The sequence below is a fragment of the Eupeodes corollae genome, chromosome 1 (genome assembly GCF_945859685.1).
Source record: "Eupeodes corollae chromosome 1, idEupCoro1.1, whole genome shotgun sequence".
Classification (NCBI taxonomy): domain Eukaryota; kingdom Metazoa; phylum Arthropoda; class Insecta; order Diptera; family Syrphidae; genus Eupeodes; species Eupeodes corollae.
In genome coordinates this window covers 311135594-311186714 of record NC_079147.1, presented here as the reverse complement: position 1 = coordinate 311186714, position 51121 = coordinate 311135594, and the positions used below count along the sequence as shown (strand labels likewise).

The 51121-nt window shown below is 34.3% G+C and overlaps 2 protein-coding genes across 3 annotated transcripts; both read right to left on the bottom strand.

Annotated features, from left to right (window-relative positions):
• Positions 1 to 12304: 12304 nt before the first annotated feature.
• Positions 12305 to 29738, bottom strand: LOC129943013 (echinoderm microtubule-associated protein-like CG42247). Of its 2 annotated transcripts, none has more exons than XM_056052217.1 (11): positions 28735 to 29738; positions 19936 to 20130; positions 19325 to 19441; positions 18884 to 19266; positions 18660 to 18809; positions 16946 to 17117; positions 14829 to 14924; positions 14369 to 14767; positions 13883 to 14303; positions 13420 to 13816; positions 12305 to 13354 (listed from the first exon to the last, which is right to left on the bottom strand). In XM_056052217.1, exons 1-11 carry the CDS (start codon positions 29512 to 29514, stop codon positions 13201 to 13203), a joined length of 3264 nt encoding a protein of 1087 aa, XP_055908192.1. In that variant the 5' UTR covers positions 29515 to 29738; the 3' UTR covers positions 12305 to 13200. The 2 variants fall into 2 exon arrangements, with proteins under 2 accessions (XP_055908192.1, XP_055908193.1); XM_056052218.1 differs by lacking the exon at positions 28735 to 29738 and adding an exon at positions 20262 to 21411.
• Positions 29739 to 32941: 3203 nt separating this feature from the next.
• LOC129943012 (Ig-like and fibronectin type-III domain-containing protein 2) lies at positions 32942 to 50840 on the bottom strand. Its single transcript, XM_056052216.1, has 20 exons — positions 50491 to 50840; positions 42654 to 42740; positions 41720 to 41893; positions 39930 to 40064; positions 39811 to 39864; positions 38785 to 39748; positions 38511 to 38724; positions 38305 to 38430; positions 38094 to 38241; positions 37844 to 38020; positions 37583 to 37770; positions 37371 to 37521; positions 37180 to 37312; positions 36311 to 36503; positions 36003 to 36249; positions 35152 to 35827; positions 34889 to 35091; positions 34599 to 34831; positions 33903 to 34089; positions 32942 to 33257 (listed from the first exon to the last, which is right to left on the bottom strand). The coding sequence occupies exons 1-20, from the start codon at positions 50513 to 50515 to the stop codon at positions 33250 to 33252; spliced, it is 4323 nt and encodes a 1440-aa protein (XP_055908191.1). The 5' UTR covers positions 50516 to 50840; the 3' UTR covers positions 32942 to 33249.
• Positions 50841 to 51121: the final 281 nt, after the last annotated feature.

Here is a 51121-nt window from a genome sequence, read left to right as displayed (position 1 = left end):
AGAGGTGGGGTATGTTCTAGGAAAAGTTGCGCCTATTCATTACCTACATTTTGATATATGGTACATTTTTGTCGGCCACCACTGTCGGCTTGTAGAACGATTTTAGTAGTACAACTTTCGTTCTACAGCATGTAATTAGGTCAAGGGTTGGAGATAGAGGTGGGGTATGTTCTAGGAAAAGTTGCGCCTATTCATTACCTACATTTTGATATATGGTACATTTTTGTCGGCCACCACTGTCGGCTTGTAGAACGATTTTAGTAGTACAACTTTCGTTCTACAGCATGTAATTAGGTCAAGGGTTGGAGATAGAGGTGGGGTATGTTCTAGGAAAAGTTGCGCCTATTCATTACCTACATTTTGATATATGGTACATTTTTGTCGGCCACCACTGTCGGCTTGTAGAACGATTTTAGTAGTACAACTTTCGTTCCACAGCATGTAATTAGGTCAAGGGTTGAAGATAGAGGTGGGGTATGTTCTAGGAAAAGTTGCGCCTATTCATTACCTACATTTTGATATATGGTACATTTTTGTCGGCCACCACTGTCGGCTTGTAGAACGATTTTAGTAGTACAACTTTCGTTCTACAGCATGTAATTAGGTCAAGGGTTGGAGATAGAGGTGGGGTATGTTCTAGGAAAAGTTGCGCCTATTCATTACCTACATTTTGATATATGGTACATTTTTGTCGGCCACCACTGTCGGCTTGTAGAACGATTTTAGTAGTACAACTTTCGTTCTACAGCATGTAATTAGGTCAAGGGTTGGAGATAGAGGTGGGGTATGTTCTAGGAAAAGTTGCGCCTATTCATTACCTACATTTTGATATATGGTACATTTTTGTCGGCCACCACTGTCGGCTTGTAGAACGATTTTAGTAGTACAACTTTCGTTCTACAGCATGTAATTAGGTCAAGGGTTGGAGATAGAGGTGGGGTATGTTCTAGGAAAAGTTGCGCCTATTCATTACCTACATTTTGATATATGGTACATTTTTGTCGGCCACCACTGTCGGCTTGTAGAACGATTTTAGTAGTACAACTTTCGTTCCACAGCATGTAATTAGGTCAAGGGTTGAAGATAGAGGTGGGGTATGTTCTAGGAAAAGTTGCGCCTATTCATTACCTACATTTTGATATATGGACATTTTTGTCGGCCACCACTGTCGGCTTGTAGAACGATTTTAGTAGTACAACTTTCGTTCTACAGCATGTAATTAGGTCAAGGGTTGGAGATAGAGGTGGGGTATGTTCTAGGAAAAGTTGCGCCTATTCATTACCTACATTTTGATATATGGTACATTTTTGTCGGCCACCACTGTCGGCTTGTAGAACGATTTTAGTAGTACAACTTTCGTTCTACAGCATGTAATTAGGTCAAGGGTTGGAGATAGAGGTGGGGTATGTTCTAGGAAAAGTTGCGCCTATTCATTACCTACATTTTGATATATGGTACATTTTTGTCGGCCACCACTGTCGGCTTGTAGAACGATTTTAGTAGTACAACTTTCGTTCTACAGCATGTAATTAGGTCAAGGGTTGGAGATAGAGGTGGGGTATGTTCTAGGAAAAGTTGCGCCTATTCATTACCTACATTTTGATATATGGTACATTTTTGTCGGCCACCACTGTCGGCTTGTAGAACGATTTTAGTAGTACAACTTTCGTTCCACAGCATGTAATTAGGTCAAGGGTTGAAGATAGAGGTGGGGTATGTTCTAGGAAAAGTTGCGCCTATTCATTACCTACATTTTGATATATGGTACATTTTTGTCGGCCACCACTGTCGGCTTGTAGAACGATTTTAGTAGTACAACTTTCGTTCTACAGCATGTAATTAGGTCAAGGGTTGGAGATAGAGGTGGGTATGTTCTAGGAAAAGTTGCGCCTATTCATTACCTACATTTTGATATATGGTACATTTTTGTCGGCCACCACTGTCGGCTTGTAGAACGATTTTAGTAGTACAACTTTCGTTCTACAGCATGTAATTAGGTCAAGGGTTGGAGATAGAGGTGGGGTATGTTCTAGGAAAAGTTGCGCCTATTCATTACCTACATTTTGATATATGGTACATTTTTGTCGGCCACCACTGTCGGCTTGTAGAACGATTTTAGTAGTACAACTTTCGTTCTACAGCATGTAATTAGGTCAAGGGTTGGAGATAGAGGTGGGGTATGTTCTAGGAAAAGTTGCGCCTATTCATTACCTACATTTTGATATATGGTACATTTTTGTCGGCCACCACTGTCGGCTTGTAGAACGATTTTAGTAGTACAACTTTCGTTCTACAGCATGTAATTAGGTCAAGGGTTGGAGATAGAGGTGGGGGTATGTTCTAGGAAAAGTTGCGCCTATTCATTACCTACATTTTGATATATGGTACATTTTTGTCGGCCACCACTGTCGGCTTGTAGAACGATTTTAGTAGTACAACTTTCGTTCCACAGCATGTAATTAGGTCAAGGGTTGAAGATAGAGGTGGGGTATGTTCTAGGAAAAGTTGCGCCTATTCATTACCTACATTTTGATATATGGTACATTTTTGTCGGCCACCACTGTCGGCTTGTAGAACGATTTTAGTAGTACAACTTTCGTTCTACAGCATGTAATTAGGTCAAGGGTTGGAGATAGAGGTGGGGTATGTTCTAGGAAAAGTTGCGCCTATTCATTACCTACATTTTGATATATGGTACATTTTTGTCGGCCACCACTGTCGGCTTGTAGAACGATTTTAGTAGTACAACTTTCGTTCTACAGCATGTAATTAGGTCAAGGGTTGGAGATAGAGGTGGGGTATGTTCTAGGAAAAGTTGCGCCTATTCATTACCTACATTTTGATATATGGTACATTTTTGTCGGCCACCACTGTCGGCTTGTAGAACGATTTTAGTAGTACAACTTTCGTTCTACAGCATGTAATTAGGTCAAGGGTTGGAGATAGAGGTGGGGTATGTTCTAGGAAAAGTTGCGCCTATTCATTACCTACATTTTTGATATATGGTACATTTTTGTCGGCCACCACTGTCGGCTTGTAGAACGATTTTAGTAGTACAACTTTCGTTCTACAGCATGTAATTAGGTCAAGGGTTGGAGATAGAGGTGGGGTATGTTCTAGGAAAAGTTGCGCCTATTCATTACCTACATTTTGATATATGGTACATTTTTGTCGGCCACCACTGTCGGCTTGTAGAACGATTTTAGTAGTACAACTTTCGTTCTACAGCATGTAATTAGGTCAAGGGTTGGAGATAGAGGTGGGGTATGTTCTAGGAAAAGTTGCGCCTATTCATTACCTACATTTTGATATATGGTACATTTTTGTCGGCCACCACTGTCGGCTTGTAGAACGATTTTAGTAGTACAACTTTCGTTCCACAGCATGTAATTAGGTCAAGGGTTGAAGATAGAGGTGGGGTATGTTCTAGGAAAAGTTGCGCCTATTCATTACCTACATTTTGATATATGGTACATTTTTGTCGGCCACCACTGTCGGCTTGTAGAACGATTTTAGTAGTACAACTTTCGTTCTACAGCATGTAATTAGGTCAAGGGTTGGAGATAGAGGTGGGGTATGTTCTAGGAAAAGTTGCGCCTATTCATTACCTACATTTTGATATATGGTACATTTTTGTCGGCCACCACTGTCGGCTTGTAGAACGATTTTAGTAGTACAACTTTCGTTCTACAGCATGTAATTAGGTCAAGGGTTGGAGATAGAGGTGGGGTATGTTCTAGGAAAAGTTGCGCCTATTCATTACCTACATTTTGATATATGGTACATTTTTGTCGGCCACCACTGTCGGCTTGTAGAACGATTTTAGTAGTACAACTTTCGTTCTACAGCATGTAATTAGGTCAAGGGTTGGAGATAGAGGTGGGGTATGTTCTAGGAAAAGTTGCGCCTATTCATTACCTACATTTTGATATATGGTACATTTTTGTCGGCCACCACTGTCGGCTTGTAGAACGATTTTAGTAGTACAACTTTCGTTCTACAGCATGTAATTAGGTCAAGGGTTGGAGATAGAGGTGGGGTATGTTCTAGGAAAAGTTGCGCCTATTCATTACCTACATTTTGATATATGGTACATTTTTGTCGGCCACCACTGTCGGCTTGTAGAACGATTTTAGTAGTACAACTTTCGTTCTACAGCATGTAATTAGGTCAAGGGTTGGAGATAGAGGTGGGGTATGTTCTAGGAAAAGTTGCGCCTATTCATTACCTACATTTTGATATATGGTACATTTTTGTCGGCCACCACTGTCGGCTTGTAGAACGATTTTAGTAGTACAACTTTCGTTCTACAGCATGTAATTAGGTCAAGGGTTGGAGATAGAGGTGGGGTATGTTCTAGGAAAAGTTGCGCCTATTCATTACCTACATTTTGATATATGGTACATTTTTGTCGGCCACCACTGTCGGCTTGTAGAACGATTTTAGTAGTACAACTTTCGTTCCACAGCATGTAATTAGGTCAAGGGTTGAAGATAGAGGTGGGGTATGTTCTAGGAAAAGTTGCGCCTATTCATTACCTACATTTTGATATATGGTACATTTTTGTCGGCCACCACTGTCGGCTTGTAGAACGATTTTAGTAGTACAACTTTCGTTCTACAGCATGTAATTAGGTCAAGGGTTGGAGATAGAGGTGGGGTATGTTCTAGGAAAAGTTGCGCCTATTCATTACCTACATTTTGATATATGGTACATTTTTGTCGGCCACCACTGTCGGCTTGTAGAACGATTTTAGTAGTACAACTTTCGTTCTACAGCATGTAATTAGGTCAAGGGTTGGAGATAGAGGTGGGGTATGTTCTAGGAAAAGTTGCGCCTATTCATTACCTACATTTTGATATATGGTACATTTTTGTCGGCCACCACTGTCGGCTTGTAGAACGATTTTAGTAGTACAACTTTCGTTCTACAGCATGTAATTAGGTCAAGGGTTGGAGATAGAGGTGGGGTATGTTCTAGGAAAAGTTGCGCCTATTCATTACCTACATTTTGATATATGGTACATTTTTGTCGGCCACCACTGTCGGCTTGTAGAACGATTTTAGTAGTACAACTTTCGTTCTACAGCATGTAATTAGGTCAAGGGTTGGAGATAGAGGTGGGGTATGTTCTAGGAAAAGTTGCGCCTATTCATTACCTACATTTTGATATATGGTACATTTTTGTCGGCCACCACTGTCGGCTTGTAGAACGATTTTAGTAGTACAACTTTCGTTCCACAGCATGTAATTAGGTCAAGGGTTGAAGATAGAGGTGGGGTATGTTCTAGGAAAAGTTGCGCCTATTCATTACCTACATTTTGATATATGGTACATTTTTGTCGGCCACCACTGTCGGCTTGTAGAACGATTTTAGTAGTACAACTTTCGTTCTACAGCATGTAATTAGGTCAAGGGTTGGAGATAGAGGTGGGGTATGTTCTAGGAAAAGTTGCGCCTATTCATTACCTACATTTTGATATATGGTACATTTTTGTCGGCCACCACTGTCGGCTTGTAGAACGATTTTAGTAGTACAACTTTCGTTCTACAGCATGTAATTAGGTCAAGGGTTGGAGATAGAGGTGGGGTATGTTCTAGGAAAAGTTGCGCCTATTCATTACCTACATTTTGATATATGGTACATTTTTGTCGGCCACCACTGTCGGCTTGTAGAACGATTTTAGTAGTACAACTTTCGTTCTACAGCATGTAATTAGGTCAAGGGTTGGAGATAGAGGTGGGGTATGTTCTAGGAAAAGTTGCGCCTATTCATTACCTACATTTTGATATATGGTACATTTTTGTCGGCCACCACTGTCGGCTTGTAGAACGATTTTAGTAGTACAACTTTCGTTCTACAGCATGTAATTAGGTCAAGGGTTGGAGATAGAGGTGGGGTATGTTCTAGGAAAAGTTGCGCCTATTCATTACCTACATTTTGATATATGGTACATTTTTGTCGGCCACCACTGTCGGCTTGTAGAACGATTTTAGTAGTACAACTTTCGTTCTACAGCATGTAATTAGGTCAAGGGTTGGAGATAGAGGTGGGGTATGTTCTAGGAAAAGTTGCGCCTATTCATTACCTACATTTTGATATATGGTACATTTTTGTCGGCCACCACTGTCGGCTTGTAGAACGATTTTAGTAGTACAACTTTCGTTCCACAGCATGTAATTAGGTCAAGGGTTGAAGATAGAGGTGGGGTATGTTCTAGGAAAAGTTGCGCCTATTCATTACCTACATTTTGATATATGGTACATTTTTGTCGGCCACCACTGTCGGCTTGTAGAACGATTTTAGTAGTACAACTTTCGTTCTACAGCATGTAATTAGGTCAAGGGTTGGAGATAGAGGTGGGGTATGTTCTAGGAAAAGTTGCGCCTATTCATTACCTACATTTTGATATATGGTACATTTTTGTCGGCCACCACTGTCGGCTTGTAGAACGATTTTAGTAGTACAACTTTCGTTCTACAGCATGTAATTAGGTCAAGGGTTGGAGATAGAGGTGGGGTATGTTCTAGGAAAAGTTGCGCCTATTCATTACCTACATTTTGATATATGGTACATTTTTGTCGGCCACCACTGTCGGCTTGTAGAACGATTTTAGTAGTACAACTTTCGTTCTACAGCATGTAATTAGGTCAAGGGTTGGAGATAGAGGTGGGGTATGTTCTAGGAAAAGTTGCGCCTATTCATTACCTACATTTTGATATATGGTACATTTTTGTCGGCCACCACTGTCGGCTTGTAGAACGATTTTAGTAGTACAACTTTCGTTCTACAGCATGTAATTAGGTCAAGGGTTGGAGATAGAGGTGGGGTATGTTCTAGGAAAAGTTGCGCCTATTCATTACCTACATTTTGATATATGGTACATTTTTGTCGGCCACCACTGTCGGCTTGTAGAACGATTTTAGTAGTACAACTTTCGTTCTACAGCATGTAATTAGGTCAAGGGTTGGAGATAGAGGTGGGGTATGTTCTAGGAAAAGTTGCGCCTATTCATTACCTACATTTTGATATATGGTACATTTTTGTCGGCCACCACTGTCGGCTTGTAGAACGATTTTAGTAGTACAACTTTCGTTCCACAGCATGTAATTAGGTCAAGGGTTGAAGATAGAGGTGGGGTATGTTCTAGGAAAAGTTGCGCCTATTCATTACCTACATTTTGATATATGGTACATTTTTGTCGGCCACCACTGTCGGCTTGTAGAACGATTTTAGTAGTACAACTTTCGTTCTACAGCATGTAATTAGGTCAAGGGTTGGAGATAGAGGTGGGGTATGTTCTAGGAAAAGTTGCGCCTATTCATTACCTACATTTTGATATATGGTACATTTTTGTCGGCCACCACTGTCGGCTTGTAGAACGATTTTAGTAGTACAACTTTCGTTCTACAGCATGTAATTAGGTCAAGGGTTGGAGATAGAGGTGGGGTATGTTCTAGGAAAAGTTGCGCCTATTCATTACCTACATTTTGATATATGGTACATTTTTGTCGGCCACCACTGTCGGCTTGTAGAACGATTTTAGTAGTACAACTTTCGTTCTACAGCATGTAATTAGGTCAAGGGTTGGAGATAGAGGTGGGGTATGTTCTAGGAAAAGTTGCGCCTATTCATTACCTACATTTTGATATATGGTACATTTTTGTCGGCCACCACTGTCGGCTTGTAGAACGATTTTAGTAGTACAACTTTCGTTCTACAGCATGTAATTAGGTCAAGGGTTGGAGATAGAGGTGGGGTATGTTCTAGGAAAAGTTGCGCCTATTCATTACCTACATTTTGATATATGGTACATTTTTGTCGGCCACCACTGTCGGCTTGTAGAACGATTTTAGTAGTACAACTTTCGTTCTACAGCATGTAATTAGGTCAAGGGTTGGAGATAGAGGTGGGGTATGTTCTAGGAAAAGTTGCGCCTATTCATTACCTACATTTTGATATATGGTACATTTTTGTCGGCCACCACTGTCGGCTTGTAGAACGATTTTAGTAGTACAACTTTCGTTCCACAGCATGTAATTAGGTCAAGGGTTGAAGATAGAGGTGGGGTATGTTCTAGGAAAAGTTGCGCCTATTCATTACCTACATTTTGATATATGGTACATTTTTGTCGGCCACCACTGTCGGCTTGTAGAACGATTTTAGTAGTACAACTTTCGTTCTACAGCATGTAATTAGGTCAAGGGTTGGAGATAGAGGTGGGGTATGTTCTAGGAAAAGTTGCGCCTATTCATTACCTACATTTTGATATATGGTACATTTTTGTCGGCCACCACTGTCGGCTTGTAGAACGATTTTAGTAGTACAACTTTCGTTCTACAGCATGTAATTAGGTCAAGGGTTGGAGATAGAGGTGGGGTATGTTCTAGGAAAAGTTGCGCCTATTCATTACCTACATTTTGATATATGGTACATTTTTGTCGGCCACCACTGTCGGCTTGTAGAACGATTTTAGTAGTACAACTTTCGTTCTACAGCATGTAATTAGGTCAAGGGTTGGAGATAGAGGTGGGGTATGTTCTAGGAAAAGTTGCGCCTATTCATTACCTACATTTTGATATATGGTACATTTTTGTCGGCCACCACTGTCGGCTTGTAGAACGATTTTAGTAGTACAACTTTCGTTCTACAGCATGTAATTAGGTCAAGGGTTGGAGATAGAGGTGGGGTATGTTCTAGGAAAAGTTGCGCCTATTCATTACCTACATTTTGATATATGGTACATTTTTGTCGGCCACCACTGTCGGCTTGTAGAACGATTTTAGTAGTACAACTTTCGTTCCACAGCATGTAATTAGGTCAAGGGTTGAAGATAGAGGTGGGGTATGTTCTAGGAAAAGTTGCGCCTATTCATTACCTACATTTTGATATATGGTACATTTTTGTCGGCCACCACTGTCGGCTTGTAGAACGATTTTAGTAGTACAACTTTCGTTCTACAGCATGTAATTAGGTCAAGGGTTGGAGATAGAGGTGGGGTATGTTCTAGGAAAAGTTGCGCCTATTCATTACCTACATTTTGATATATGGTACATTTTTGTCGGCCACCACTGTCGGCTTGTAGAACGATTTTAGTAGTACAACTTTCGTTCTACAGCATGTAATTAGGTCAAGGGTTGGAGATAGAGGTGGGGTATGTTCTAGGAAAAGTTGCGCCTATTCATTACCTACATTTTGATATATGGTACATTTTTGTCGGCCACCACTGTCGGCTTGTAGAACGATTTTAGTAGTACAACTTTCGTTCTACAGCATGTAATTAGGTCAAGGGTTGGAGATAGAGGTGGGGTATGTTCTAGGAAAAGTTGCGCCTATTCATTACCTACATTTTGATATATGGTACATTTTTGTCGGCCACCACTGTCGGCTTGTAGAACGATTTTAGTAGTACAACTTTCGTTCTACAGCATGTAATTAGGTCAAGGGTTGGAGATAGAGGTGGGGTATGTTCTAGGAAAAGTTGCGCCTATTCATTACCTACATTTTGATATATGGTACATTTTTGTCGGCCACCACTGTCGGCTTGTAGAACGATTTTAGTAGTACAACTTTCGTTCTACAGCATGTAATTAGGTCAAGGGTTGGAGATAGAGGTGGGGTATGTTCTAGGAAAAGTTGCGCCTATTCATTACCTACATTTTGATATATGGTACATTTTTGTCGGCCACCACTGTCGGCTTGTAGAACGATTTTAGTAGTACAACTTTCGTTCTACAGCATGTAATTAGGTCAAGGGTTGGAGATAGAGGTGGGGTATGTTCTAGGAAAAGTTGCGCCTATTCATTACCTACATTTTGATATATGGTACATTTTTGTCGGCCACCACTGTCGGCTTGTAGAACGATTTTAGTAGTACAACTTTCGTTCTACAGCATGTAATTAGGTCAAGGGTTGGAGATAGAGGTGGGGTATGTTCTAGGAAAAGTTGCGCCTATTCATTACCTACATTTTGATATATGGTACATTTTTGTCGGCCACCACTGTCGGCTTGTAGAACGATTTTAGTAGTACAACTTTCGTTCTACAGCATGTAATTAGGTCAAGGGTTGGAGATAGAGGTGGGGTATGTTCTAGGAAAAGTTGCGCCTATTCATTACCTACATTTTGATATATGGTACATTTTTGTCGGCCACCACTGTCGGCTTGTAGAACGATTTTAGTAGTACAACTTTCGTTCTACAGCATGTAATTAGGTCAAGGGTTGGAGATAGAGGTGGGGTATGTTCTAGGAAAAGTTGCGCCTATTCATTACCTACATTTTGATATATGGTACATTTTTGTCGGCCACCACTGTCGGCTTGTAGAACGATTTTAGTAGTACAACTTTCGTTCTACAGCATGTAATTAGGTCAAGGGTTGGAGATAGAGGTGGGGTATGTTCTAGGAAAAGTTGCGCCTATTCATTACCTACATTTTGATATATGGTACATTTTTGTCGGCCACCACTGTCGGCTTGTAGAACGATTTTAGTAGTACAACTTTCGTTCCACAGCATGTAATTAGGTCAAGGGTTGAAGATAGAGGTGGGGTATGTTCTAGGAAAAGTTGCGCCTATTCATTACCTACATTTTGATATATGGTACATTTTTGTCGGCCACCACTGTCGGCTTGTAGAACGATTTTAGTAGTACAACTTTCGTTCTACAGCATGTAATTAGGTCAAGGGTTGGAGATAGAGGTGGGGTATGTTCTAGGAAAAGTTGCGCCTATTCATTACCTACATTTTGATATATGGTACATTTTTGTCGGCCACCACTGTCGGCTTGTAGAACGATTTTAGTAGTACAACTTTCGTTCTACAGCATGTAATTAGGTCAAGGGTTGGAGATAGAGGTGGGGTATGTTCTAGGAAAAGTTGCGCCTATTCATTACCTACATTTTGATATATGGTACATTTTTGTCGGCCACCACTGTCGGCTTGTAGAACGATTTTAGTAGTACAACTTTCGTTCTACAGCATGTAATTAGGTCAAGGGTTGGAGATAGAGGTGGGGTATGTTCTAGGAAAAGTTGCGCCTATGCAGGAAATAATTAGAGCAACGGATAAAGTTTTTTGACGGCATAGACCCCCGCCAGCACCCATTCAAGAAATAATTAGAGCAACGGATAAAGTTTTTTGACGGCATAGACCCCCGCCAGCGGCCCATTCAAGAGATAATTAGAGCAACGGATAAAGTTTTTTGACGGCATAGACGGCCGCCAGCGGCCGTCTATGCCGTCAAAAAACTTTATCCGTTGCTCTTCCTGAGCGGGGTACAAGTCCCTCTTTCTTTAACTTTCCCTCCTATCTCTCTCCATTCCTTCTTCGTCTTGTACAGAGTCATTAGAATCTGCGTTTGTACTTTACATTTACTATACTTTGCCCGGGACTCGAACCCAGGATGATAGGACTATGTCCAACGACCAACCAGCTCCGCCACACCATTATATATAAGAACTTAATCAAATTTCAATCTGTTTCTAATTTTGGCACCTTAGATTATGTTTGGGTTTTGAAATCGCGAAAAATTTGGCCTGCAATGGCGTAGCGGGTAAACCGGTTTCCTTTCTATCTGCTTCATCCATTGGACACTGGTTCGCTTCTCACAGGCATACTGCTATTTTTTTTTAATATATTTTCCTTACGAAAATATATTTTTTTTCTGTATATATAGTTTTGTAATCTTTATTTTTGTATATGATGGTTAGTGAAATTAATTACTGTCTACATCCTTACATATTCCTAGAGCTTCAGATTACCGATTAATGGCCAAACATACACAGTTTATCAGATAACACATATGGATATTTAATTTTTAATTTTTTCATAAATGTTTATGCTACTTTTGAGTTCTTTTCATTCAACGATTCGCAAGAACATTTTTAATTGACCGAGTACAACAAAAAATGTCTATTTTATTTTAATGGCACGTTGCATCAATAATTCTTACCGGGAAGTAGTCGGCCTGTGCAGTTCTCCAAACAAAATTTAAGTTATGTAGGTATTTCCAATGGCTTATTTCATTTCTGCCAACGAAATAATTGCTCACATTTTCTGTTTTTGATACAACTTTAAATTAAAATAATAATTACACTTTGAAGAAAAAAACATGTCGTCTTTTGGGAATTTGATACTAATCATAGACTGTTATAAGAATAACAGTCACTGGGAAGTGCATTCAATTTTCCTGATATGTAGGTAAACACAATTTAGAAACAATCCTGCCTCATAAGTTGTACAAATATACTTACCTTTATTTTGATTTCATGTTTGACTGTAAACTAATAATAGAAATAGTCATCGTATGGGAAAGTGTAACTTTATTGTATATTTAAAAAAAACACTTTTTCAAGTGACTGTTGGAATATAACATTGTTGTATAACTGGTCGATATTATGCGATAAAAATGAAGCCTCGTATATTTCTAACAAACATAAGATTACCATAAATTATGTTTTTTTTAATAAATAATTAATTTATTCACGAAAACTATTTAATGAATATTATGTATGTAGTGTAACTTGTTTCGTTTTTCATACATTTACTGTGATTTCATTCGTAGTGTCATATACAAAAATAAAATATTTGATAACAACTAATTCTTTTTAAACAAAACAAACTAAAAAAATACAACTATTGATCATTTTACTGTTTTAACTACTTTAAGTATTTTGAATGTTGTTTGGATACCGAGAATTACATTTCAGTACAAAATATACCTATACTTATTTTAAGAAGGGCAGTTCTTTCAATTTTTATTTATTTAGTTATTTCGGAGTGTCAAATTGAAAACAATAGACTAAAATAATAATGCGGGAGTGACCAAATTTGATGTCTTTAATATAAGTACATATATATTTTTGTATCATTAAATTTTGTGTTAATTTGTTAAAGATTTGGGTACTAATAAATATTTAAATGAATGCTCCTAGCAGTGCAACAATTTAAACTACTTATAAACAAACTTTTTTAATTGAATTTTTACTTGGAAGATATTTTTGGAAACGATTTATATAATAATAAATTGAAGACTTGAATATTCAATGGTAAGACTTGAAAACCTACACTTTTTTTATTAATTATTCTTCTGAATCACTGTCAATAAGAGTTGAGGAAATCATGCTATTTTGCCGGCGCCAGTTGTCACTATACCGGGACTGAAAGGATGCATCAGCAGTTCGCCAAGGCGGCCATTTGGGCTATTCATCAACTAAATCCCAAATCATTAGTGATGCGTCGGTGCCGCCAACAGTAACGATGTTCCGATCCCCAAACAGAAATCGTGCGCATGCCAACATTCCCGAGTATACTTTTGCTTCATTGAATTCAGCTCTTGGACTTGTGCATGGATATCTTTAAATATAAATTTATAACATTATTAATTGATTTGATTATATTTTGTATATGTTTAGTTTTACCTAAATAAACGTAAATATCCGTCTGAATCCCCGGACACTAACATATCGTGAATCGAGGAACGATTACATGTAGCAATTATTGTTGATGTATTATTATAGTATCGGTTGTTCCATATTCCAGCCACAAGAAATCCAACCGTACAGTTATTTGTCAACCATTTAACATCTTTCATTGCAATTGGACTTCGTTCCGGTGAGAGGGATTTGACATCCCAGAATAGCAAATCAAAATCAATGGTTACAGTTTGTACATAATTACCATCCATGCTCCAATCAAGATGAGTGAGAGGCTGAGATCCACGGATTTTGTTAACTTTTTTATATGAGAAGCCATCACGAGAAACTCGAAACAGGTAAATACTTCCATTTTGCGAACCCATTGCGATCATATCTCCCACTAAAAATTGATATTGCTATATCATACAAGTATATACATTTTGAAATCAGGCTTTATCCATCATACCTTGATTATATGCGATGCAGTTTAGAGGTGAACCACAAACTCGCAATGTTAACATAACTGAACCATTTTCGGCATTTATAACAAGAAGGTGCCCTTCTGTACTTCCTGCTGCAAGAGCAGTTCCAAATGGATGAAAAGCTAATGCAACACATTCGTATCCAGTTTGAATTGACCAAATTAATTTATGTTTCCGCCAAAGTGCAATGTGTTTATCGTGACCAGCAGTTGCAAAAATTTCATCTTCTGGATGTACAGCAAGTCCCCAAAGTTGACGGCCATGTCCGAAAACAACCTGATTGAAGCGCCTTTGTAGTGAACCTTCAAGAATATTATTTCTGGTCGTGCCAACGTATATGTTTCCGTCGTTTCTTCCTGGTCTTTGAGGATAAATCGTACGAACTCCCCCCGAAGACTCTGGAAGCTAAATTTAAAATAAAAATGAATTAATGAAAGAGTTACAGCAAAATAATAGGTGTATCCATTTACCTTTGTTTCGGCAATTTTTTTATAATTTTGCAATGAATCCCATGCGGCAATTTTACGATCCTTTTCGCCACCGGAAAGTAAAGTTCCTTCCCCAAGCATGATGAGACATCCTATTCCTTTATTATGAGCTTCAAATTCAGTACGCACAAAGTAAGCACCATCAGAATCAACGCTATATATTGTAATGAACCCATCTGAATCAGCCGTTACAACGTCACCATCAGGTTCAAATTGAACACTAGTAATATGGGATCTAGACGGCTGTTTTACTATGTCTGTTCGCTCAAAAAATCCATCTTTTCGGCGGTGCCAAAAAGCAAGATGACCTCGGCCATGTGTAATAATTAAGTTGTCATCAAGTGGATGAAAAGCTGCTCCCGAAAGCCCTTCTTGCAAAGTCTTAAAGTCATTGTAAAATGAAAATTATTTTTTAATATAAGAATAAGAACATAAATCTTACCGCAACTTTTCCCAAAAGGTGACCCCACTGCCATTGCCATACAGAAAGAATACTCTCGCGTCCGCTGTCAACGGCTAAAATATAACTGCCACCATTCTAAAGAAGAAAAATGATGTTAAGAATGTTGAATAATTATCCCGTATTTTGTTTAAGATATTCAGTTTGATGCACGTGCTTTGAACAAAATAAAAGATAGAGTATAAAATGGGAACTTGAAATGTTTTATTGTCTTGGAATACAAAATAAATGGATCGCGCAGCTTTCGGAAACCCTCAGGATAAGAAAATAAAAATTTAGAATTGTAAAAGATTAAATTAATTTCCAAAGTTGAACTTTTTCAAATGTTTTAAAGTAATTCAACAATTCATTAAATTTAATATCAAATGTATTAACCCACCATTGACGCCGCGCCGCCGGTCTCACGGATCGGGAATTTCAACTGAAGATTTTTCGAAATGTGTGACTAATATTTCGTGTTTTTTTTTAAATATATGCTCCTTGACAATAAAACAATGATATTAAATCTACAGAAGCTCTTTTATTACAATACACAAATTCAAATTCAACAAAAAACAATAACGGAGAAGAAAGTTATTCACATGTTTTCGCACACCCGGTCTCACAGATCAGTAGGTCAAAATTGGAGGGTTAAGAAATTGGATCTCTCAATTGCCTACTTTTACGGCAAACATTTTAAACCAATTCATTAATACAATGATATCGCTTTAAAAACCTTTAAGTTAGGGATATAAATGGCTGAAAGACAGCTGATCGCTGTTGCCGAAATGAATTTGCCGTCTAGAAGTGAAACTTGCAAATGAACGCATTCAGAGTGATGTTTTAACGCAAAATTTATTACAGCGAGAAACCAGTGTAGTTCAATCATTCAAATCAGATTAGAAAAAGAGCGCCGTTAGAACTAAGTCCTTAATTGTCTGTAGCATTGATGATAGCTTTTTCCCTACGATATGCAGGGACACCACACTTCGTTCTATTGATTATAAGTTTATGGTGCTGTTTTCAATGTGTTCCGCTAATATGTGCTGTGCACCGCGCTATTAGCTCTTGCCAAAGTTGGTGTCCCGTGAAAGCCTTTGAAATATATTGTTTAAATTTCAAGGTTATAACGTTGCAAATAAGAAATTTTAATGCTAACAATAATAACGTGTGTACTCAATTAGATAAAAATATAGATACATTATTTAGTTTAAATACAAAAATATATATAGTAATCAGACTTGCCAGATTGGGCTATTTATCGGAAATTGGGCTATCTTTTCCCAAAATTGCCGACAGCAATTTCAGTATGACAGCCCAATCAAATTCAAAATTTGGAAGAACAATGGAATAAGCTCCCTTTATTCGATTGGAGTCCATTTTTTCCCTCTACATTTCCAACGAAATTGGAAGAATTTAAGACAGAGTTGCCTCTGAATGTAAAAAACATTTCGGGTGAATTAGTTTTCGGGGATTTGGCGTATTTCGTAATACAATTGTTAACTTTACCTGTGAGCAACGCTGTAGTAGACAGAGCATTTTCTATCATGAATTGTGTAAAAACAAAACCAAGAAATCGATTGACTATAGCATCGCTCGTTGCAATTATGCACTTACGTATTGATGCTACAGTTAACAAAATTTGTTGTAAAGATTTTTTACCCTCGAATGAAATGATAAGTAAATTTAATCAATCGATGTACCAGTGTGATAAAAATGCCCGTGACGATGACGATAACTCTGATAAGATATCGCTTTTCTAGACTGATTTGCAGCAGTTACCCTAATATGTTAAATGTGATAATATGTTAACTCTTCTTTTTTTTATGGACTTATGTTTCTTTTTTCGTTGTTTTTTTATATAAAAATGTATTATAATATTTTTTTTTAATAAAAATGAATTGTGATTGAAGTTATAAGAAATGTTCTGTTTTTATTTATTTATTTTATTGGGCTACTATTTGGGCTACTTTTTCGGCTCTGATTTTGGGCTACAAAAATTTTTAAATTGGGCTATGAAACTAGTTCAATACATGGCAACCCTGATAGTAATACAAAATATAGTGTTAATATAAATATTTAATGACGATAAAGCATAAGAAATATTCAAATAAGCTTACCAATTGCGAAAAAGTAACTGCTGTTACACCTGTATCTAGTTCACCCATTCCAAAAACATACAAAGTTTGGAGGGATTCTGTACTCCAGATACGTACGTGAGCTTGAGATTTTCTATCACGTCCTGCTTTTTGTCCAGACGCTACTAACTCTCTTGAAGGATGTACATCCATACTTAAAGAAAAAAATACGTAAATATTAAAGACTATGGAGTTTATTTATTAATAAATTATTATATAATGTACAAATACTTATTATGGTTTTATTAAATATGCTATAAAAATACTAATCAAGATAAGTAGTTAGCCCAAAATATAAATGACACCCAATAGTTTATCAATTTAATAAGCGAACAATTGTATGCATAGAAAAAGCATTCTCAGTCCGCATATAAGATATATTCAGTAAACGTTGTTTGTTTTGGGCATGGAAACGAATTAAGAGCTACGTATTCTACTATAATCGCGCCTTAAATTCAAATACAATTGTAGAGGGAGGGCTTCATTAAATACAGGTAGTTTCTTTATTAAATGTAAAACAATTGTTTGTGATCTATTGGTTTAATTTCCTACAATAAGTATAAACAAATAATAAATTAACAGCAATAAATATATTAAGTTGTTCAATCAACATTTTATTCATTTGAGATGCAATTATTTTCCTACAAACAAAAAGGAATATCTAAAACGTTGATGTTTGCATTAAAAAAGTATTCATAATCATTTTTATAAAAAATTACACATATGTAGGGGCCAATTATATCATTGCAATCGATTCGGAACATGTTTTGAATCGATTTTGATAGGGTTTCCCTTTGATTAAGAATGAAAATTATATACTGATCGATCGAAGATCTCACAAAGAATTTGTTGTGAAAAGAAAAATTGTAACTGCCATTAATTTTTCTCTTAAAATGTATTCTTCTATTTTCCGGACGGAAATTCATTTCCCTGAACAGGTGAAACCAATCTTCCACTCATTTGTGTTGCAATTTCACACAATTCTTATGACAGATTTCTGTCAGTAAACATTTTTCGGTGGATTTCAATCAGGAAATTGTTTTCAATGAAAGACATTTTTAATGATAGCTATAAACGACCTGCCAAAAAATTTTAATGTTTGTTTTCAATGATAAAAATCAATGTAAGCTATAACTGACGCCTAAAATAAAATACAGAGACAATTTAAAGAATACTTTGAAATAAGCGCGCAATTAAGGAGTACCCTTTTACTAAATAAATAAGGTGGCACAACAGTCCGTTAGGCACTAGGGCCTAGTGACTTACAACGTGCAACCATTTCTGAGTGGAGTCAATTAAAGAATTTTTAAACGTAAACTATTTAAAACATTACTGGAATTTCATAAAAATCTCGTACAAAAAAAGCTTATATTGCACATTAGCACTGATGAACATTAATTTAAACCTGTTTTTAGCTCAACTGCCGTAATGAAAAGGTAATTTATTTTCAATGTTTTTCAAGAAAATTAAGTGAATCAGACGATTATTTGTATAAATTCCGACAACAATGATTGCAAACCCAAAATACAAAGGGTGTTATATCCATACAAATAACGCTTTTATTTGGTTGGTATTATAACCCTCCATCACTACAGTCCCTCTGATTCTCTACGAGGTTAATTAGTCTTCACTATGTCTATGCAAATATAGATAATTCAAAAAAATCTACCGTACTTAAATATACATTAGATCTTACCACATGATATCTTCAGTGTGACCAGTATAATGTCGTTGTGCTTCTTCATCGCGGTCTAACAAAACAGCTACTGCTGCAACATAGTAAAGCAGCTCCCCAGATGGAAGTACCCAAAGATTGCGACGAGCATCAATTCCTCGGTAACCATGACTGAGGGTAAGATAATAGATATTTAAACAATAATGATTACATGATGAAAATTGTAAGGTTGTTTGAGTACTTACACCCATTGCAATTGGAGCTTTTTATCAGGTGGAGAATTGTCAGCTGGTGCATGATGAATCGGTGGATAAAAGGTTCTTCTCAAACCTCTTATAGTTACTTTAGTAGGTTCTTCTTTGATAATATCTAACATGGAGTATTCACCACTTGGTCGAAGGATTTCACTTTCCGGCGCATATAAAATTCTAGGTCGGCTTTTACTTCTAGGTCGGGCTCCACGAATGGGAACTTTTGGAAGCTCATCGGTTGAAATTGGTGCAGGGACTACAGAGGGTCGTGATCGTGACCTTCGAATTGGGGAACCTGCAATTATAGCCGTTCCAGTCGCTAGATAAAAGGTGTCTACATCCGCAAATTCATTTCGAAGCTGCGAGAAACTTCGTACCTAAAATATATTTTTTTCAGAATGTCTGACTATTATATTTCTTAAAGATAGAACTTACTTCCTGTCCTGTCCCCGTATACATTTTTTTAGCTGCATTAATTTTTAAAACTTGACCCAGGTCTTCTAAAACATCTTCGAAAGGCTGTGAAGTGCGTAAGTTGAGTAGAACACGGCACTAAAAGAAAAATGTTGAAATAGTAAGTTGTGACACGAGTTTAATAAATATATTTGTTTACTTCTATAAGATTAATTACTACAAGAATGAATTACTCATAATATTCTTGGCATGGTCTAAATGTAGAGCAAATATACATTTTTTTAGAATCTAATGTGTTTAAGTTACCTGGTTCTTGTCACGCGACATCCGATTGATGTTAACAAATTATACTCCGAACTTGCCCTAGATTTTTTATTTTGATTTTTAATTATTTGAAGGTAGTAAAGGTGTGTATAAAAATTATATGCATTTACATTTCATGCCATGGGGAATTATCATTTCAAAAAGCTTGCTTTTTTTCTCACGCCATAGAGAAATACTATTGAAAGGGTATTTTGCTAACTCATACAAAACTAAAAATCGGTTTTAAAAGGATAAAAATTGTTTTCTGGTGTGCTGTCCATATTTTGCTTTTGACAAATAAACCTAAAGTGTTTCAGACATGAACTCACCTGAACTGAATGATCCAAACTATTTATGATTCTTATAACTCGTCCGGCACTGCGTTTTATAGAGCCGGATGTTGTTGATAAAGTCCCCAAATCAGCTTCCATGATAGAAGGTTTTCGGCTGATTGGCTTTGATCCCCAGCCCTGATTTCCGGGGGAAGCATACCACATTCCGTTTTTTTTACCGTAGCTAGCAGGCTAAAACAAAAATAATTAAAAAAAAAATATTTTATGAACAGATGTTTATAATAAATATGTTTTATATACGTTTACATGAAATATGGTATTAAAGAATACAACAAAATAATGAAACGAGTAAATGTACTTACGTCCCAGTGTTTTGAAGGTGAAGGAAGAACCTCAAAAGTTGAATCTTCGTCACTTTCAGACATTAAGAACTTGATTTCAATGATTTAAGAACTTAGACATTTAAGACTGAAAAGTGTTGCACAAAGAAATATCTATCACTCTTAAACATTTAAAATTTTATATTTTAACTAACTAGTTGTTTCAAAGTAAATTTAAGTTTATTTATTCTCATTTAAAAACAACAAGAATATCGTTATTTCCTAATGCACGTCAAATATTGAATGTATTGAAGACGGTTACATCACATTAATTTTTTAAGCAAAGCGTCGTTTACTGTTCCGGGTAAAAGTCAACTGACGAGCCTTTTTTCACTTGAACATTTAACCATTTAAAAAAGCTACTTCCACATTGTTTTGTTATAGTCAACACGCGCCAACCACCCAGTCGTAATGTAAGAAACAATATAGTGAATTATGACTTCTTCGACAATATGGGCATTGGGCAAAGGGTCGGTAAATGTTGGTTGCTTAGTGTTCAAAGAAACCAAAGCACAAGTTTTATAACAGGACGACCGTCTAATAGCCAGCCTAAGACGATTACCATTGTAAGTGCTGACGTAGTTTTTATGTATTTAATGTATGTATGCTGGTGTGAATTTAGCTATACATACGGCACAAGAGTACAGTACAATGTAGAATGTACATAGGGAATAGCCTTGCACATTATATTATTACGGGATTGCGGTGTATTTCTATAAGTTTTATATAATTTGTATAAGCGAATATTCAAGGGAATTTAGTGCAACACCTTATATTAATGGAAGTTACCTATTATAACATGCATGTATGTAAATAGACCTTTTTTCGTCTGTAGCTTGACCTAATTCAAAATAATCTTTTTGAAAAACCCTACAAAATGTTAGTATTCCGTATGTTAAAGCTTTCAAACAAAAAAGTTGTTAACTTTAAGTTTGAAATATAATATATATTAAACCGTATTTAACATCGCTTACCACTTCCTTTGCCAAACAAGTTTTTTCCCTGGACAGAAAATTAAATATTCAATTTAAGGCCATTCAAATATTTTTTTACAAATTTTGGTGTTAAGTGGGTTTATATCGCATGGATTTGTAAACAAAATAACTTTTTTCTTATAAGAGTACATAAAAACGTCCATACATCTTTAATTTAAGTTTTAAGTGAACAGAATAGCTAAATTCGATTAATTCAATCAAAAGCAGTATGATATGTATGTTTAAAGAAGAACTTGAATAGATTTTGATGAATTGTATGTATTCCTCACTCAGGCAGCACTATCAACAATATATTATTTATAAACAAATATACATTATACGAAACTGTTATTAAGTTTGTTATATTGTATTCCCTGAATTGTATGATTATTTGTATGTGGAAAATGAGTACAGTATTAATTTTTTTTATAAATATTTACAAATGAAGATTTTAAACTGGTACTAATTTAAAAATATGCTTTAAAAATTAACCATAATAAGCACCGTTTTGAAACTATAACTGTTTCGAATTGTGGCTAAGGATAATTTAATTTTTGAGTTGTTTCAGCAATTTGGTTGGGCGGGTCAAAACTTTTGAACCTAATTCGATCCAACGTCCAATAAAAGTAACTTGTGACTTGTCAGTATCCTCCGCTTACTTCTGAGCATGATAAGCAAAAGTTTGATAAGGTTGTAAAAAATGCATTCCACTGGTGACTATCAAACTAAACCTTGTGGAAACCTACCTGTTTGAGCCAATAGAAGACATAAAATTAATGGATAAGCTTTTTTCCGATGTCTAAATAATTGTTTTATTGAAGAAGAATTTGAAAAACAAAGATGATCTTTATTTATTTTATTGGGGATAAATAGAACGTTTTATTATGGAAGGGAGTATGCTTATACTATAGTGTTGTTAATGATGTAGAATAGCTCCCTTTTTAGCACATTACTATACAAAATCTGGACCTCGTTTTCGTTTATCCTATCGTAGTGAATAGTTTTAAATGAAGCCTTACTTGTAACAGTTTCTTATCTATGTACTTTTCAAAGTAAAAAACATTTGAATTACACATTTTCATATTCCTATAGCATGTGTATATGGCAGTTAACTATTAATCGTTATGAATCAAAACCCCTAAATATTATGAATATGTATAAGAACATTATAGAGTACATTATATATATGCATGGTAATTATTTCCCATTTTCGTAATTATCGCTTTGCATAAAATATAAAAACATCATAACTCACTTTATTCTCAGTACTAACCACATCATTTAAGTACAATACAAATTCTGAATAAAAAAGGAATAAAAAAATTAGGCCAAATAATATAGAACAATGTGTTTAAATAGGTACTTGGAATAAATTTTGTGTGAAGGTTAAATATTTACTGGTTGAAAACGTTCCTACCAATAAAAATAATTTTTTTAAGTTTAAGTGTCACGAAAACAAGTCAAACATAATGTATGGTCTATCATGATCATGATATTATAACATTTCATTTGGAGGACATAAATTCAATATTAAAATGGACAAAATGGATAAGTTACGTATGTATGTCAAATATTGTCAGAAACTTTTTTAAATATAGTTGTTTCGAATATATAACGCATTCAAACTAAAGGTTCATCCATCATTTAATATAAGTTATATCTTTAGTAAAATATAACGTAAACATAAAATCAAGAAAAGTTCAAAACAAAAAGTTGATGAGTATTAAAATAAAATACAAAATATAATAATCACGAAGATTCAGCGTTATTCTATAAAAAGAATATAAATACATATAATACATATAAAAAATGAGTCCAATTTACTGAAAATGTTTTTACTGAAAATGTTACACATGTATGTACATATATGTTTTTAAAATAAATAATTTTTAACTCGGATTATCATTCAAATTTAAAAAACTTTGCAAACAAAATAATTTAACGCACTTTTTGTTGTATTTTCTGTCTTTTTCTTACTTTAAGTTCGTTCCCCAACTTTAAGTGTTCAGATGTTCAGTTTAGTTATTTAAAATAATTCAAAATAATCTAAACACTAAGGGATTAGATTCATTGGGTGAAAAACAACACAAACAATTCCTTGATCTATAACCAATTATAAAGTACGTATGTACATCCATATGTATGTCTAATATAATTTAATGACTAAACAACCAAATTAGTTTCGTTTTCAATAGTATTTATTGATATGAATATTAATTCATAGAAATACTAATAAAATGGTGGTTTAAAATACTTCCCCGATCCCTAATTGTAAGTACTGTATTGCTTTGTTACAAAAATGTTTTGCTTCTGAATTAATTGCTTTCAGTATTCAATATATGAATTATTTTAATTCCTTTACTTTAAGTTAAAAAAAGGGGTTCTACCACATACAATTTTTATTACCTGCAGGTAATGCTTTTAGATAAGCTCAAAATCGTAATATTTCTTATTTTACAATACATTTTTGGTAACTTTAAACGCTTACTATTTTTAAGTGCATCTTGTGATTTATCAAGTCGTAGGCTTTGTATTAGAATGATGAGAATTGATTTTCATCAGATTGTACAGATTTATTTTTCGACTGTAGACAATGTATATTATGTACCTACCAAAGTTGCTTTTAAATGGTGTTGAACCACTTTTTTTAGGAATTTCGTTGGGTGGAGATAGTAAAAAGCGGAATTTCCTTAAAGTAATGCTCTTAAACACAATGTCATTAACTTAACTTAACTGCGTTTAGGAAAAATGGATACAATTGTTTTTATTCATTAAAGCAAAACATTATGTCATACAACATACAGACCATAAGGTTTTAGTTAAATAAATTCAATGACAGGAAAGAAAATTGGAGCATTTTTAAGTCTTGTTAACTTCCTAAATGAAGTTATTGTAATAGGTCCGATTTGTCAAATTGAAAATTTTGACATTTCTTGACGTTTCAAGGTCCCTAGCGTCGAAATAAAAGATTTTTATAAAGATGTCTGTGCGTGCGTGTGTACGTACGTTTGTACGTTCGCTACGTTTTTTCGTCGTCCATAGCTCAAGAACCAGAAGAGGTATCGATTTAAAATAAATTTTGTTATACAGATAATAAGGCAGAAAGATGCAGAAAGGACCAGTGTTGCCGGAAAGAAAAATTATAAGGTAGTACCGAAGCCAAAAAAGAGGAGTATTTTGAAAAAAATAGGAGTACAGAATTTGTTTCCCCTTCAAAAATAAGCAAAGCCAAAAATGTTGTTTTTAACTTTATTTAAAAAAAAATATTCAGTTCATAAAAAAAAAACAAAACATATGTAAATAAATAAAAAATTAATTCTAATAACAAAATTAAGTACATAAATATCATTTCATAGATAGCATAGTAATATTATATTATTTTTTAAATATTTGTTATTGCAATCTTATATTCTATTAAATAGGACTGGCTTTGCAAAAAAGCAAGGTATTTTGATTTATATTATTTTTTATACGACTTCAGGAGTGATTTAGAAGGATTCCATTTACTACAATCTACTCCATTCAATAACTCCTTGCAACTCATAATTGCATTCAAAGTATTTACTTCCAATCTATTCGGTTTTTTTATCTTTTATAAGAAAGAGTTGGGAAAAAACTCTTTCTGCTGCTGCGCTCCTGTGCTGTGTGTGTGTAAAATTCGGATCAGATAGAAACTCGTCACGTAAAAACTCAGATTTAACAAAATTTTGTAAAATAGTTTTGAAGATAGTTTTTATGTACGGCAAAAATTTGTGAATTCGGTCGGACTGAGATTGAAATTCTAAGTTAAGTTGTTTAGTTAACTGAAGAACATAAGCTAGAAATAATAAACACAATTTTGTTGTATCATTTAGCTCTTCTTGAATTTTGTGAACAAGATCTACATAGGTTACTGTCAGAAGATTCAAAAGAATTCTCCAAAAAATAATGCAAAATTGCAGGCCACTGTTCTAGTGTTCTGGCCACAACCTGTTCAAGAGCTAGCCACCTAGTAAAAGACGTTTTTAAAATCTTATGTTTTTCGACGTTGAAATATTCTTGAAACTCCTTAAACTCGATTTGTTTCTTTGTGCTATGCGAAAAGTAAACATAGATGTTTCTTAAGAGAACCTCGATATTCTGTGGAATTTTTTTAGCTGCGGCTGATGAACAGAGATGTATTGAATGGCACATACAACCCAAAGTAAACATATTTGGATTTTGCTTTAAAAAAGAGATCGAACTCCACTTTTCTTGCCAACCATCACAGCAGCATTGTCCGAGGCAAAACCAACACAATTTTTAAACGGTATTGAAAGATCATTGAAGCACTTAAATATTACGTTAAAAATAGATTTAACATCAAACTCAAATAGTTCAATCAAGGAAAGAAATCGATCTCTTACTTTACCATAACTGAAATCAAAATACCTTACCACGACACATAAGCACTTTGAGGAACTGACATCCGTTGTCTCATCAATTATCACAGAAAATTTTTGTTTTTTTAATACATCCACTATATCACGATTCGCCTCTTCCAACAAACTTGGCGTTATTGTTTCTTTGAGTTTTGTTCTTCCAAGTTGTATATCTTTAATGGTTTCACCATCAATACTTTTTATTAATGCAAAATGTATTGCAAAATAAACATTATTATTTTAAGTTCTGATGTTTTAACCTTTTCATTTTTTTTTAGTTGGTTCTAAATTTACTATATTTATTTTTGGTTGTTGTTTAAGCGATTTGAACATTTGTTGGTGGTTTTTTGATTTTTCATGTCTTTCTTTATGCGCTTTGTTGTTTGTAAGTTTCATATTACAATACGAACAAAATGGCTTTTTGTCAATTTCCTTAAGAAAAGCAAAATCACCCAACAATCCTTGACAAAACATTTGGGTGCGATTTTTGCTCTTTTTCGAAGATGTGGTAGGTGTATTAACTTTATCAGCATCAGATAACTCAACGTCGCGTCGTCGGTTCTTTCGGCAGGGGATTCAGGTGATTCTTCCACCAAATTTGCAGGAACAGCAGGCTCATTTGGCTTTGTACCAGCAACAGAAGACACATTGGCAACAACTTCAGCAACTTTTTTCGCATTTACCTCCTCCACGGAGTCCAATTTCAGTAAATATCTATACAAAATAAGTTTATTTTGAATTATTTTAATAGGAATTACAATTTTTAAAGCATTACAAACCTTTTCATTTTATTTAACTATTGCATAAAAAATCACGGACAAATATTTGAACAGCAAGATCTCAGGTCAATTTGAAAATAAATATCGAACTCACAGATGCAAATAGCATGAATCCAATGAAAAACAAGACTAAACAAAAAAGAGGGAAATCCCCTTTTAACGACAGTTTGCAATATAAAAGTGCTTCCAGATTTGCACTAAATTTGAAATCAATGAGATTTATTAAGGTCGACATTACACTTTAAAAAAATAGGAGTACGAATGTGAAAGGAGGAGTACGGGAGTACGGAGGTGTTGAAAGTAGTACAATACTCCTATGGGAGCACTTTCGGCAACACTGGAAAGGACTCTCAAGAAAATTGCGTGAGTGGTTTTTTTTTACCATAGCAGTTTGAAAAAAAGGTGCAAATTTTTGTTAACCCTAAATATCTTACAAACAAAAAACGCTAGAGACTTGAATTAAGTTTTATATAATATATTGTAACGTGATATCAAAGAAATATATTTAAAAAAAACTCCATTTACCGGATTTTTTTATAAATCAAAAAAACTGAAAAAAAAATTGCCACCTCCAAAATTTTACGACTAAAATATGATTTCATCTCCAAAACAATTTTGTGCAACGAAAAATAATGTTTTTGACATCTGATAAAGTTTTGAGAAAAATCGAATTGAGTTTTTTTTATAAAAAATAAAAATCTAAAAAAACGTTACTCAAAGTTGGTAAAAATTGAATATCGATTCAAATATCTTTTCAAAAACTTGAAAAGTGTTGTCAACATTCTGAAAAATGTTGAGAAAAATCGAATTGACAGTTTTTTTTACAAAAAATAAAAACCTAAGAAAAAAATTAATAAAAGTTGGTAAAAATTGATTTTAGACTCAAATATCTTTTCAAAAATTTGAGATAATAGCTTCTAACTGATTTTACTTATAAAAAATACTGTTTTCAACATTAGGACAAATTTTGAGAAAAATCGAACTGACAGTTTTTTTTTCAAAAACTAAAACTCTAAAAAAATAACAATACTAAAACTTGGTAAAAATTTACTTTTCACTCAAATAGCTTTTCAAAAATTTAAAATATTGGCTTCAAACTTATTTTTTTTACAAGAAATAGTGTTGTCAACATTCTGAAAAATGTTGAGAAAAATCGAATAGACAGTTTTTTTACAAAAAATAAAAACCTAAGAAAAAAATTAATAAAAGTTGGTAAAAATTGATTTTCGACTCAAATATCTTTTCAAAAATTTGAGATAATAGCTTCTAACTGATTTTACTTATAAAAAATACTGTTTTCAACATTAGGACAAATTTTGAGAAAAATCGAACTGACAGTTTTTTACAAAAACTAAAACTCTAAAAAAAAAAACAATACTAAAACTTGGTAAAACTTTACTTTTCACTCAAATAGCTTTTCAAAAATTAAAAATATTGGCTTTCAACTTATTCTATTTTACAGAAAATATTGTTTTCGATATTCAGTAATTTTTATGTAAAAATCCAACAGTAAAATCTACAAAAAATAGTACGCAAATTTGGTAAAAATTAATACGAGTACATATAGCCAAACTTTTAAGCAAGACAAATCGACAGACGGGATGGGAAGTAATCAGTGTGGGTCGCATCCCAGCCTCTTTTTTATTTTTATTATAGAAGTTATAAGTTCAAAAGACACAACCAACTTTTAATGTGTAACTGGGCGCAGTTTACAAGAAGGCCAGTGTAAAATTAAAACACATAATATCCCAGATCTTATTGGTAAAGTTGGTTTTGTTTTCGCAGTTACCATCTCGATTTATAAAGGTTTTGAGTGCATTTATGCCAAAATGAGTATATTTAACTATGATTGTTCAATTATTATATCAATTTGAATCTAGTCGAATAGATATTACGTATTGAAATGTATTTCAATCTTTTATTTTACTTTTAAGAGAATGTACACGCAAACGATGGACTCAATACAAAATTTAAAAGAAAAATTAAAGTATACTCTACTCGCCCACTCTTCTTCAATATATATACATACATGAATCTATAACACATTGTAACCAAAACACGTAACAATTTCGTCCAAGGAAAATATTTAAATTATATTGATTTTCTTATTTCTTTAATAAATGAACAACAGCAACAAAATATGTAGATATGTATGTATGTACATATGTACATATATCCCTTTGGTTGAACGGGTCAGTAGAAAGTAGTGTCAAACTCTAAACTTTGTTATTGATTTTAAACTCAACATTTGTATTACAACGAACAAATTTTAGATATTATAATTTTTTTTTAATTTACTTACTTTATAGGTTTTGAACGATGAAACAACATAGCTAGCTCCATCCTCCAGCTCATCCAGGCTATATTTACGATCTCCATCCATTGAAAATATATAACGTGCTCCACGTGGTAAATCCATTTTTGGAGAAATCTTATCAAGAAGGCTATCCATTGAAGTAATGTCACGTCCCGGACGGTATCGCAACTCTACCCCCGGAAAAAACGGATCCCCATTCCGATAGAAAACAACTCGCCTTGCCTTCCAATAAGACAAATTTGAATAACGACTTACTGCACTCATAACACTATTTAACTGATTGGACGATGATAATTCTGGCCGAGATTTAGAACGTATCAATGGCACAACTGGTGGCTGTGATGAAATTTCACTCATGTTGTCCATCGCACTTGGACTTCCTACACGGTTATGATGTCCGTTACGATTCCAATAATCCGTTGGTTGTGTGTTTTTTCCATTAATACCACTAATACCAACACCCGCTTCAATGCCACTACCAACACTAGTAGCCCTACCACCCAAAGTAGGTGTAGCACCGTTATTTCTGCGCTGTAGTTCCCCCCCAACAAATACTCCTTGCTCTTCATCCTCATCACTGTTCAATTGATGGTCATTGTTTGTATTCGAAATTTCCAAGGAATTTTCTGACATATAAGGCACCATTTGTTCTTGTTTTGAACTATGATCAATTTTTTCTTCAGAGTTTTTAACTGGTGATGAGTTCGATGAATTTAAATCAACCTTCGGTGATCCTACTTCTAACTGTTCGGTATTGTTTGACATGACCAGAAACTTTTTATCTTAACAACACTCGATGACCTATTTTTTTATTGTTTTCATTTGAATAACTAGCACAGCGCAACTTCATTTAAAACTAAATATAATACATTTATTTAAGAATTTTGCTACGCCAGTAAGAAAACTAAAGTTTATTCAGAAGCACACATTTTTAACAATTCTTACGTTTTCTAAAGCCTTACTTCACCGGTTGGGCACTGTGCAAATTCTGTTTTGCCCGTTCGCATTCGATGACCTGAGAACTCATTAGCTATAGGTAGCCGGACCTTATAGCAACAGCAAAACTTCTATAGTTCATTCAAATAAGGGAGTTATAGTATTAACACAAACAAATCCAAGCAAAAGGGTAAGAGGCTGAAGTGCTAATAGCCTCATATATACACTAAACTTTTATAGTACAGTGTAGGTCATACAATTAAGCCACAAAAGGATAGGACTTTTATCAAATTAAAATATCGAAGAAAATTGTTTGTAGAAATTCAGACATGTTAATCACCATCGCTTTTTTATCTTTTATATTTGTTAATCAACAGTAATAGTTTGTGATAATTCTTGCTTCTCGCAAACGTCTCTTTTTAAATAATAAAGCAAAGTATTCATTAAAATATTTATTTAAAAGTGTAATAGACAAAATTTTATGTAATACAATTTTTTTTTTTTGGAAATTGTGAAACAAATAATTTTTTTTTTCATTATAAAGTAGCTCGGTTGGTCGCTGTCGGTTCGATAGTGTTAATTGAAAATGTTATTGGATTTAATTTGATAATAAGAATTTAGTGTTTTTTTCGTAATTGATCGCGTCAGTATTTACTTTAAATGCAGTCAAAAAGTAGATACCTACAAATAATAAGTTAAATGAGTAAGAAATTTTGTTTTGATTGTTGGCAGAAATCTGTTTAGATTAATAGTTATATTGATGCTTATTAATTCAGATGTTTTCGACCCATTGGTGTTAAACATCATGTTATTTAATTTAAAACTGTAGGTTAAATTATTAATGTCTTTTTATTTTGTCCAGTTGAAAGAAAGTTTCCTTGAATTGTGGGTTACAACCAATTGCGTTGGTTATTTTTCAAGCTATAAGCTGTTTGAAAATCTTTCATGATAGGAAACATCGATTTAAGGTATATCCTTCGGTCTCCCATTTTTTAAAACACATAATTCAATGCTCTTTGTATCTTCTCAAATCTATTTTAATATTTAAGTGTATTTTAAACAAAGTAATTTTTATTACAAGGCATTTGTTTATAAGTGGAATCAACAAATATATAAACTTAAGGGTCTTCAAATAATATTTATATTGATCCTCGTTTGAAGAAGTCAAAGGGTTTGGAAATTATAGAGGAGCAATCATCAAGTCCTTTTGTAAAACAATTGCACACAAAATACATTGCAGGTCGGGCCATCAGTAATGTTATTTGGATGTTGCACCCCATATGGGATTGGTCATATAAAAAATATTAATACAACTATTACTGGTGATATCTATAAAGAGACAATTTAATCAATCATAAGATGTACCGTAAGCATGGATATATCAATAAGATAACGATCCAAAGCCCAAAGTGCCATCCGCCTGAGCAAAGTCCTGATTTAAACCGCTTAGACAACTTACACTCTCCTCTAATTTTTTAATTGTAGGTGGTCCTTAAATCAAAATGATAATTAAGTTCAAATCATATTTGTCTAATCAATAATTTTTAACTTAAGAAGACAACTCCAATTTCAGTGGCTTAATTATACGGCCACAACTGTAGGTCCTATACACTTATCTTTATAGTAAAACGTTCCATTGTAGGTAATTCATGAAAGGGAAATTGTTTCATGCACTGGCCATATTTTGACCACTGTTGCACTATTACATCTGTTATAGTTATTTATTATATTTCTTATTATGTTACAATGATATTTTTATTTTTTACTTTGTTTTTGAAAAAGGAAAGTAAAAGGGGTTATATATATTTCTCTTAAAAAAAACCCATTTATTAGCTGTTATTTCAGGCTTTCGTGACCTATTAAATAGTTGTAGTGGGAAGAGCTAGAAAGTGAACCAAAGAAAAGGATTCAATTAAAACAATAAGAACAGACTGAGATTTTTTATTATGTATAAATGTAAATTTAATAATTGTTTCTATATATAATGCAAACAGCTAATTTATACAGCTATGTATGTAGGTATGAACATTTTATTCACTCTAGAAAAGAAGGTTTTAAACAAAACATTGATTACTTGGAAATTTCCAAATGAAAATAATATAGATTTAAAAGCAAGAAAAAGATTATGTTAAGATATGTGTTATGAATTGAATGTGATGATAAGAGTTCCTAAAAATATTTTATTTTGTGTATATATTTTGTAACCATATGAAAGCTAAATTATAAATCAATATTGAGACCAAACTTTTCACATACATATGTACGTACTTTTATACAAATCAGAAGTTGAAAGGCAACGATTTCCGTACCTTAGTCTGCAAATCAGCTATATCTATGATAGCTCTCCATACAGAAGACACGAAAATCGTTGCACGTAATTTGTATTTATAAAAAAATCGTTTTGAAATCTACATATTTATTGTATAGTATGTATCGAAAAAAAAATTGATGTATTGCTAAAAGAACACCAACAAAAAAGAAATCAGCAACTCGGGATGTTCCATTGGTTAGTAAGTTGAGGTTAATTTTTTATTTAGCCGTGATGGTTCTAACCTTTAAATACTAACATGCTTAGTTTCGATCACGATTACATGATAAACCGGCTCGGAATGTCGATACATGTTGGCTATTCTTTCTTATCATAATTTGCATACAGTGTAATTGTTGGCACAACACAATTCGAACTAGGAAAGTAATATATTTAAAAATTAAATTAAAACAAAATACGTAATTGCTCCTGAAAACTGACTTCAACTACTTATATTTTTCAACACCAAGTAATTCTTGTTATATTCAAAAAAGTTCTAAACCGCTTCATTTCTGCACAGAAACACTTTTTTGATATCGCTCTTTCGAAGAAACATACAGGATCTAAATAAGAACTATAACTTACCAGATCAACACGTTAGAAAATCAAACATTTGTATACCATTAGAAATATTTCCTGGTTTTCAAAAAGTTATGCCGTTTTTTATGTCTTAAAGAGGCATCTACTTCATTGAGGTTTTTTGGAAAACAAATAACATATAATTACAAAATAAAATATATATATTATATATCGTTTAGGGATAAATTAATTATTATTTATTCAATATGTACAATGTACATACTTTTAACTTTTGTAAAATGTTGAACTTCGCATACTCAATATTTATACTTTTGTAAAGACAGCTGCTTTATCGTTTGATAATTTTATTGGCTTCAAAAGATATCCATGTTTTCTTCTGTATATCAAGTAAAATTGAAATTCTAAAAAGCTGTTTATGGTATAATTTATTTAGCCTTTAATTAATAAAATACATGTTTGCATATATTATCAGTTAGATATCCATATGTATCTACATATTTATATTAAAAATAATTCCTTCCAGTTTTTTTGTATATGTACATTAGGTAATTCTATAGAGCCTATTCTTAAAATAAAAGTTGTCTAGTTATAACAAAACCAACATATTTCATTTTTCTGTTTATCTATTATATAGAAAAATCAGCTTGTTTCAGAAATGGTGATGTGACCAGGCAACTCCTCACTAGATGACTAGATGTTTTTTGTTTGCTTTAAACTCATAACCCTGCAAGTAGAATAAGTTTCAAAAATAATTTTATAGAAATAAGAAATCGTAATTTTGTAACTAAAATTATCATGTTTCTGTGAAAAGATATAAGCATTTAAGCATTATTTTATTACTAACGAATGCATCTTAAAAAAGATAACATATAATAATTAAAAACAATTTTTAAAGCAATATCTTTTCCTAACCAAGTGCCTTAATTGTGTTTAGATTTTAAGTACAAAACAACAAATACATATAATAAATTTGTTTACAACTTTATTTGACTGTGTCAACCAAAACAGAGCACAGTGTCGACGCATAATATGAATTTATTTGACATTTTACGCACAAAAAAAACTTTATTGCTGAATATTATGGGCATAAATACTATTGCAAAACGGTTATAATTCGAAATTTTCTTCATAAAAATAATAACCATGATGGGAATTAATATCTGTAGCAAATTATTGTGCAGATGTTTTGTAGACTTGGCATTTTTTAACTTTAGCAAATTGCTAAGAGATCGGTTAAAATTAGGAAAAGCATTTTTTAAGCTTAATAAATTGCTCAATAGCAACTGCAATTTACTAAATCGTTTTAAATCTTGCTCAAATAACTAAGCGATATATATAAATTTGAATGAAAATAATTCTTTAAAAATACCTTCTTGGCCAAATTTAAGTTCCTCATAATGTGGTTGATTCGGACTTCCAATTGCTTGAACAGCTGTTACAAAGCGACTTTTCGAACTTTCAGAAGCTGGAGATATTGAACCACTTTCAGTTTTCGAGTTTGTCTTCACTTTGGACATGGAAGGTGGTGATGTAGGAAGTGATTGAGTAGTAGCTATCTGCAGAAAAATTAAGAAATCGATAAATATCCAGGACGAAACGATAAAATAAATAAATACAAATTTTTACTAAGATAAGACTATTTAAAATCAATACATTTTTGTAAATTAAACTAATGTTTACAATGTAATGCGGTTCAAACCAAAAAATTACCAACAAATTCAACTGGCTGGCCTTGTGCTTATCATTATAAAGTTTTTAAGTGTGGATATAACTTTAAAAATAGATGTATAAATATTGCAACATCATCCCTTATGAGAAACAGAATAACGAAAATGTGGATTATCTACTTACGTACATAGCTAGTTATAACTTTTAAATGAATTTGTATACAATGTCTGCACAGCCTACCAAAATATTTGTATATTCCTTTATTTTTTTTTTGAATAAAAATAACAAACAAAGTGTGTATTATACACATACATACATATTTCTTTAAGGCCTTTGCCATTCAAGACTACATGAATATATTAGTATTAATACCTTATTAAAATAGACTACTACTGACCTGGACCTGTTCGACCCCTCTAAGATAACTCGGGTTTTCAAACGCAACTGCATTAGCTGTTTGTTTACCATTTCTTCTGCGATTGTAGAAAAATAGTCCCAATGCAGCAAGAAGAATAGCTAAAATTCCAGCTATGATTCCACTAATGGTGCCTGCAGTACTAGCATGTGATGCAGAAGTAGATTCTCTGTCACCGATTGTAAAACGAATTGGTACGGTAAGGATACTAGCACCTTAAATGCAAATATTAAGTAAATTTAAAATGTTCGTATAAATTTGTATTTTCTTACCAAATGAATTTCCAGCTTTAACTACTAGCTCATATAAAATTTCTGGTTTCAGACCATCGATTTTAGCGCTTGTCTTTGTAACGTCAATTCGTTTCACTTCAGTTGAGTTTATTGCTTGTTCCACAGTCTCACTAACAGCAGCTTCATGATAAAATATTCGGTAGCCATCCACAGAGTCAGGGTTCTTAGACGGAGGGTCCCAACTTTAAATCAAATAATTATTAACTGTGTAAAAATAAATAATAAATTAATATTATACGAACCTAATTTTAACTTCGTTATCCGAAATCACTTTCACTTCTAGATTTTGAGGCGGCCCTGGTAGTTTGTCTCTATTGGACTCAAAACAACCAACTATGGTCCTTGTGTGTTGAAGACTACATATTTCAGTATTGAGAACTGACTCTCCTCTGCACCAATTAAGACATTTCCGTGGAACATTGCTGTCTGCACAGCATTTTCGGTGGTCGGACCCGTCAGCAGCACATTTCATTAACTTATTAAAGTCAACAATACATTCCGGTTTGTTTATCACTGCATCAATATCAATATAAAAACCACACGCAATCATGCAAGGTGAAGAAACATTTTGATTGGAACAACATTCAGATATGTTGTTTATTGAAGGGGTAGTCCTGATTCTTACTGAAACGGGGCTTGTTGCTGATCCTAGAGCATTTTCTGCATGGCAAAAATAGTCACCCACGTCAGATAGTTGTAAGTTTAAGATGCGAAGATTCATTGTACTTTGAGAAGGGTTTGAAGTGTTGTTTTGAACAGTTATGTCATATTTTCCTCCTTGAGTGATAGGGCTTTCACCATATTTATCTCGCCAAAACATAATTTTCGGATGAGGAATTGATTTTATCGCACACTTTAAGTCAACGGTATCCCCAATATTAGCAACTGTAATACCGGAAGCTTGAAGTCTGGGTGGATCTATTGAAAAATAAAAAAATATTTTCGAATTAAAGGAAATAAATGAAACTGTATTAATTTTATTTTGTATGGTGCAATTAAGCACACTTAACGATATTCATTACAAAAAATAGTTGTATAAAATATTTAAAACTAAAAACCATTTCTACTATATTTGGAAGAAATTTAAACTCACAGCTTATGTTTATTTTTCTAGTCGCCTGCATTGGCATTCCAAAACCATTGTCTGCATAGCAAGATACATGCTCCATATCCATTGTTACGTTATGAATAACAGTAACCATATTTCTTGATTTGTCTTGCCGTACTAAGTGCCCACCGACGTACAATGAAATAGTTGGGGCTGGATTTCCAAGTGCTAAACACAGAACTGTCATGGATCCCCCTTCAGCAACAATATCTGAAGGTTGAACAGTGGGCGGCTTAAAACGATGAATTTATTAATTTTTATAAAAGTTTTAAATTCCACAAATCTTTTCTTACATTCACATATGGTGGCAAGGCTGGATCAGTCCAAGCCACTAGTGTCTCTGAAGCTAGCGATACTCCTTTGGCGCTTATTGCTTCCACATACACAATGTGTTGAGAGTTAGGCCTCAAACTGTCCAGACGTATCCATAAATTCCTGGTGTTTTTAATCGAAAATTCGCTTGACGAGGTTGCTTTATGATGTACCCTTTAATTTTAGAAAAGAAAATGTATTCAATATTCTCTTGCACACATTAACTGTATCTTATTGCATATTTATAAGAGTAAATATTAGAACCAAAATTAAGATTTGCATGTTAAAATAAATAATTTTGTGTGAAGTTGTGCAGTTTAATATTCTATTTTGTAATTTACTGTCAAATTACAAATTTGTTCGTGCATATTACTATAGTGCACATAAACGGGGATATTATGCACTCCTTACATTTTTGCGTCTTCTTGCAAAACTACATTCACTCAACTTCACAAAAAGTACTCATTGAAAAGTTATAAAATTCTGAAAGCTTTCATTTACAAACACTTTAATACTAGTCTCAGGTATGATCAGATCAATCCTTAAGCAAAGAAAGTAATCTCTACTACAATCATATTCACGATCAGAAGGATTTTCTATCATCTAACGAAACTATGTACATATATGTACCTAGGTATGTATATAAGTAGATAAATATTTTGTAAATTATATTAAGTAAACAAATACAGTTTGAGATATCACAACGTTCTTCTAAGTTCTAACATAGAATTTTTGATTTTTTCCACAAATTAAAAAGTTGCTGACTTTTTTTGTAATGACATAACACCTTTTTCCTGCACTCTGTTACACAAAATAAGTTGTCAATAATGACTTGGTATTGAGCCTTTACCTATATGCAATTGGTTCATGGGGGTGTGAAAATTCCGGCGGTTGCCAAGATATTGTAACCCAGTCCGCACCGTGTGCAGACACTTGCAAGGAGTGTGGTGGCGAAGGAACTCCATATGAAGATTTCGAGTTATCTGTAAATTGAAAACGTATGTATGTGTTTCAACTACAAACAAAATTAAAATCACTCACTTAAAGCATCCAAACTAGTAGAAGTGTTAACAACCAGCATTGAAGATGGAAGTGAAGTGCCATGTTCTCCGCTGACAGTTACAAGTACCCTGTACAGGGATGATGCCTTAAGTGATGAAAGTTCTATTGAAGTCGCATTAGTATGAATTTCCTTTGGAAGTAAAATATACTTAAGACGTTGCATTAAATATAAAATAAACAAAGATTCTTACATTTTCCAGCTTAAATACCGTCTCGTACATTGTCATGTTGCTAACTTTTCCATATTGAACAATGTATTCATATTGCATGGTTACATTTTGTGAGGTGTCGCTAGGCGGAGACCATTCCAAGGATATAGTGCTGTTTGAAACATCTGTTACATGCATGTCCTCAACGGGACCAGGTATATTTCCAGTACCTGGAATTTAGGTTGCAAAAGTAGGCAGGAATATTGTACATTATACACGATTAATTTATTAGCAGTAATTTACCTTCTTCAAAGCATTGTAAAATATTCCCTGCGTATGACAAACATTCTGATGACGCAAGGTGCGGAGAAACTGATGGTAAAACTCCACGACATAGAGGAGCACACAAAGGAGATACACCTCTTCGATTGCAGCAAGGTGCGTGGTCTCGACCGCCCACTGCACATTTAACTATTATTGCTGAAATAAAAGCAATGTTATTTCGAAGTTCAGGAGGTAAATATTACCTACATTTTGTATATTTAATACTCACCCATTTGAGCTTGACAAGTTGATCCCAAAGTTTGCATATCGCTTAACTTCATATCGTAAGAACAAAGTGGAAGACACTTTGGAAGAAGCTGTGCAGTTTCGCAGCATTTGCTAATATTATACAAAGGAGGTGTCTGATCAATGTTTTCCTAGTTTTGAAATTTTAGACTTAATGACGAAATTTGATGAACAAAATAACATCTGCTTTTTACCAGAAATTTTGTCCGAAACACTAATCGTGATGAAGGCATACCTTGTCCATGAGCATTCACAGCTGTAACATAACATTCATAATATGTTCCAGGTTCCAAGTTTTCTAATATTAAGGGAGGACGTTCCTAACAAAATAATGATTCAAATACATAATATATATATTTGTATACTTTTTGAACAGACTGTCTTTAAAAGATATATTCACTTTTTGGATCATTGCGTATTCGTTTTCTGAACCTAGTTGTCTGAAAAATAATGAGAACTGGGAGACTGTTTCAGTCCGTATTTTTGGAGCATTCCAGTCCAAAATGGCAAAAGATGAAGAAATCTCTATTGACCTTAGCCTCCTTGGATATCCCGGCAACACTCCATATCCATGGAGAAGACAGCTACTAAGGTCTGGCATGTATCGTAAGCACCTTAAATTATAGTTGAAACATATTTTTTTGTGCAATGAAATGAAACTGGAAAAAACTTACTTGAATAAACTAAAATTTAGGGCTGAAACTTTTCCAGAACAAAGAGGCAAGCATATTGAAGGTACCCCTCTTGTTTGGCAACACGAGGAGTGATCAATACCATTTGCTAAACAGTTGAATGTTACGTTTGACCATGGAGCACACACCATAAAATCTGGTAAGCTTGCTAAACTAGCTTTTTTTGGGTCGCACATTTTATCCAGGCACATTCTGTGGTACATACCATTTTTTTCACAACAACCTCTTATATTGGGAAGTTTTGGTATCACAGCTGTTGAGTTGTTTAGTTTAAATGCAGAATCTTCTGCACTAAAAGTCAGAGCACGTACTCGCTGGCTGGGTAGACTCTCACCATGCTGATTATGAGCAGTCACTGTTACTGTATACATTGTCAATGGTTTGAGTTCAGATACAACATACGTTTCCAAGTCACTGGACACTTTAATATTTACTCCCGGATCTGACACAGTTGTTGGAAGGATGTCAGGATCAAAGCTATGTAAAGCGGATATATTTATAGAATAGTGAGTAACAGTTTCTGGTAGTTTTTCAGGTGGTGACCAGCCAATTTTGAGTGAGGTATCAGTAATTGTTTCTACAAAAACATCAATCGGAGAGCTTGGAAGTTTCTGCACGCCTTCCAAAATACACTGAAGCCCAGGAAGAGTATGTTGTATGCATGAGACCCTCGTTTTAAGAAGATCTGTAAAAGGACTATATTCCCCCCGACACATATCTTGACAAATATCTGGAATTCCTCTTTGTTCACAGCATGGAACATGATTCCTCCCGTCAGCCATACACTTAACAATAATCGGAAAATCCTTTTCACAGACTTCCGGCTCCACGCCAGTGGTTCCATCAATAATATTATGAACATTGCAAAACCCAGTACACTCTTTCGAAACATTTTGAGTTTCGCAGCATTCTGTAAAGTCGTGGGACAACTGTTGTGCGGATGGAGCTGTTGAAACGAAATAATTTAAACTTTTATATAAACGGATTTTTATGAGCAGTGATACACACTTATTTCTGTCGGAGCAACCTGCGTTGAACTTTCACCTTTCACTGATGGTCTAACTAAAAATTTTAAAGGATACTAAAATTAATTTGACTTCACTTAAGATTTTAAGATTAAAGCTTACCAGTAAGACTTTGAAAACTTCGTATTACAGGATCAGAATTAACTTCGCATGTATAAATGTCCGAATCGGATGGTGTCGTATTTTTAATAAGTAAAACCCAAACATCGCCCCCACTTCCAGTCTTAGATCTTGGATCTTCACAAAAAATATAACCCTTTATTTTTATTTATAGAGGATAAATGAAACCTTAAAAATGGAATTATTTTAGAGCACAGAAATACTACTTCAATTGTTACGTTTTAATTCTGGATGTCACTAAAATTCGAGATATACGCTTTTACCAAAAAAAATGAGTTCAAATCAAAGTAAAAAGCGTACAAAGTTTACTGCGCTGGCTACTAATAGAAACAAACAAAACACGAATATTTAAAACATAAAGTTATTTTAAAAATCTATAAAAAACAAAATGCAATGCCAACATTTGCCATCAGATTTAGTTCGCGCTTTTTAAGGCCATTCAAAATTAATTTAAAATAAATTTGAAAATACAAAGTATTGCTTTAACCAACAAATTATTTACTATCGTAGAATTTTTATTTTTCAATATTGTTTAAGTATTTAAAAATGTGCTTTTGTATATATATACGTATATATATACATAATATGTACACATTAAATATGTATGCGTTAATAATTTATTTTGCAGAGAAAGTAGGATACAACTTTTCTAATACAAGCTTTTCTGAAAGTTTTGATTTTTCATATTCTTTTCCGAAGCTGACAGGAGTTTTACGCTCTTGGTAGTTTAGGTAAGAGTACGATAACTAAGGCGACAAAGTTTAATGACGGATTTGTATAGAATAGTTAAAAATAAGCATTTTTACTATGGGAGGGGGTCTATCTCCCCCCGTTTATGCGGTAGGGGCAATTTAAATATTATTTAAAATCGAAAAAAAATAGTTTAAAAATATCGGTAATACTTACAATATAAGGTATGATACATTTTTTTAAAGCCAACATTCTGTTCTCTTAGCCAGTTTTTAAAGCAATAAAAAAAATATTTTTATTAAATTACTTTTTTTTTGCTTAAGTGGTCTTATTTTGATAGTTATAAACATAGGATTCGGGGTGGGTACAAGGTGGAGTGGGTGCAAGGTGGGAGGGTGCAAGGTGCCGTGGGTGCTAGCTAGATTTAAGAAAAATTAATTTACCCTAGGTATATCTTAATCCATATTCGATTATAACTATAAAAATAAGACTACGTAAATACTTAAACAAGGAAAAAGTAATTTAATTAAAGTATTTTTATTTTGATAATTTTTAATTTTCTCATGAACTAAAAGAGTTTTCAGTTGTTTAACAAACCCAAATAAGAGCAATAATTCTAAAAAATAAACAGTAGTGAAGTTTTGAAAAATTACACTTTAAACTTTTTTTTTAACTTTTTTTTGCATACATTTTGAGTTTAAAAGATTTTTTTTCAAAAGCTATGCATTGTTTTGACTTGAATTAAAAACGAGCTAATAGACAAAAGTTTTTACTCCAAAAACATGTATACAACTTAGTTGTAAGTACTACCAATATTATTTAATAATTGTTTTCCAATCCATTTAACGTACATATTTTTTTAAATTGCCCCTACCGCCTATACGTGGCTAGATAGACCCCCCCTCCCATAGTAAAAAATGCTTGTTTTTAACTGTTCTATACAAATCTACCATTAAACTTTGTCGCCTAAGTTATCGTACTCTTCACGTATTTTTGTTTTCATTTAAAAAAATAAGTCAGGATTTCTGCACTCAAAAAAAAGCAAGTGCTTCTGTACTAACAATACTATGTTCCGATCTTACTTTCATCGTGCAGAACTCTGATGCGCTTATCCTTGGTAACTCTGTTCATTCCAGCAGACATAATTTCTCTTGATCCTTTTCGCCACAGAACTGTGTTGTTGAGATATGGGTTTGCTACTACGCAGGTAAGTAATGCATCTTTGCCTTCCACAACCAAACTTGGTCCACCAGTACCTAACGAATTATACAATTACTATTGTCTTATAAAACCATATGCATTGTATTCATAAATATATGTTAAAACTATAATACTCTCATGGAGAGGAACGACCGAAGCAACGCCTGTGCAACCGTCAAGATTCTGCTAAAGTTGATAATAGAGGAAATCAAAATCAAGGGCCAACAGCACACTGGTCAAGAGTACTACAGATTTTACACTCAATGCTATATTTTTACTAGGGAATTTCTTAAGCATAAGGTATGTGTCATGATATAATATAAATATTTACCTATGTAGGGCCATAGAGATTTCTTTTCTTCGAATTTGTTTAATTAAACCCACAAATGAATTAAATTTACTTTATAATAAGTACTAGTAAAATTAGGTACTTTTTATGGGAATCGATACATAATATTCAAAAACGACTTGACAAATTTTAAGCCTAAATATTACGATTAGTGACACTAAGCGTCATGGTATTATTTAAATATAACGACATTTTTGTCGGTCACAATAATGTTTTTTTTTTACTAAAAAAGGTAACTGAACAAATTTTGTATTAGTTATATGCATTACTACATGAATTCTTTTCTGTTATTTAAATTAAACAGAAACGTAGAAAATAAAAGGCTATTTAAGAAACCGTACACCTTTTATTCTGAAGTGTTGTAATGGACCCCACAAAATTCGGTGATGAAAGTAAAATAAGTTATGGTGAAAATTGAATCACAAATTTAAACTCGCACTTAAAACAAAATGTAAAAAAATTCTTACCTATTGCTTCACTGGATTTGGTTACCCGTAAGATACAAACTGCTACTGCTAACCCTAAAAATATCCTCAATGGCGTCAAGCTGAAATCTAGAAAAATAGTAATAAATATTTTTTTAATGGTATTTATTTGGAAAAAAAATACTAATGCGCATATGAAATCAATGCATGTTAATTTCATGATAAAGATGAAGGGTGTGCTATTAACAATAGACAACAATACCAGCAAATGACTGACAGGCTTGCGAGGAATTGACAAATCCTTCAAGAGTAATTCTTGTCATGAACAAGTGTTTCTCAAACTAGCCGTTCGGATTCGGCATAAAATTGTAGGTCCCCTCCATTCCCGACAACATTACTCGCACACAGGAATGGTTGAGAGTTGTAAGTCACTAGGCCCTGGTTCACAACGGACTGTTGCGCCACCCCATTTGATTTGATATACTTGGTCTTGCTCTCATTGACCACTAAACCCATCTTCTTCGCTTCCGTCGCAATGCTCAAAACCGCTCTACTGATATCACGCTTTGATGTTCCAATTATGTCAATATCATCTGCGTATCCAAATAATTGGATGGACCTTTGGAAGATTGTGCCTCTTGTGTTGACGGTTGAGTTTTGCACAATTCTTTCCAGAACGATGTTGAAGAAGTCGCATGACAGGACATCGCCTTGCCTAAAACCTTTTTTAACATCAAATGGATCGGTAAGATCTTTTCCGACCTTAATAGAGCAGTGTGTATTCTCCATCGTCATTCTGCATAAACGGATATGTTTAACAGGGATGCCAAAACTAGACATTGCTCTATAGAGCTCTTCCCTTTGGATGCATACACGGCTTTAAAATCGATAAAGAGATGGTGGGTATCGATTTGAAGTTCCTGGGTTTTTTCCTAGATCTGCTGTAGTGTGAATTTTTGGTCGATATTGGGCTTCCCTGGTCTTAATCCACACTGATAAGGACCTATCAGGTTGTTGACGAACGGCTTCAGACGTTCACATACTCGTAATACGGCAGAGAGGATCTTATATGCAATGTTAAGGAGATTGATGCCTCAATAGTTGGCGGAGTTTAGATGGTCTCCTTTCTTATGTATCGGGCACACTATGCTGACATTCCACTCATCGGGCATGCTTTCTTCCGACCATATTTTGCAGATGAGTTGGTGTATGCTGTTGGCCTACGAAGTAATCGCCTGCTGCTTTGTATAGTTCGGCAGATGCCGTCAGCTCCAGCGGCTTTGTTTATCTTAAGTTAAGATATAGCTATCTTCACTTCGTCAAGGTCGGGTAGGCGGAATTGTTGATCTGCGTCGCCGAGGTTGAATGGTTCTATCTCCCTTTCCGGCATTCGTCGTCAAACCAGGGGTTTCGCTGTGGTGGCACCGTGAAACCTAGCACTTCAGAGCCGGCATCTCTGATGGCTGCAAGGCAATGTTGCTACTAGTTTTCAATGCTTAATGCAGGCAGCATACGACTCCTTAAGAGGTTATTAGAGACTCGATCGGAAAAGGAAATGGCAGTCTCTTTCGATTGTAGCAGTCTAACGTCGAATCTTCTCACAGTGCTTCCTTGTTTTGGCTTTTATCGGGATATCCGTAGCTGTACCTTGGCTACAACGAGATACTGGTCCGAGTCAAAATGTTGGCCCTCGGAATGTTCGGATATCCTATATAGTGGAGAAGTGTCGTGCGTGGATCGCAATGTGGTCAATCTGGTTGACGGTTGATTGATCAGGAGATTTCCATGTCCCCTTGTGGATATTGAGATGTGTGAACTGCTCCGAAAATGTCGAAGAAGCCCTATAAGGTGTTGATTCCATAACGAGAATTCGTCCACTGCCGTCTGGATAAAGAGAGATGCCTTAGTGGAAACACCTCTCCCCCTCTCTCTCGTTTGCTGCCCCCAACAACTTTCCAATTGATGTATTAGGCACCCGATGTTCACCACAGGGAGGTGAGAGTAGGAGTTGATAGACAGAGGTTGGTTTTGAGAAAAATCCGTGGACGCTTGTGTCCTCTTGAATGCACATGTCTACTTTGAACATTTAGGCCAAAACCCATTAGTACGATAAGAAGAAAAAGCTTTTGGTTTAAATTAAAATTTAAAATGTATTAATTTCAAACCCCTAACTGTCACTGGCATACTAAACGTATTTGAATTGTGTGTAAGTTATTAAAACAAAAATGTAATAATAAAAAAGTTATCGCAGGTAGCCGGGTTTGAACTCTTTAAGTAAGTGCTAATTATAAAATAAAAATTTAAAAAAAAGTTATAGCAAATACCCGGGGTTGAACACAACCCAACTCAAAAACTCAAAAACTAAAAGACATAAAATCATCTAGTTTTCAGTTTTCGATCAAAAATAAATAAGGGCAATGTATTCTAAAAAAAAAAATTGTAGATAATCTAAAAGTTTTGAAATATTACACTCTAAACCATATTTTTAACTTTTTTTTTTACCAAATTTTGAGTTTAAAACAGTGTTTTTCGCAAACTATGCATAGTTTTGACTTGATTTAAAAACAAGCTACTAGACACAAGTGTTGGCTTTAAAAAAAGGTATAATACTTAATTGTAAGTATTACCGTTATTTTTTAATTATTTTTTTTCCATTTAAAGTACATGTTTTTTTAAATTGCCCCTACCGCCTAAACGGGGGGAGATAGACCCCCCCCCTCCCATAGTAAAAAATGCTTGTATTAAGCCCCTCTACCAAAAACCGTTATTATATCTCGGCGCCAAAGTTATCGTACTCGTGCCTATAGCTCATATTAAAGGGGTTGGCAAACAAGTGCAACTGAATATACTAAACGGTGATTTTTTAATAGCTTGAGAACATTTTTTTAAAAAAAACGCATTAAATTTGCAAAATCTCATCGATTCTTTATTTGAAACGTTAGATTGGTCCATGACGATAATTTCATTTAAATGTTGACCGCGGCTGCGTCTTAGGTGGTCCATTCGGAAAGTCCAATTTTGGGTAACTTTTTCGAGCATTTCGGCCGGAATAGCAAACAAACAAGCTGCAAGCTCTGCTATTCGCCTCAATGCTTCGTCCCAGTGGACTAACAACAACATTGGCCACTCCGTAATTCTAAGGTACTTAGAATCAATTCCAAAGCACACAGACTACACCATCCCCCAACTACAATTCGACAGAAACTTCCAAATTTCTATACCTACTAGATCTTTTTAGGAGGATAGGACATTCTTGGAGGATGAGTCAATCCATTTTTACACAGATGGGTCAAAAACCAAAGAAGGGGTTGGTGGAGGTGTGTACTCTGAACTACTGAAATTAAGTCTCTCATTCCGCCTTCCCAATCATTGTAGCGTGTTCCAGGCGGAACTTTTGGCGATTAAAGAAGTCTTGTCTTGGCTCAAAGAAAACGTGATATCAACATCTGATATCCGTATTTTCTCTGACAGCCAGGCCGCTATCAAATCCCTGGACTCTGTCTCTACAAACTCTATAACAGTCCATAACTGTCGATCATCTCTAATGGAGATGGCGCAACAGTTTAATATTCACCTTTGCTGGGTGCCGGGCCATAGAGACATTCCAGGTAACTAAGGCAGATGAACTCACCATTAACGGCACAGTACAGCCCATCCTACCACGTTTGGCACGTACTGGCATACCAATAGGTATTTGTATGGATAATGCATATTATCCAGTGCATTGGAAGACAGCTGTGGTTCATCCTCTCCCGAAAAAGGGAAAGGACAACTCCAACTTGCAAATCTTCGGTCGATAAGTCTTCTTCCGAGCATCAGCAAAGTTTTCGAAAAGATCATTAATAGGGCTCTGACTAAGTGGGCTGCGGACAACAAAATAATTCCGGATAAACAGTTCGGGTTCAAGGCGGGTCATGACACAATTCATGCTGCGTCTAAACTCGTTTCTGATATCCAATGGAATAAATCAAAACAACAATGCACAGGTGCTGTTCTGGTTGATTTGGAAAAGGCCTTTGACACCGTATGGTTAGAGGGTCTTTACCTAAAACTGAGCAGGCTTGGCATAAGCAAGCCATTGTTGTATATACTTTATGGTATGCTTAACGGTAGAAAGTTTGTTGTCAAAAGTGGCAATGTAACTTCTACCACAACATTCTCAATTAAAAATGGTCTTCAACAGGGAGCGGTGAATTCGCCAATTCTCTTCAGCATTTACACCAGCGATCTGATAGGTAGTCTTACAAAGGCAATTGCGTACGCCGACGATCTAATTGCGTACAGAACGGCCCAAAAGGTTGAGGTTATTAGAATTCTCTTGCAGCGTGATTTCGACAAGATTCAGCGATATTGCGACGACTGGAAACTGAAAATAAATGACCAGAAGTCGGAGACAATTCTGTTCCGGACTCCGTTGGCTAGGGCCACGAGGGATACGTGTAAGAATTGGCGCAAGATCGTTGATCTTCACGGGCAGCCATTAGCGAGCAAAAGTGTAGTGAAGTACCTCGGTATCTGGTTAGATCAGTATTTATATTTCGACAGACATATAAATGCTGCTCTGACCAGGGCCAGAGGAGCCTTCGCTCTGACGAAACGGCTGTTTTTTAGCAGTCGGCTTGACCCCAGAGTGAAGGTAATTTGCTACATGGCCCTCATACGGCCAATGATCGTTTATGGTTGTCCTGTGTGGTTCAACGTTGCCCCTTCCCAGATGGAGAAGTTTCGGGTGTTCGAGCGGCAGTGTTTACGACGCTCTACCGGCTTATATCGAACAGCCGAATCTTCTTATGTGCATTACTATTCCAACGAGGTCATTGACAATTTCGTGATAAAACTCGTTCGAGGTCACATTGCAAGAGCTATGTCTTCGACCAACAATTTAATTTTCGGGGCGTTCTATCCGAACGACGAGTATTTTGAAAGTGCACGCTTGAGCGGGTTCATTCCACCAGAGGCATTCCTCTTTTTAGACAAATGCGGTCTGATACAGGATAGATTGGCAGTTCCGTTAATCTACCACGTCAGACGAAGAACCGTGAATAGGCGACTCCTGTACAATCGGGACGTCATGGCAGAAGGTGGAGCAGAGCTCCTTCGGTTCAGTAGGGTTGTGTCCGAACGGGACCGAACTGATAGGGTGAAGCAGGAGAACCAGTTTTGGTGGCTTCAATCGGCACTTGATAGTGGGTAGTCGGGATGGGGTTTTAAGCCTTGGCGGCTTACATACTTGTTTAATAGTATTAGGGTTTAGTTTTAAGTAGAATAGGCATGGTGGCACGAAAAGAAATGGAAAAAAAATACAAAAAAAAAATTAAAAAAAACATTAAAATAAAAAAAAAAAAAAAAATGGATTAAAAAAAAAATAGACAACAAAATATGAAAAACAAAAATGTTAGATAGTTAGATTAGCTGCTGTGGTTGTTCTAGTTTTAAGTAGTTTAAAGGTGGAATAGGTAGTTTAAGTTAGTTTTTAAGTTTTATTTAAGGACCTTATTTTAAGTAGTTTGTAAGCAAAAGTAAAAAAGGATATTGATATTAGTTTTTTTTTCTCAAACTTTTCTAATAAATACAAAAATAAATAAAATTTAAATTGAAGTAAAATAGATCTTAGGGCCGAAAGGTATTAGTTTTAAGTGTTATAGTTTAACTTAGAGTGTCCGTATGGGACCATTAAGTTAGTTGAAAGTTATTGATAATTAGGCTAGTTTTATGAATTTTTGTCTAGCTTTAAGATAGGTTTAAGAATGAATTAATAAAAATGAATTTAAAAAAAAAAAAAAATAGGTATTTGTAAAATGCTGCTAATGCAAGGGCAGGCACCAGGTTGAGCAACAGCAAATAATAGATGTCATAACCGGACACTGTCTAAAAGGAAAGCACGCCACGAAACTAGGCGTATTCTCAAATGACTTTTGCAGAAGCTGTATGGACGAGGAAGAGGAGGAAACAGTTCTTCATCTTCCCTGTACAAGCCCTGCTCTGGCTCGAAAATGCAAGAATTACCTAGGAGAGTTCTTCTTAAACGATCTAACCGATCTAAATCATATCGGTATAATCAGCCTCTCACGTTTCGTAAGGGACTCAAGCTGGTTCCATTGAGCTTAGGAGGAAGCCTCAAGATTCATGTGGTATCACAATTGGCCATTAAACTGGCCTAAGTGTGTCCGTTTCCATCTTGGACAGCCACTATTACCTAACCTAACCTAACATTTTACAAAATGTAATGCTGCCAAACGCTGAGGATCAGTTGCGAAAACATGCACAAACGTTGTATGTCCGTACGTTGGGAATACCATTTTTCGAATTCGATATCTCAAGAACTAGGTATCGAATTCAAATAAATGTTGTTTTACAGTTAATAATAATATAGAGATGTGCTGAGAGGGCTTTATCTAAATTCAATCTGTGGTTATTTTATGATAACAATTTAATAAAAAAGTTTAAAATTAGTTTGAACTATAATACGAATCAATTGTGGTATCGACTCCAATTAAATTGTATATATTATGTCTCCGCATACGGTTAGTAAGAACTAAAAAGTAACTATTTTGTCATAAATTAAAACTCTTTTTTTTTCCTAAATTTATATTGAAAGCCTTCTTTAAATTTTCAAGAATTAATATTCAAGTGTCAATATTGTGTTAATACATATGTGTATAGAACTTTTCAGCCCAATTCTTGTTAAAGTATCTTAACCGGCATTCTCTTAGAAAGTTACATTTTCCGCGGAATGTTATTAAGTTTGATTATTATTTCAAAACTCAGGGTTGTCATGTTAAGGGAATATCGGTTTAAAAAGTACGTACTCAAAATTCCTTAAGGTAATTAAAAGTATCGCAGGGGTAATCCTGGTCTGTATGCTCTTCACAGACAAATAAATACGCATGTAGATAAGAAAAGGTAAACCTCTATAACAATAACTAAATTTTTTTCAAATAAATACAAAGACATTTCATATGGGATGAATATGGATATTAAGTATGTTCGACCGAAAAACTTAATGTTCCCAATTTTGTTTTGAGTATTTCAATATGTCGAAATTCAGTTGAAAAGAAATAAAGGTTAAAAAAAAGATTACGAAAACAGCTGATTCCAGAAAAACATTTGACTTCTACTTATTGCAAAAAGTTTCCAAAGCTCAAAAAGGAATTCCAGAGGAATAAATTTGGTAAGAACCATTTTTAGGACAAAATTATAAAAATAATAATCTGTTGTTTTGTTTTCATCAAGGGTATATGTTTTTTTTATTTCTCAAGGACATATTTATTCAATGCTCTGATAAACCAGAACATTTGTTAGCATTGGAAACTATTTGTTAAATGCTTATAAGAGATTTTTCGATAGAGTTAGGTACGTTTATCTAAAAGATTAAAATTCTTCTTATAATTTTGTTGCTTGATGCGAATCTAGCTCTAGTACAAGTTACTAGAAGTTGAATATGGTACATCTTGAACTTGGCAATTATGTGCAATGTGAATGTGTACCTTACAGAACAAGCAATAATACACACATTCCCTCATCGATTTTTATATGAAATTAATTGTCAGTTGTTTTCATTGGAATGAAACCCTATAGAAATTCCAGACAATGACTTTGTGTCGTTGGTAGATACGTACTGTAAAGTACGTATGTTCAAACTACACCACTTAAGAATGTTTAAGAAGTCCAAAATTGATCTCAGTCACTGCTTGAAGCTATTGCTTATTCTTTTTCACTTCCACTTGCGATGTTTTTTTTATTATTCCATTAGCTTTCAAGATAATGTATAGCTATTATTCATAAGAAAAATTCAAATCGTAGTTACTCTACACAATGCATAAAATGTTCGTTTTGATATGATAAAATAGATGTCTTGTCTTTAAAATTATAATCTTACCTGTATTATAAAATAGCTTATGCATTTTATGTATGTATCTATTTATTCGTCTTTTTAAAATCCAAGTTAGAATCTTATTTTATTTTCAAACTCTTATGTTCAAATACTAAATCATTTAAACTAAAAATGCATCGGTTGAAGAATTATATTGTTTCACTTCGCTACACTTCACTAAACTAAACATATAACCCATTTGGGATTCGATTTAGCTTTATTAAATAGAACTTAACTTCGAATATCTTAAATTGAATATATTTTTATTTAATTAATTTTTTTAACCACTTGCAAGTTGCAATAAATATTATTTACGAATAAAGTTAGCACGCAGAGTGAACGTAATCACAAACAAGCTGTAACTAAAGATTCAATTTAAACGTAGGATTGTTTTATACACATATCTAAGTGGTTTGAGATGACGTTCTCCTAAAGTTCTAATATAACATGAGGGTGGTATATTCACTGCAGCAAGAGCAAGTAAATTGCTACACACATGATATGTGTTGCGCAGCAAAGCTTTTGAAGATTAGTAAGTATTTTATTGTCTGTTGAATATCTTTTGTTACTTCGGGAGCCTCTTTTTTTCTGTTAGTGCAAGCGACTTACTTAAATATTCATAAGCTACATAGATTAA

Bases quoted from the DNA above. Each gene is read 5' to 3' on its own strand.
- LOC129943013 (XM_056052217.1), bottom strand. From the start codon at position 29,514: ATGTCAAACAATACCGAACAGTTAGAAGTAGGATCACCGAAGGTTGAT. The intron at 18,810-18,883 runs GTAAGTACTCAA...TCTTACCCTCAG, and splicing joins AAGCTCCAATTGCAATGGGT to TCATGGTTACCGAGGAATTG. The intron at 14,304-14,368 runs GTAAATGGATAC...TTTTAAATTTAG, and splicing joins AAAAAATTGCCGAAACAAAG to CTTCCAGAGTCTTCGGGGGG.
- LOC129943012 (XM_056052216.1), bottom strand. From the start codon at position 50,515: ATGCATAAGCTATTTTATAATACAG. The intron at 38,242-38,304 runs GTAAAAAGCAGA...TTTCAAAACTAG, and splicing joins TGTTTCGGACAAAATTTCTG to GAAAACATTGATCAGACACC. The intron at 36,250-36,310 runs GTAAGAAAAGAT...CATCGTTTTAAG, and splicing joins CCTTGCCACCATATGTGAAT to CCGCCCACTGTTCAACCTTC.